The 72,089-nt window shown below is 40.9% G+C and overlaps 1 long non-coding RNA gene across 1 annotated transcript; it reads right to left on the bottom strand.

Annotated features, from left to right (window-relative positions):
• Positions 1–44,915: 44,915 nt before the first annotated feature.
• On the bottom strand, positions 44,916–69,751 carry LOC138736641 (uncharacterized). Its single transcript, XR_011340472.1, has 4 exons — positions 69,688–69,751; positions 69,010–69,237; positions 67,621–67,962; positions 44,916–45,112 (listed from the first exon to the last, which is right to left on the bottom strand). It is a non-coding gene; the product is annotated as an uncharacterized lncRNA (long non-coding RNA).
• Between the last annotated feature and the right edge of the window lie 2,338 nt (positions 69,752–72,089).

Below are 72,089 nucleotides of genomic sequence, written 5' to 3'. Positions count from 1 at the left end.
GTGTTTTTTTTACACAGGGAGTAGTGGGTGCCTGGAATGCATTTCTATGGGGTGGTGATTGAGGCTGGTACTATAGAATCATTTAAAAATCTCTTATCAAACACATGGATGAAAGATAAATAGAGGGTTATGAGATAGGGTCGGTTTAGATTTTTGAGTAGATTTAAAAAGGTCGGCTCATTATCAAAGAACAAAGGGCTCGTTCTTTGCAGTAATGTTCTATGTTCTTATAGTCATTGTGAAAATACTTTTGCTATTACCCGATGCAGCAAATTAACAACAGTTTCTCACATGAAATTACTTGGGAAATAAACGCCAACCTTTTTAGCATTGTCCTCGAGAATGAATAATTTAAGAATTGATTAAGATACACTTATAAAGACTAGTGAGGGTGAAGATCCAATTCCAATTAGCAGTTATTTATCATAACAAACTTGATCTCAGGGAACCTTTTAACAATTGCCTGGGATTCTGTAATATTTTAACTGTTAAAAACAATAACAAGCAAAACCACTTCTGCAGCATTTACTTTATTAATTATTACCTTAATTTCCAGTTTATATTTATTGTCATGTGGTGAGTTACAGTGAAAAGATTGATCCAGCAAGTTCATATGTTAGTAGAATATTCATACATGAGTACAGTAGAATAAAATACAGTCCAAAGAATAAGGCGTCACTAAGAGATCAGTTCGAACAGAGTAAGGGCAATGACATTTTCCTACTGAGAGGTTCTTTCAATCCTCTGATAGTTGCAGGAAAGTTCTCCTTCAGTCAGGAGGTGTAAGATTTCACACTCTTGAATCGTCTTCTTGATGAAGGAAGGAGAAAAGTATGACTGGGATGATACATATAATCTATATATCCTTTCTCTTTGGGTCCTGTGGAAAGAAAGGTTAGCATGGGGTGATGTACATGGTTGTAGTGGTGAACCGGCCCCACTTGTCATGTGCGGTCAGTGGGGCAGCAGCAGCAAAGATGGCATTGCCGGACCTTCTGTTGCAGTCCAGACTGGAAAAGCATGTGCACACTTGCATCAGTGTGACGTAAGTTCCAGAATGCAAGGGGTAGGACCAACCTTAAAGGCTACAGCGCGGAATTCAACATAAATTAGTTACATTATTCGAGTTCTCAGCCTGTTGCCTTAGTCTTTTTGCTGTGCTTGCGCACAACCCACTACACTGGTGACCCCGACGAGTCTCCATGACCTGAAGAGAGTGCGCGATGGAACCCGCAGCCATAGGCACAATTGCGCTGAAGCTGTCAACATCCTGGACAAACAGGCCCTGCACTTGGTTTGGCCAAGCGGAGGCCCAGTTCCAGTTCAAGCAGATAACCTCCAATTCGACAAGATACTTCTATGCAGTCAGCTTTATCTACTTCATGGGTCAATGACTTAATCCAGGCACCACCAGAGGAAGATTAATACATGACTCTTAAAAATCTCCTCATTAGCACATATGGGCTTTCACAACATGAGAGTACCACCAGGCTCCTTCAATTGGACAGCCTAGGCAATAGGACATCATCCTCTTTCATGGATGAAATGCTCAACCTGGCAGAAGGCCACACGCCCTGCCTCATGCATGCTTTCCTTGAGCAAATGCCTGAAGACTCAGACTTCTATTGGTCGATGCAGATTTCAGGGAGTGGCACAAGTTTGCGGCACGAGCAGACATTCTTTACCATTCCAAGCATGAAGCCATAGACTTAGTCAAACATGTTAAACAGCTACTGCCAAGGGCAATGCCCACGTCCAATCCACCATGTGAACAGGCCCTGTCAGAAAACAGAAAGGTCCGATCCCAAATGGTGTTTCTACTACCAACATTGGAGTGCATCCGCACATAGGTACTGCCAGCCATGCTCATTTCAGGGTAACAACGAGGCCAGCTGCCATTAGTAGCTGCAGAGCCTGGCCAACCAAATAGCCTTCTCCACATTCAGGACAGGATCTCGGGCTGCAGGTTTCTCATGGACATGGGGCAGAGATAAGGGTTATTCCCCTTACTTTGCTTGAGACACACATGAGACCTCATGGCCCCTCCCTGCACACAGCCAACAATGCCACCATTAAAACTTTTGGCAAGAGACAAATTCCTGTGTGTTTCTGCGAGACCACCGTCAATTGATCATTCACACTGGCTTTGGTAGACAAACACCTTTTGGGCTCAGACTTCCTGCAGGTACACTATCTACTTGTGGATCTCCAGGGTAGATGATTGGTCTATGTAGAGACTTTCCAGACAGTGCCCCTTGGCACGTCCAACAAGCCATCCACCCAGGTTGCTTCTGTGGAGACACCCCACGGCCAATACAGTCGCCTCCTCACTAGCTATTCCTCCAACGTGCAGCGCTAGTTCATTGGCGTCATGCCGAAGCATGGCGTCCAGCACCACGTCATGACCATGGCCCACCATTGCATTCGAAACCCCATCTCCTAGCCCCAGACAAACTCAGCCATGCAAGGAAGTATTTAAACACATTGAAGATTTAGGCATCATCCACTGTTCTGACAGCCCATTGGCCTCACCTCTCCACTCGGTACCAAGGTCGAATGGCAGCTAGAGACATGCTGGAGACTACAGATGCCTCAACAATGCTACCCCATTCCCCAAATCCAGGATTTCGTAGTGAACATTCATGGCGCGAAGCTTTTCTCTAAAGGAGACTTGATCCAGGGATCCCCATGCACCCAGACGATGTCCAAAAGACTGCCAACATCAACCCTTTTGGCCTTTTCAAGTTCCTCCATAAGCCTTTCAACTTGAAGAATGCGGCTCTGACTTTCCAGTGCCTCATAGATGCGGTTGGCAGAGACTTACCCTTCCTTTTCATCTACCTGGTACCCAGCAGCATGCCCGGCGAGCACATGACACACCTGTGCCAGTTTTACAACTGCCTCGCACAGTTCAGCCTCACCATTAATCTGATGAAGTGTCAGTTGATCCTGAAGGAAAGTAACTTTCTGGGCCAAAGATGGTGCCACCCCTGACCCAACAAAGTGGAGGCCATATAACAGTTTGCCAAACCAATGACACTGAAGGATATACAACATTTCACAGGCATAGTGAATTTTACAACAGTTTCATCCCTGCAGCTACCAAGATTTTGCATCCCCTTTTGCTGCTCTAATGTCGTGCTCGATGAAGGAGCTCACTTGGATGGATGAAGCTCACAATGCTTTCAAGGAGGCCCTGGCACATACAACGATGTAAGTCCACCCACAAATGGACATACCAATGGTCCTCACAATTGACAGATCCAACATGGCAGTAGGCGCTGTATTAGAACAGTTCGCTAACAACTCATGGAGACCTCTCACCTTTTTCGGTCACCACCTGCAACTGCCCAAACTGAAGTACAGCACATTAAACAGAGTGCTACTGGCCCTCTACCTAGCCATCCAGCATTTATGCTACTTCCTGGAGGGGCGGCCATTCACTTTGTACATGGACCACAAGCTACCCACTTTTGCCTTCTCCAAGTCCTCCGACCCATGGTCCACCCAAAAACAGAGGCAGTTATCCTATGTCTCTGAATTCACCAGCACCATCTGCCATCTCTCGGGAAAACAAGAGTGTTTCGCTGATGCACACTCTAGGCCAGTAGTCAACACCTTGTCCCAAGGCATCAACTACCATGACCTGGCTTGCGCCCAGCATGATGATCCTGAAATGCATAGCTTTAGGACTGCGGACATGAGATTGCAGCTCCAGGGCCTCCCACTTGATGCCAACATAACTACTCTCTTCTGCGATGACCCCATGGCCCAACCCTGGCTGCTGGTCCCTGCCCTTTTCGACACGATCCAGGGCTTGTCTCACCCATCCATCTGAACAACAATGCAAACGGTATCCTCCCACTTTGTCTGGCATGGCCTACTCAAGCAGACCACAGAGTGCACAAAAACCTGCATGGACTGTCAGACTCCAAATGTCCAGCAACACACCAAGCCCTGAGTGCAGCATCTTGATGCTCCAGCATGTCCACCACCACATAGTTGGGCCCTTGCTAGCCTCTCAAGTGTCACGCTATCTGCTCACAGTGGTGGACAGGTTCACTCGATGACCATAGGCCATCCCACTCCCGGATGCCTCCACTGATAGGTCCACCATGGCTTTCCTCTCTGCCTGGTGTCCCAGTGCACATGATGACTGACTGAGGATCTCAGTTCACCTCTTCCCCATGGAATGAGCTCTCCAAACTCCTTGGCATCCAACTACATTGCACCATGGTCTACCATACTCTGGCCAATGGGCTGGTCAAGCACTTCCACCCAAATGGGTAGACGAACTACCCTGGGTTGTCCTGGGAAAACGCACAGCACCTTAGGATGACCACAGAGCCTCCTCAGCTGAACGAGTCTATGGTTTGACCCTTGCAGTCTCGGGCCAGTTCCTTCCTTCAGCGCTCAATCAAACCACTGACATCCTCGAGAGAGTGTGAGACAAATTGAGCTCATTTGCACCACTGCCACCATCACGACACAGCCAGCCACCTTGCAACTCCCCCCCAGACTTATCCTCCTGCAAGTATGCATTTGTGTGAAGGGGCACACACAGGACTCCCCTTCAGTGCCCTACAAGGTGCTGCAAAGAAAATCATCCACCTTTACTCTTGACATTGAGGGCAAGGAGGAACTGTTCACACTGGACTGATTGAAACTGGCCAACCTGGACTTGTCATTACCAATACCGGTTCCCCCAGCAGGTCGTAGGGGTTGGTTGCTGAAACAGCAGACCTTACCCTTGACACATCATGAGACCATCGGTGCCAGTTCTGGGGTGGGGGTTGTGTGATGATACACATAGTAGTAGTTGCAAACCGGTCCCACTTGTCACATACAGTCAGCAGGGCAGCTGCAGCAAAGATGGCATCGCGGGACCTGCTCTTCCGGTCCAGACCGGAAGAGTGCGTGCGGGCTTGTGTGAGCATGACGTAAGCTCCCAGAACTCTAGGGGTGGGACCAGACACATCCTTAAATGCTGCAGCGTGGAATTCAAAGTAAAGCAGTTTTGTTAATCAACCTCTCAGCCAGTTGTCTCAGTCTTTTTGCTGTGCTCGTGCACAACCCACTACAAGCATTTACATTGAATCTTTAGCAACCTTAAACTGTACAACTCAAAAAAAGAGCAAATGAATTAATATCTGTTGGGAAAATTGCACAAGCTTACTGATAATGATTTGCACCAGTATTGTGTGCGAAAGCTTGGACATTACATTTGAGAGATCAAATACCAAGTGGCACACTGAAAAATCATACCATATTGCTCTGCAAAACTATTTGAAATGAATATTTACATTTGTTGATGCAATACAGTACTAAAATTAGCCTCATGCAGTCCTTAATCTCCACAGTTCATCTTTTGTGGTACAATAATGGATATTAGAAAATACTCAATATATTAATCACTGTTGTACGTTGCCTTATCCCTCACATTTATATAAAGAATTGATGTAAAAATAATAATTGGTTTTGATCAATAGGTAATTACAATTAGAATTGATTATGTTGGTTATCCATAAGTAGTCAATAAGCTGGATGACAGTTGGAGCTTTTAAATGTTTCCACTTAAAGAGAGAGAAAAAGAACAGTTAAAAGAAAACAAACATGAACAAAGATGCTAATTTGTAAAATTCAATCTTCATTGCACTTGAGGGGAAGACAGGATTCACTAGCAAAAACAAGGAGGAGAATCCTGATGCAGGATTTGTAGTAAAATTCTTGGATTGTTAATGGCTATCTATCAGTATTTTAGAGCAATACCTCATGACAAGATGGTAATCTCAAAAACACCTCATCCAGTGCAACTGGCACTGTCAATTACATATTACACTGTCACTAAGTGTAACTAATGCTCACCACAGCTCTTAGCTCTCAAGAGCTAGATACATCCTTACTCATTGTCATGTCAGAAAAAAAATGCTGTTGAACAGCAGTTAGACAGGAACTAATGGGAGTTAAAATCCCAGTGTCTACACAGCATTAGCTTTCAATGGTGGCTCACATCAAAGGCTGAAAAACACAGCTTTAAGTGTTTCATGAATCACATTGTTTTACTGACTTGAAGAGGTTCCCTGTGGTAATTTTTCCATTATTTGAAAGTTAAACAGTGCTCTTTTTGAAACATAAGAGCTTAGAGAAAATTATGATTACTAAAAAGCCTGTATATTTTTTTTGTGAACAATGAGCAAAGCTCTAATAAAAATGAGGAAAGTGCCCAATAAGGACTTAATTTGATCATTTTTTTTTAAATTAAGCCCAGTTAGGACAAAACCTACTCTGAGCTGCCTAATCAGTATAATGGTTGCAGCCTCTGTCTAGCTCTGCAATCTTTCTTAAATTTAAAAATTTTAAATCTAAATTTTTAACATTTAGATATACAGCACAGTAACAGGCCCTTTCAGCCCACAAGTCCGTGCCATCTAATTACACCCAATTGATGTACAATCCCCAGTACGTTTTGAACAGTGGGAGGAAACGGAAGCACCCAGAAGAAACCCCTGCAGACATTGGGGGGGGGGGGGTGGGCAGGGGGGGAGAAAGTGCAAACTCCTTTCAAACAAAGCAGGATTTGAACCCTGGTCCATATCGCTGGCGCTGTAACAGCATTGCACTAACCACAACGCTAACTCTGCCACCTTGCTTGTTATGAATTTATCGCTTTCTTTTGTTTTTGAATATTTTATTTTAGATTTTCCAAGACTCACACAAATCCAAAACAACAGTACAACCTTCGCAAGAATGATATATTACATGAAATTCAGTCCATTTTCCCCCTGCCCACACGTCTTCCTTCCCTCCCATACCCTAATACCACAAGGAAAAGTTTATGTAAATTTTAAAAAAACATAAAGAACCAAAAATCTAAAGTCACCGACCCTTAAAGAAACCAAATATATACCCAGAGTAACATAAAGTAAAATGAAAAAATATGCAGGAGTGCATCATCTGCACCACAACCCACTCATTTATCTCAATCATTTCACTATTAGAATGGATTTTTACCTTTCTTCTATTTTGAAGGGGTGTAACTATATCTCTGTACCTATATGCTGCCATACCCTAATGAATGTGTCATGTTTCCTCTTTAAATTGTATGTGATTTTCTCCAGAGGAATACAACTCTGCATTTCTGTACTCCATTGAGTAATATTTAGTAAGGAGTTTGATTTCCACGCGACTGCTATTTACTTCCTGGCTACCACCAAGGCAACATTCACAAACTGAGTTTGGTTCTTTCTACCTTAAAAGTATTCAAGACTATAATTTCAATACTCTTTGAAGAAAAGAGTTCTAAAGACCCTTTACCCTCTTAATTTAAAAAAAAATTCACACTATGAACCATATTAACCAAAATACACACAAACATTTCCCTCTTGAATATACAGTGTCATTTTCTCCCGTGTTTCCCCACTCCATATAACCATATAACCATATAACCACTTACAGCACAGAACAGGCCAGTTCGGCCCTACTAGTCCATGCCGTAGCAAATCCCCACCCTCCTAGTCTCACTGACCAGCACCCGGTCCATACGCCTCTAGTCCCCTCCTATCCATGTAACGATCAAGTCTTTCCTTAAATGTAACCAGTGATCCCGCCTCGACCACGTCTGCTGGAAGCTCATTCCACATCCCCACCACCCTCTGCGTAAAGAAATTTCCCCTCAAGTTCCCCTTATAATTTTCCCTCTTCAATCTTAAACCATGTCCTCTAGTTTGAATCTCCCTCTTTCTTAATTGAAAAAGCCTATCCACATTTACTCTGCCTGTCCCTTTTAAAATCTTAAACACATCTATCAAGTCCCCTCTCAATCTTCTACGCTCCAGAGAAAAAAGCCCCAGTCTGCACAACCTTTCCCTGTAACTCAGACCCTGAAATCCTGTCAACATTCTCGTGAACCTTCTCTGCACCCTCTCTATTTTGTTTATATCTTTCCTATAATTTGGTGACCAAAACTGTACACAGTACTCCAAATTTGGCCTCACCAATGCCTTGTACAATTTCATCATAACCTCCCTAATCTTGAATTCAATACTCCGATTTATGAAGGCCAACATGCCAAATGCCTTCTTCACCACACCATCTACCTGAGTATCAGCCTTGAGGGTACTATTTACCATAACTCCTAAATCCCTTTGTTGCTCTGCACTCCTCAATTGTCTACCATTCAATGTATATGACCTATTTAAATTTGCCTTTCCAAAATGCAGCACCTCACATTTAACTGTATTAAATTCCATCAGCCATTTCTCAGCCCACACCTCCAGCCTTCCTAAATCACCTTTTAATCTACGGTAATCTACCTCACTGTCCACAACACCACCAATCTTTGTGTCATCCGCAAACTTGCTTATCCAATTCTCTACCCCTACATCCAGATCGTTAATATATATAACAAATAATAGTGGACCCAGGTCCGAATCCTGAGGAACTCCACTAGTCACCGGCCTCCCTTCCCTCCTTCCTTCCCATCCCCCTCCTACCCACTAAACGTTCAACATATATATTACAATAAACCCATTAAACAATGTCATCACACAATGAAAATAGATAATATTGTATCATCTACTTTTGCACACTGGGTCAGTTCATTTCGTCTTCTTCTCATTCTATCATTTAGGGGGTGGAGGTCCGTGGTAGGTCCTCTCTGTTATGTTGCATGTACGGTTCCCAAATTTGTTCGAATACTGTGACTTTATTTTTTTAAATTATATGTTATTTTTTCCAATGGAATACATTTTTTCATTTATACCATTGCTGTACTCTCAGGCTCTTTTCTGATTTAAAGGTTGACATACATTTTTTTGCTACAGCTAAGGCTATCATAATAAATCTTTTTTGTGCTTCATCAAACTTAAGGCATAATTCTTTATTTCTTACATTACTTAGAAGAAAGATCTCTGGATTTTTTGGTATGTTGCTTTTTGTGATTTTATTTAATACCTGATTTAGATCTTCCCAAAACTTTTCCACTTTCTCACATGCCCAAATTGATTGTACTGTTGTTCCCATTTCCTTCTTACAGTGAAAACATCTATCTGATACTGTTGGGTCCCATTTATTTAACTTTTGGGGCGTGATATATACCCTGTGTAACCAATTATATTGTATCATGCATAACCTCATGTCTTGGTACATGTGGGTACAAATGACATTGACAAGAAAAGGGAGGAGGTAATGAAAAGGGATTACAGTGAGCTGGGACAAAAGCTGAAAGACAGGAATGCTAGGGTGGTGATCTCGGGATTACTACCTGTTCCAAATGCAAGTGATGAAAAGAATGTAAGGATAAGGAAAATGAACGTGTGGCTGAGGTGCTGGTGTACAAGGCAAGGATTTGGTTTCTTGGATCATTGGGATCTCTTTTGGGGAAGGCATGATCTTTACAAGAGGGGACGGGTTGCACCTAAATCCAAAAGGTGTCAACATTTTGGCAAGTATGTTTGGTACAGCAGTGGGGCAAGGTTTAAACTAATTTGGCAGGGGTATGGGAACCAGAGTGATAGGGAAAAGGGTAGGGAAGATAAAGTAATGGCCAGGAAAAGTAAAATAGGAAAAGTAATGTTGGGAGGAGAAAGTAAAAAATCAGATGGTGCAGTGAGTTTTCGGGTCAATGATAGTGTTAGGAAAATTACAAAGAAAAATAGTGGGCAGAAAAATCAAAAGAAAAGGTTACAGAAGTCACTAGATATTAAAAGGACAAAGAGCATAAGGGCACTTTATCTGAATGCCCGCAGTATTAGAAATAAGGTTAGTGAATTTGAGGTGCAAATTGGTACCAATGCCTATGAATTGGTAGCCATCACGGAAACATGGCTACAAGGTGACTCTAAATGGGAATTAAACTTTCAAGGGTATCAGGTGGTGCAAAGAGAAGGACAGGATGGTAAGGGAGGTGGAGTTCCACTCTTATTCAAAGATGAGCTCCAGGCAGTAGTGAGGAATGATGTAAGATCTAAGGAGCATAATGTTGAGTCCATTTGGGTAGAGATAAAGAATAACAAAGAGGAAAATTATTGGTGGATGTTATGTATCGCCCACCAAATAACAATAGTTTAGTGGCACAGGAAATAAATAGAGAGATAAGTGAGGCATGTAATAATGATATGGCAGTAGTCATGGGGGACTTTAACTTCCACATAGATTGGGAAAATCAAGTTCGACATGGGAGTCTGGAAGAGGACTTCATAGAATGTATCCGCGATAGCTTTCTTGAGCAGCATGTTAAGGAACCCACAAGAGAAAATGTTCTCCTGGATCTAGTGTTGTGCAATGAGATAGGTAGAGTGAATGATGTAATAGTCAGAAACCATCTGGGAAATAGCGATCATAGTATGATTGAATTTCTCATTCAGATGGAAGGGGAAATAGTTAGATCTAAAACTAATATATTATGCTTCAACAGGGGTGACTACCATAGGATGAGGGAGGAATTGGGCAGAGTGGACTGGGAGCACAGGCTAATTGATGGAACAGTTGAGGAACAGTGGAAGATTTTCAAAGAAATATTTTGTAATGCTCAACAAAAATATATTCCGGTCATGAAAAAGAGCAGCAAGGGAGGACAAAGTCAACCGTGGTTAACAAAGGAAATAAAGGCGAGTATAAAATTGAAGGCGCAGGTGTACAAAGCTGCAAAGAGCAGTGGGAAACTGGAAGATTGGGATAACTTTAAGAGACAACAAGGAGTTACAATGTGGGTAATAAGAAATGGGAAAAATTATTATGAAAGTAAATTGGCACAAAATATAAAAGCAGAAAGCAAAAAATTTTATAAATATATAAAATGGAAGTGTGTGGCCAGAATTAACATAGGACCCTTGGAGGATGAGAAAGGAAAACTGGCAGCAAAAAATGAGGAATTAGCCGAGGTATTAAACAAATATTTTGTGTCAGTCTTCACGGTGGAAGACATGTCCAGCATGCCCGTGCGGAGTTAAGGATGCAAATGTTGGGGAGGGCCTTGATAAAATAGTTGTTACAAAGGAAGTAGTGATGGAGAAACTAATGGGACTAAAGCCAGACAAATCACCTGGTCCTGATGATATGCATCCAAGTGCTCTGAAGGGAATGGCAGAAGTTATAGTTGATTCATTGGTGGTCATACACCAAAATTCCTTGGATTCTGGGCTGGTCCCGGCAGACTGGAAGACAGCAAATGTCACACCACTTTTTAAGAAGGGATGTAGGCAAAAGACTGGAAATTATCGGCCAATTAGGTTGATGTCTGTAGTTGGAAAAATGCTTGAAGCTGTCATTAAAGATGAAATAGTGAAACTTTTGAAACGTAAGGGTTCAATCAGGCAGACGCAGCATGGTTTTAGAAAGGGAAGATCTTGTTTGACAAACTTGTTAGGATTCTTTGAGGATATAATGGGTGCAGTGGATAGAGGGGAACAGATTGATGTTGTGTATTTGGATTTCCAGAAAGCATTTGATAAGGTGCCGCACAAGAGACTTATCAGAAATTTACAGGAAAGTGGAGTCCGGGGAAGTATATTGGCATGGATCGAAAATTGGTTGTCTGACAGAAGGCAGAGAGACGGGATAAGTGGGAGTTTTTCAGGTTGGCAGAGAGTGGTAAGTGGGGTGCCGCAAGGGTCAGTGCTAGGCCCACAGCTGTTCATCATTTACATTGATGACTTGGAGGAGGGGACAAAATGTGGTGTAGCCAAGTTTGTGGATGACACCAAATTGAGTGGAAGAGCAAATTGTAATGAGGTTGTGGAGAGTCCGCAGAGGGATATAGTTAAGCTGGATGAGTGGGAAAAGGTCTGGCAGATGGAGTACAATGTTAGTAAGTGTGAGGTTATCCACCTTGGCAAGAAAAATAAAAGAGATGAATATTATTTAAAGGGTGAAAAAATACAGCATGCTGTTGTGCAGCGGGACTTGGGAGTGCTTGTGCATGAATCACAAAAAGTTAGGTTGCAGGTGCAGCAGGTTATTAAGAAGGCAAATGGAATGTTGGCCTTCATCACTAGAGGAATTGAATTCAGGAGTAGGGAGGTAATGTTGCAACTGTATAAGGTACTGGTGAGACCGCACCTGGAGTACTGTGTCCAGTTCTGGTCTCCATATTTGAGGAAGGATAGACTGGCTTTGGAGATGGTCCAGAGGAGGTTTACTAGGTTGATCCCTGGGATGAAGGGGTTGACTTATGATGAAAGATTAAATCATCTAGGATTGTATTTGCTCGAGTTCTGAAGAATGAGAGGAGATCTTATAGAAACATATAGGATTATGAAGGGTATGGATAGGATAGATGTAGGATGGTTTTTTGAGCTGGCCGGGGAAACTATAATGAGAGGACACAGTCTGAAGATTCGGTGGAGTAGATTTAGGATAGAGATGAGGAAAAATAGTTTTTCCCAGAGAGTAGAGAATGTTTGGAATTCTCTAACCAGGGAAGTTGTTGAGGCTGCCTCATTAAACATATTTAAAATTCGGTTAGATAAATTTTTACATGATAGAGGAATTAGGGGATATGGGGAGAAGGCAGGTAGGTGGAGATAGGTCATAAATTAAATCAGCCATGATCGTATTGAATGGCGGAGCAGGCTCAATGGGTCATTTTTGGCCTACTCCTGTTCCTACTTCCTATGTTCCTATGTTTATTGTATTTCTCATAGTTCCAGAGCATAGCTTTTCCCATTTTTCATTTTTTATCTTTAGATCTTGTTCCCACTTTTGTTTTGCTTATTTCATCATTCTCTTTTTCTTGCAGCTTGATGTACATGATTGTTATAAATTTTTAAATTATCATTGTGTCTGTAATTACATATTCAAAGCTGCTTCCTTCTGGTAATCTCAGCCTGCTTCCCAATTTGTCCTTTAAATAGGTTTTCAGTTGGTGGTATGCAAACATTGTACCGTGAGTTATACCATATTTGTACTTAATTTGTTCAAAAGATAATGAATTATTTCCCAAAAAAACAATTTTCTATTCTTTTGATCCCATTTCTCTTCCATTCTCGAAAGGAAAATTTATCTATTGTGAAAGGGATTAGTTGATTTTGCGTCAATAATAATTTTGGTAGTTGGTAATTTGTTTTTTTTTCCTTTCTATGTGAATCTTCTTCCAAATGTTGAGCAGATGGTGCAGTACTGGTGAACTTCTATGTTGCATCAGTTTTTCATCCCACATATAAAGTATATGTTCTGGTACCTTCTCCCCTATTTAATCTTGCTCTAACTTGGTCCAATCTAGTTTTTCCCTTGTTTGATCAAAATCTGATAGATATCTTAATTGTGCAGCTCTATAACAATTTTTAAAATTTGGTAGCTGTAAGCCCCCTTGTTTGTACCATTCTGTTAATTTATCTAGCACTATCCTCAGTTTCCCCCTTTCCATAAGAATTTCCTTATTATTTTCTTTAGCTCATTGAAGAATTTATCTGTTAAGGGAATTAGTAATGATTGAAATAGGTATTGTATCCTTGGGTAGATATTCATTTTAATGCAACTTACCCTTCCTATCAGTGTTAGTGGTAAATCTTTCCAATGTCATCTTGTTATTTCTTCATTAATGGCTGATAATTTACTTTGTATAGATGGCCTAGATTATTATCTAGTCTAATGCTTAGGTATCAGATTGCTTGTGTTTGCCATTTAAATGGTGATTCTTTCTTAAACTTTGTGAAATCCACATTATTCATTGGCATCGCTTCACTTTTATTTGCATTGATCTTGTACCCCGATATTTCTCTATATTCCTTCAATTTCTTATGTAATTCTTTTATTGATAATTCTGGTTCTGTTAAGTATACTATGATGTCATCTGCAAATAGACTGATTTTATATTCCTTCTCTTTTATTTTTATCCCTTTTATTTTATTTTCTGTTCTTATCAGTTCTGCCAAACGTTCTATAGCTAAAGCGAACAGTGAGGGTATAATGGACATCCCTGCCTAGTTGACCTGCTTAATTTAAATTTGTTCGATATATATCCATTTACTGTCACCTTCGCCATTGGACCCTTATATAATGCTTTAATCCAATTAATATATTTCCCTGGTAGGTTGAACTTCTGGAGTACTTTGAATAAATAATTCCATTCTACCCTGTCAAAAGCTTTCTCTGCATCTAAAGCAACCACCACTGTTGGTGTCTTATTTCCTTGTACTGCATGGATTAAGTTAATGAACTTACAGTTATTGTCTGTTGTTTGTTTTTTCTTAATAATTCCAGTTTGATCTAGTTTTACTATTTTTGGTACACAGTCGGCCAATCTGTTTGCTAATAGTTTTGCTACTATCTTATAATCTGAGTTAATTAGAGATATTGGTCTATACGATGCTGTTGTTAGTAGATCCTTCCCCATCTTTGGTATTACTGTAATTATTGCTGTTTTACATGAATATGGCATGTTTTGTGTTTCTTCAATCTGGTTCATTACTTCCAGGAGAGGAGGAATTAATAAGTCTTTAAATGTTTTATAGAATTCTATTGGGGGTCCATCCTCTCAAGGCATTTTATTGTTCGGTAGCTTTTTTAATATATCCTGTATTTCCTCTATTTCAAATGGTTTTATCAATTTGTTTTGCTCCTCTTCTTGCAATTTTGGTAGTTCAATTTTAGCTAGAAACTCATCTATTTTGTGTTCTCTCCCTTCATTCTCAGTTTGGTATAATTGCTCATAGAATTCCTTGAAGTTTTCATTGATCTCTGTTGGGTTATATTTTTCCTTGATGCCAATACCATTCTTTTAGCTTGTTCTGTTTTAAGCTGCCAAGCTAGTATATTGTGCATTTTTTCTCCTAGCTCATAATACTTCTGCTTTATCTTCATTATGTTCTTCTCCACCTTATACGTTTGTAGTGTTTCGCATTTTATTTTTTTGTCTGCCAATTCTCTTCTTTTTGTTGTACCTTCCCTTGTTGCTAGTTCTTTTTCTGTACTTACTATTTCCCTTTCCAGCTGTTCTATTTCCCAATTGTAGTCCTTCTTCATCTTAGTTAGATAACTTATTACCTGCCCTCTAATGAAGACTTTCATTGCATCACATAGTATAAACTTATCTTTCACTGATTCCGTATTTATTTCAAAGTACATTTTAATTTGTTGCTCAATTAATTCGCTAAAATCCTGTCTTTTAAGTAGCATGGAGTTTAATCTCCATCTATATGTTCTCGGTGGGATGTCCTCCAGCTCTTTTGCTAATAACAAGGGTGAGTGATCCGATAACAATCTAGCTTTATATTCTGTTTACCTAACTCTCCCTTGAATGTGGGCTGACAACAGGAACAAGTCTATCCTTGAATATGTTTTATGTCTACCCGAATAATATGAGTATTCCTTCTCCTTTGGGTGTTGTCTCCTCCATATATCCAAAAGTTGCATTTCCTGCATTGATTTAACCATAAATTTGGCTACTTTGTTCTTTCTGCTAGTCTTCTGTCCAGTTTTATCCATCTTTGAATCCAAATTAAGGTTAAAGTCCCCTCCTATCAATATATTCCCCATGCATAGTTCACTTTTCCTACTTCCTACCACATCCCATCATAATTAGCTCTTCCTCAATTGAACATTTTACCATATTGTCTGCTTTTATCCTTGTCCATAGCAATGCTAAAGCTCAGGGAGTTGTGGTCATTATTACTGAATTCACCCAGTACTAGATCCAGTATGGCCTCTTGTCTAGTCAGTTGATCCACATACTGTGTCAGGAATGCTTCTTTGGTACACCTGACAAATTTTGCCCAATCTATCTCTTTTGCAGTCAGGAGGTGCTAGCCATTATTAGAGAAGTTGAAGTCATCAGTAACAACATCCCTGTTACTTCTGCACCATTCCAAAATCTGCCTATTTATCTGTTCCTCAGTGTCCCAAAAACTGTTTTGACCCTTAAAGCTACTCCCAATACAGTGATTGCTCCCTTCCTATGCCTGACTTCCACCCACACCAATTGGTAGGCACTTCCTCCACAGCATCCTCCCCTTCTGCAGCTGTGATACAATTCCTGACTGGAAATGATACTCCCCTTCCCTCTTTATATCTCCATCCACTCCATTATAAAACATCAAAATCCTGGTACCTGCATCAGTCAATCCTATGCTTGTATTTTTTCAGGTCTCTGTAACATCCACAACATCATAATTCAACCCACAGGTCCATGCTCTAAATTCAATGCCTTTATTTCTAATACCCTGCATTGAAATAGACACATTTCAAACCCTCCGACTGACTACATTTATGCTTCCTCCCATTGCCTGTCCTTCCTCACAAACCCACATTACATCATCCTTTCCACCTTCTGCTCTATTCTTTGCCCTGGCATTCTGGTCCCCATCCCCCTGCCAAACTAGTTTAAACCCTCCCCAATAGCTCAAGCAAATCTGCCCACCAAGGTAGCAGACGAAGTGGCGGAGGCAGCTCAATATTAGCATTGAAGGAGAAGTTGGATATGGATATGGACGGGAAAGGAATAGAGGGTTACGAGTTGAATGTAGGTCAGTGGGATTAGATGGGAGAAAGTGTTCTGCATGGACTAGAAAGGCCAAGTTGGCCTGTTTCTATGCTGCAATTGTATGGAAATGTATTGGATATCTACAATCTTCAAAAAAATACCTTGCATAAGCTTTTGATCCTCTTCATTAGGTGCATATATAGTGACCAAATTCCAGAGTTCTGAATATATCTGACATTTTAACATTACGTATCTCCCTGCTGGATCTATTATTTCCTCCTCTATTTTGATTGTACATTTTTATTGATTAGTATAGCTACACCTCTGGCTTTTGAATTATATGATGCTGCCGTTATGTGCCCTACCCAGTCTCTCCTTAATTTCTTGTGTTCCACTTCAGTTAGATGCATTTCCTGCACGAGTGCTATATCTATTTTTTCTTTTTTCAATAAATTTAATAGCCTCTTCCTTTTGATTTGGTTATGCATTCTGTCAATATTTCTAGTCATATAGTTCAACATGGCCATCTCATACTCTGTTTACACCTCATTTCCACTTTCTCACCACCACCTTTCCTCTTTTCCCCATTTCCATTTCTCGGTTTTCTTTTTTTGAATGTACTGTATGACAACACTTCTAAAACATAAAATATTTCAACTATTGCCGACTCATTACCCCTTAAGAGAGAGAGAAAAAAATCTATATTTTAATAGACTATGCTTTTCCACGGAGGCTGAAACATATTTTGGTCCTGATGTGTTACAAATATATTTTTAAAACTCTATGAATGATATCAACTTAACCCCTTACCTGCTCTTTTTTAGAATGAAAGATGTAGATTGTTTACCTACTTTCTGCATATCAAGTTGTAGCTTTTTCTACACTATAAGCTTGAAGAGCTATTTTACTAAAATGGAAAAACTCCGATTCTCCTACATTATTTCAATGGCTTTCTCATGTATTTCTTAAATCTACAAAAAAAATCATAAGTCATACTTTAGATACAACTACTAAATTTGAAGCAACATGGAAACCATTTATTGATTACTTTCATGAGTTATAACCAATGTTATTCTATGAATTAACTCTTCCTTTCCAGACTTAATATAATTCTTGCCATATTTGTTATCTGTAGGTATGGACCAGAGCTATGTTTTAAACTATTCGACAGATCCTAGGGATAGGCTGTTCAGTTGTATTTTTTTAGTAGATTAGTTGGGTTTTTTATATATATTATTATAATTATTTATTTATCTCTGTTTTCTTTGTTAGGAGAATTAATTCTAATATGTCACATTTTCACTCTTTGGAATTTATATATGATACTTATGAAGAATTGGAGATACCATTTTAATTGTGTTATTTATACTCTCCTTATGTGGACTAGCCTCGCCAAACGAACCCAGCTCAGCTCGGACATTGGCGACTTCAGGGGTTTTTATAAGGCTCTAAAGGCTGTGTACGGCCCCTCACCCGAAGTCCAAAGCCCACTGCACACCTCAGACGGCAAAAGTCCTCCTCAGCGACAAGATCTCCATCCTCAACCGATGGTCAGAACACTTCCAATCTCTTTTCAGTGCCAACCGCTCAGTCCAAGAATCCGCCCTGCTCCAGCTCCCTCAACAGCCCTTAAGGCTAGAGCTGGATGAGGTCCTCACCAGGGAAGAGACATATAAGGCAATTGAACAACTGAAAAGTGGCAAAGCAGCAGGTATGGATGGAATCCACCCAGAGGTCTGGAAGGCTGGCGGCAAAACTGCATGCCAAACTGCATGAGTTTTTCAAGCTCTGCTGAGACCAAGGAAAGCTGCCATCATGACCTTCGTAATGCCATCATTATCACCCTGTACAAAAACAAAGGCGAGAAATCAGACTGCTAAAACTACAGGGGAATCACGCTGCTCTCCATTGCAGGCAAAATCTTTGCTAGGATTCTCCTAAATAGAATAATACCTAGTGTCGCTGAAAATGTTCTCCCAGAATCACAGTGCGGCTTTCGCGCAAACAGAGGAACTACTGACATGGTCTTTGCCCTCAGACAGCTCCAAGAAAAGTGCAGAGAACAAAACAAAGGACTCTACATCACCTTTGTTGACCTCACCAAAGCCTTCGACACTGTGAGCAGGAAAGGGCTTTGGCAAATACTAGAGCGCCTCGGATGCCCCCCAAAGTTCCTCAACATGGTTATCCAACTGCACGAAAACCAACAAGGTCAGGTCAGATACAGCAATGAGCTCTCTGAACCCTTCTCCATTAACAATGGCGTGAAGCAAGGCTGCATTCTCGCACCAACCCTCTTTTCAATCTTCTTCAGCATGATGCTGAAACAAGCCATGAAAGACCTCAACAATGAAGATGGTGTTTACATCCGGTACCGCACGGATGGCAGTCTCTTCAATCTGAGTTGCCTGCAAGCTCACACCAAGACAAAAGAGCAACTTGTCCATGAACTACTCTTTGCAGACGATGCCGCTTTAGTTGCTCATTCAGAGCCAGCTCTTCAGCGCTTGACGACCTGTTTTGCGGAAACTGCCCAAATGTTTGGCCTGGAAGTCAGCCTGAAGAAAACTGAGGTCCTCCATCAGCCAGCTCCCCACCATGACTACCAACCTCCCCACATCTCAATTGGGCACACAAAACTCAAAACGGTCAACCAGTTTACCTATCTTGGCTACACCATTTTATCGGATGCAAGGATCGACAACGAGATAGACAACAGACTCGCCAAGGCAAATAGCGCCTTTGGAAGACTACACAAAAGAGTCTGGAAAAACAACCAACTGAAAAACCTCACAAAGATTAGCGTTTACAGAGCTGTTGTCATACCCACACTCCTATTCGGCTCCAAATCATGGGTCCTCTACCGGCATCACCTACGGCTCCTAGAACACTTCCACCAGCGTTGTCTCTGCTCCATCCTCAACATTCATTGGAGCGACTTCATCTCCAACATCGAAGTTCTCGAGATGGCAGAGGCCGACAGCATCGAATCCACGCTGCTGAAGATCCAACTGCGCTGGGTAGGTCACGTCTTCAGAATGGAGGACCATCATCTTCCCAAGATCATGTTTAATGGCGAGCTCTCCACTGGCAACCGTGTCAGAAGTGCACCAAAGGAGAGGTACAAGTTCTGCCTAAAGAAAGCTCTTGGTGCCTGCCACATTGACCACCACCAGTGGGCTGATATCGCCTCAAACCGTGCATCTTGGCGCCTCACAGTTCGGTGGGCAGCAACCTCCTTTGAAGAAGACCACACAGCCCACCTCACTGACAAAAGACAAAGGAGGAAAAACCCAACACCCAACCCCAACCAACCAATTTTCCCTTGCAACCGCTGCAACCGTGTCTGTCTGTCCCGCATCGGACTTGTCAGCCACAAACGAGCCTGCAGCTGACGTGGATGTTACCCCTCCATAAATCTTTGTCCACAAAGCCAAGCCAAAGAAAGAAAAAAAAAAGATGCTATGTATATTATGAAATGTTAATAAAAAGATTGAAAAAGGAAGAGCCTACAAGCTTCCTTTTTAACATTTGGCTGAATTATTTATCATCAAAGATGCTGAATTCCTCAGCACTTCAACTTTCACTATACTTATCCAATCCAATATTTTACTTCCTCCTCAGCTGCAACTTGCAACTTCCTTCTCTATTGTGAAAAATCAGCAAGTTTACAAGGCATTCATCTTCCCAACATTCTCTTCATTTTAATCTTTTTAATCTTAGTCTCTATTTTATTTCTCATCAGTGTCAAACTTTTATACTCCCAAGTCCCTCTGACCTCCAACCTGGCCATATCCCTCAATGTACCTGTCCATTACCAACCATGTACCTGTCCATTTTTTTACTTAAATATCAACATTGAGCCGACATGTAGCAATTCAGCTGGCAGCTCATACCATGCTCCCACCCCACTCTGCGTGAAGAAGTTCCCCTAAATATCCCCTTAAAATGTTTCCACTTTTATCCTTAATCCATGTCCTCTAATTTATATCTCATAGGAACATAGGAACATAGGAAGTAGGAACAGGAGTAGGCCAAAAATGGCCCATCGAGCCTGCTCCACCATTCAATAAGATCATGGCTGATCTAAATTATGACCTAACTGCCTTCTCCCCATATGCCGTATCATTATTACATGCCTCACTTATCTCTCTATCATGTAAAAATTTATCTAACCGAATTTTAAATATGTCTAATGAAGAGCCTCAACCACTTCCCTGGATAGAGAATTCCAAACATTCACTACTCTCTGGGAAAAACTATTTTTTCCTCATCTCTGTCCTAAATCTACTCCCCCGAATCTTCAGACTGTGTCCTCTCATTTTAGTTTCCACGGCCAGCTCAAAAAACCTTCCTACATCTATCCTATCCATACCTTTCATAATCCTATATGTTTATATAAGATCTCTCATTCTTCTGAACTTAAGCGAATACAATCCTAGACGATTTAATCTTTCATCATAAGTCAACCCCTTCATCCCAGGGATCAACCTAGTAAACCTCCACTGGAGGGTCTCCAAAGCCAGTATATCCTTCCTCAAATATGGAGACCAGAACTGGACACAGTACTCCAGGTGTGGTCTCACCAGTACCTTATACAGTTGCAACATTACCTCCCTACTCCTGAATTCAATTCCTCTAGCAATGAAGGCCAACATTCCATTTGCCTTCTTAATAACCTACTGCATCTGCAACCTAACTTTTTGTGATTCATGCACAAGCACTCCCAAGTCCCTCTGAACAACAGCATGGTGTAGTTTTTCACCCTTTAAATAATATTCAGCTCTTTTATTTGTCTTGCCAAAGTGGATAACCTCACACTTACTAACATTGTACTCCATCTGCCAGACCTTTTCCCACTCATCCAGCTTAACTATATCCCTCTGCAGACTCTCCACATCCTCATTACAATTTGCTCTTCCATTCAATTTGTGTCATCCACAAAATTGGCTACACCACATTTTGTCCCCTCCTCCAAGTCATCAATGTAAATGACGCTTGCGGCAACCCACTTACCACTCTCTGCCAACCTTAAAAACTCCCACTTATCCCGTCTCTCTGCCTTCTGTCAGACAACCAATTTTTGATCCATGCCAATATACTTCCCCAGACTCCACTTTCCTGTAAATTTCTGATAAGTATCTTGTGCGGCACCTTACCAAATGCTTTCTGGAAATCCAAATACACAACTTCAATCTGTTCCCCTCTATCCACCGCACCCATTATATCCTCAAAGAATCCTAACAAGTTTGTCAAACAAGATCTTCCCTTTCTAAAACCATGCTGGATCTCCCTGATTGAACCCTTATGATCCAAAAGTTTCACTATTTCATCTTTAATAACGGCTTCAAACATTTTTTCCAACTACAGACGTCAAGCTAATTGGCCGATAATTTCCAGTCTTCTGCCTACATCCCTTCTTAAAAAGTGGTGTGACATTTGCTGTCTTCCAGTCTGCCGGGACCAGCCCAGAATCCAAGGAATTTTGGTATATGACCACCAATGAATCAACTATAACTTCTGCCATTCCCTTCAGAGCACTTGGATGCATATCATCAGGACCAGGTGATTTGTCTGGCTTTAGTCCCATTAGTTTCTCCATCACTACTTCCTTTGTAACAACTATTTTATCAAGGCCCTCCCCAACATTTGCATCCTTAACTCCGCACGGGCATGCTGGACATGTCTTCCACCGTGAAGACTGACACAAAATATTTGTTTAATACCTCGGCTAATTCCTCATTTTTTGCTGCCAGTTTTCCTTTCTCATCCTCCAAGGGTCCTATGTTAACTCTGGCCACACACTTCCATTTTATATATTTATAAAATTTTTTGCTTTCTGCTTTTATATTTTGTGCCAATTTACTTTCATAATAATTTTTCCCATTTCTTATTACCCACATTGTAACTCCTTGTTGTCTCTTAAAGTTATCCCAATCTTCCAGTTTCCCACTGCTCTTTGCAGCTTTGTACACCTGCGCCTTCAATTTTATACTCGCCTTTATTTCCTTTGTTAACCACGGTTGACTTTGTCCTCCCTTGCTGCTCTTTTTCATGACCGGAATATATTTTTGTTGAGCATTACAAAATATTTCTTTGAAAATCTTCCACTGTTCCTCAACTGTTTCATCAATTAGCCTGTGCTCCCAGTCCACTCTGCCCAATTCCTCCCTCATCCTATGGTAGTCACCCCTGTTGAAGCATAATATATTAGTTTTAGATCTAACTATTTCCCCTTCCACCTGAATGAGAAATTCAATCATACTATGATCGCTATTTCCCAGATGGTTTCTGACTATTACATCATTCACTCTACCTATCTCATTGCACAACACTAGATCCAGGAGAACATTTTCTCTTGTGGGTTCCTTAACATGCTGCTCAAGAAAGCTATCGCGGATACATTCTATGAAGTCCTCTTCCAGACTCCCATGTCGAACTTGATTTTCCCAATCTATGTGGAAGTTAAAGTCCCCCATGACTACTGCCATATCATTATTACATGCCTCACTTATCTCTCTATTTATTTCCTGTGCCACTAAACTATTGTTATTTGGTGGGCCCGCATCGGACTGGTCAGCCACAAACGAGCCTGCAGCTGACGTGGACTTTTTACCCCCTCCATAAATCTTCGTCCGCGAAGCCAAGCCAAAGAAACATAACATCCACCAATAATTTTCCTCTTTGTTATTCTTTATCTCTACCCAAATGGACTCAACATTATGCTCCTTAGATCTTACATCATTCCTCACTACTGCCTGGAGCTCATCTTTGAATAAGAGTGGAACTCCACCTCCCTTACCATCCTGTCCTTCTCTTTGCACCACCTGATACCCTTGAAAGTTTAATTCCCATTTAGAGTCACCTTGTAGCCATGTTTCCGTGATGGCTACCAATTCATAGGCATTGGTACCAATTTGCGCCTCAAATTCACTAACCTTATTTCTAATACTGCGGGCATTCAGATAAAGTGCCCTTATGCTCTTTGTCCTTTTAATATCTAGTGACTTCTGTAACCTTTTCTTTTGATTTTTCTGCCCACTATTTTTCTTTGTAATTTTCCTAACACTATCATTGACCCGAAAACTCACTGCACCATCTGATTTTTTACTTTCTCCTCCCAACATTACTTTTCCTATTTTACTTTTCCTGGCCATTACTTTATCTTCCCTACCCTTTTCCCTATCACTCTGGTTCCCATACCCCTGCCAAATTAGTTTAAACCTTGCCCCACTGCTGTACCAAACATACTTGCCAAAATGTTGACACCTTTTGGATTTAGGTGCAACCCGTCCCCTCTTGTAAAGATCATGCCTTCCCCAAAAGAGATCCCAATGATCCAAGAAACCAAATCCTTGCCTTGTACACCAGCACCTCAGCCACACGTTCATTTTCCTTATCCTTACATTCTTTTCATCACTTGCATTTGGAACAGGTAGTAATCCCGAGATCACCACCCTAGCATTCCTGTCTTTCAGCTTTTGTCCCAGCTCACTGTAATCCCTTTTCATTACTCCTCCCTTTTCTTGTCAATGTCATTTGTACCCACATGTACCAAGACATCAGGCTGCTCTCCCTCTCCTCTCAGAATATTTTGGACCCGATTTGTATTATCTCATACCCTTGCACCAGGGAGGCAGCACACCAGCGGGTATACCTATCTGGCTCACAGAACCTCCTGTCTGTACCTCTGACAATGGAGTCCCCAATAAGTTACTGCATTTCTCCTTATTTTTTTCTTTTGCACCACTCTGCCAGGCTCATTGCCATTGACCTGGTGCCCGTGGCCATCTTCTGTCCGGTCATCTCCCTCAACAAAATCCAATACAACATAACTGTTGCTGAGTGGGATAGTCACTGGTGTGCTCTCCGTTTTTCTCACTTTTTTCTTTCCTCCCCTGATGGTTTCCCACTTACCTGACACAGGTTTTGGAGTATTTATCGCCCTGAAAGTTGAGTCAATTAACTCCTCACTCTCCCTTACAACCCACAGGTCATCAGTCTGCAACTCCATATCCCTAATTTGATCCCTTAGTAACTGCATCTTGGTACACCTGGTGTGCAGATGTGGCCATTTAGGAGGGTGGAGGCCACCTATTGTTCCCACATCTGACACCCAGTGCAGAGCACTAACCCTATTGGCATGACTCTGAATACGAAGTCAAATAACTCAGCTTACCTTTTCTCCTTGCCTGCTTTCGCCAAAGCCTGATGAGCCAAAGCCAGGAAGTCTCACTCCTTCCCTGTCCACTCACTCACTGAGCCGCTCCTCGCTGGCCACTCCCTCCCCTTTCACTCCTTTTATTGGCCCCTTGACCAATTAACCCCATCACTTTCACCAAGCTCATTTTCCTCCAATTCACAGCCCGACTCTCTCCAAGCTCCTCCTCCGACTCCCAGCTGAACCAAGTAGGCCCAAGCCCCGGTAAGCCCCCGAGTTTAATAGCTTACCTTCTCGTCATTTCACCAAGGTCCTCCTTCTCCGACTCACAGCCGACTCTCTCCAAGCTCCTCTTCCGACTCCCAGCCGAACTGTTGATAAAGCCTGCTTGCATTTACTCTATCTTTTCCCATCATAATTTTGTATATCTCTATCCAATTCTTCTACGCTCCAGATAATAAAGTCTTAATCTACACTTTCAACCTTTTCCTGTAACTCAGTTCTTCAAGCCCCTCTGCATTCTTTGTATCTTATTGATATCTTTCCTGTAGTTCGATGACCAAAACTGCACACCATACTTCAAATCTGGTCTTATCACTGTCTTATGCAAGTTCACCATAACATTCCAATGCCCATACTCAATACTTTGATTTATGAAGGCCAAAATGCCAAAAGATCTCTCAACAACTCTATCTCCGTGTGACACCATTTTCAGAGAATTATGTATCTGAACTCCTAGATCCCGCTGTTCTCTTGCACTCCTCATGTCTGTCCTACCTTGGTGTGTCCTTCCAAATTGCAACACCTCACTTTTGTCTGCATTAAATTCTATCTGTCATTTTAGAACATAGACATAGAATAAAGAACACTACAGCACGGTACAGGTCCTTCAGCCCTTGATGTTGTTCCCACCCATATTTCCTTTAAAAAATTACTAAACGTTCCCTACTCCATAAGCCTCTATTTTTAATCCTTCCATGTCCTTGTCTAGAAGTCTCTTAAATGCCCCTAATGTTTCAGCCTCTATCACTATCCCAGGCAAGGTGATCCAGGCACACACAACTCCCTCTGATTAAAAAAAAATTAACCCTCATGTCCCCCCTATACTTCCCTCTCTTCTTTCTGTTCTCATGTTCTCTGATGTTTGCTATTCCTGCCCTGGGAAACAGGTGCTGGCTGTTTCTTACAGCCCTCTATTAGGTCTTCTCTCATCCTTCTACATTTCAAAATAAAAAGTCCCAGCTCCACTCGCCTTGCTTCATAAGACATTTTTCAATCCTGGAAACATCCTGATAAATCTCCTCTGCACCCTCTCCATAACTTCCACATCCTTCTTCTAATGAGGTGACCAGAACTGAACGTAATACTGCAAGTGTGGCCTTACCAGAGATTTGTAGAGTTGCAAAGATTTCTCTGTTCTTGAACTCAATCCCCCTATTAATGAAGCCCATCATCCCATAGGCCTTCTTAACTATCCTATCAACTTTTGTGGTGTCTTTAGGGATGTATGGATCTTGACCCCAAAATCCCTCTGATAATCCACACTCTGAAGTAACCTACCATTAACCATCTGGTTAGTCCTTCTAAAATGCATCACCTCACATTTATCTGAATTGAACTCATCTGCCACTTCTCCATCTGCCATTTTGACAACCTTCAGCTCCATCTACAACTCATTCAACCTTCATATCATCTACAAACTTACTGACCATCCTTTCTCTTCTTCAACTAGGTCATTTATAAAAAACACATAGCAGGGGTCCCTGAACATATCCTTGCAGTACTCCACTAGTCACTGACCTCCAGGCAGAATACTTTCCTTCCACTACTACTCAGTACTTTCTTCCTGTGAGCCAATTTTTAACCACATAGCTAAGCTTCTGTGGATCCCATGCCTCATGACTCTGAATGAGTGTCTCATGGGGGATCTTGTCAAATGCCTACTAAAATCCATATAGACCACATCTACCACCAATTTTTCCAGCACATTTTTCCAGCTTATCCAATCCCTCAGCAAGCTTTGAAAGCACTTCCAATCTTCATGCAATTTGAAAACTTTGTGATCCAATTGACCACATTATCATCTAGATTATTGATATAGATGACAAACAACAGTGGACTCAGCTTCAATCCTGAGGCACACAACTAATCATATGCCTCTAGCTTCTACAATAAAGCAATTATCTAATCCAATTTACTACCGCACCATAAATACCATGAACCTTCCTGACTAACTTCCCATTTGGGACCTTCACAAGTGCATGTTGCCAATATCCATGTTCTTTCCTTCATCGACTTTCCTGATAACATGTGTATTTTCCTGATTTTGTCTATGTGTCATTTTTCATGCCCTCACTTTGCTTTCCCAATCACCCTTCTAATTTCTCCTCTACATTTTCAGTTCTCTTTTGAACTTTAATATCAATACATTCCACCTTTTATCTCACTGGAATGAGGAAAAACAAATGTACTTAGGTCTGTTTTAAAATGGAATCCCTTATTCCATGACCTCCCTTATTCACCAACCAAATGCAATTTTTAAGGCGTGGTATTTATCCTGCAAGAAGACTAATTCAATCGTTTACTGATGAATCAAGCTGATGAAAGAATTTTGAGGAACATCAGTCAAATTAATGGTTCCAAGATCCATGCCAGAAATTAACAGGTAAAGTTGTTTTTCACTTACTGTTGGCCCATGCTTTCTCCCTTTGGCAAGAATGACATTTCTAAGTCATAAGTCTGACACAGGGGTTGAGAACATAATTCATGGTTGACTGAGGAAGTGCTTTTGTATCATATGTCTTGCCACGTTCTTGTCATGTTTTAACTGAATGTACCATCATGAATGTTCCTTTCATTCTGTTTATTTGCATCAAACTTTCTGACCTTCCAAGGTTCACTGAAAAAGAACTCAATGAAATTACTCAGTAGCCTCCCTCTGGATGATTAATTTAGCTTGAGCCCAAGTGATTGGAATGGAATTATACACTTGAAAAAATGTTAAAATAAAATCATACAATCAATAATTTAACTACCTCATCTCCTTTAACCTTTAATTTTAATACAAGGTCATATTTTATGCGAGAAGTATTTCCTCCAAAAAAGTACAAATTCTCGTAACCAAAGCTGACTCAGTGTTTATTTCTATGGGATGTAGTTCTTAATACCTCCTCCCTATCTGCAGAAAGTATTACTATTCCAGTCAATGTATTTGGTATATATTTTTAATGAATGTCATGAATAGCAACAAGGTTTTCAGGAAGAAGTATTGCTCTTTCTGTTACCCTGAGTTCATCTGCAATTTGATCTCTAATGGATAAGCTATGACAGCAACTGGTGGTCTGGTACACCGTGCATCAGCATTGGGATCTGGGCTATGACTATCTCATATAACCTCTTCAAATGAGTTAATAATCTGGTTTTGTTCCTGCAGATGATGCTTAGAAATGTTCTACGAGAGCAAATCATAGAATGTCACAGTCGGAGGCTCACAGGTCCATTCTACATGTGTTATTTAGTCATAGAGTGATGGAAAAGTGAAACAGGCCCTTCGGCCCACCAACTCCAAGTGTTCATTGTGGCATCCATGTTCACACAAAATATCCTAATCCATTTCTTTATTCCCTACATTCCCCTCCTCCAGATTCTATCACATTTGGGCTAATCTATAAACCTGTACATTTTTTTGTGTGTGGGAGAAAACTGGGTCACCCACCCAACAAGCAAACTCCAGCAGTGTGGATTGTGTAGGGTCATATGACCTCTCTGACTGGATCCTAGTCAGAAGTCACAATCACCTGCCAATGAAGGTTGGATTCTGCCCATTCATTACACCTGACCATTGGCCTCCTTTAATCACCTTGTGATTTCCTGGGCTGGAGCCTCCATCTTATTATTCTATAAAGTCCACCATGTGCAGTAGCTCTTTTTCTTTTGCTTCTTGGCACTGAGACAAACCCTGCTGTGGACAATACTTGAGGAGTCTTTGGTAAGGTGAGCACTACATAGGGTATGGAACAGTTGTACATTGTTGTAGTTGTAGATAGCATCTTAGCTGTACCCATGTTAGACAAAGAATGGTGGGTAGCTTATTGTAGCCCTTGTTTGTGATAAGTCTATAGTATCGGTAGTATTAAGTCCAATGTAACTGGTTGCACTGTTGTGTGATTGAGAATATTTGCATTTGTTATCCCTGTTATGATCGCCTTACGTGTGTTTCAGTAAAGATTACTTCTGCATTTAGCCTGTATCCAGATCCACTATTCTTTGAACCCACTGAATTTTTTCCTTCCCACAAAACTCAGCTGGATACACATGAGGTCATGACGTTTGAAGTGATACTAACCAGCATGTGTGTGGGTCTCCTGTTTTTATGTTTGTGTGTGTGTGTCTGTGATAGCATATTTCCTCATGAAAAGGACCGGTAGAAAGACCCAACAGCTAATAAGGGAGCCTCAGGGCACAAGAGAAGAATTCCCGGGTAGATTGATGATAGTGCAGGATTTAGTAGGTTAGCCGGTTTATTGGTGGATCACGGGTGACAAGTAGACTGGACTGACAGTTTGGACCCACAGGGGTCAATATTGGGCATCAGATGGTGTCCCTTCTTGAGAAATCAGGATTTCCAAAGACTGAGAGGAGTCATGGAGGGAGGGGGGGGGGGCTTTGACTTCTCTCCTGAGACATCACTTGGGAACTATAGCAGAGTTAGGTTAACAGTGTGCCGAGAGAGATAGGGAAATAGAATCTGTCCAGCACCGCCAAAGTAGCCTTTGGAAGGTAGCCAGAATACCCACATTTGAGCCACCAACATAGAAATGAAGTGTACAGAGGCATCCTACAAGCAGATTAAAATGCAATAGCTGCATGTGGCTTGTCAGTCTGAATGGCAGCTCAATCCAGCCAAGGTCCAAGTCATTGTCTGCCAGGGAGAAAAGGTCGACATGTAGCCGGTGATGGTGATGTGTGGATGGACAGTGATAACTATGTTGAAGCTGAGTCCTATTACACACATCATTCCCCCCCACAAACATTTGCAAGTCTGACCAGTGTCTATGCAGTCCCACCATGAGGCACCCGCCGACCCTCCAAAATTGGAAAATAGCCAAGAAGTGGTATACCTCAGGTGTGTATGCATGTGGCCACTGTTAAAGCAGAGTAAAGCACTGAGACTACTCCCCCAAAAAACTAACCAGATTGGGGCAAACACCTAGTTGCATGGTTGCTATGGCTGTGGGACAAGGGCGCCCCCAATATTTGCTTCTCTCACCTGGAAGCAAATAACACAAGCAGACTGTGGGATCAATAGACAATTAACGATGCAGGGACCAGTAGAAGGCACTGGTGAAGGCACCACCCTACAGGCTCAGGTGGTGACTGCTGTGGGGGCCAAGTACCCTACACTTCTAGAATGGAACCTAAACATCCGGCCACAATGGCACACCATTTGTGAAGGAACAAGGGTCCCTACGGAGTGGCAACTAATCACAGATATTTACGGAGCACCTAGAGCTCCATTTTCCCAAGAACATGAGGGTGACTGTTACCCTAGCAGGCTAATTAGTCACCACCGTACACTCTGACCTAAGAAGGGTGGTCTTGCCCCTCATGGGAATGGTGAAGAGGAAAATCATCCAGGAAGCAATTATCCTCCTGGAGGGACTAGAGTTCATGGAGCAGGGAGCACCCATTCAGATTTGCAGGGCTGAGTCAAAATGCAGCGATTCCACCTTGCTGGTGAGCCACAGAGATGTAATGTGCAACAGCGTGGATCATAGAATTCCTACATCCACTTTCTATGCTCTTTGGAAAGAGCACTCTGTGGAGAAGTCCCCTAAGGTTTGGGCTTCTAAAACATGACACATGGCATATGACCATTGATTAAGGAAAATTAAATAAAGTTGCTCCCGCTACCAATGTTTCCATCCCCGATGTGGTCACTTTGCTTGAAGACATCAGGGGAAGGGATACCAAACACTGGTATGTCGTAATTAACCTCTCTAATGCTTTCTCTTCAATTCCCTTCAGGTCAGAATCACAGGAACAATTTGATTTTACTTGAGAGGGCAGTCAATATACTTTCCATCGCTTGCCCCGGGGCTATTACCCCAGCCCCACACTGTGCTACAGTCTAATTGCCCTGGATTGAAAAATATCAGCCTTCCCTGAGCATCGATACCACATATTATATCAATGATATCCTCCTCCAAAACCCCTCAGAAGACGCTGTGATACAGACCCTGTACACTTTGATTACTGCATTCCGTGTGTGTGGATGGGCCATTAACCAATAGAAAGAGCAAGGGCCCCAGTCGGACAGTCCTGTTCCTATGAATACATTGGCATTCAGGCCACAGAGAGATCCCAATCATCACCAAGAATAAAATTATCTACACAGTGATGCCCATCAATAAAGTGGAAAGCCAGAGCTTTTTTGGCCACTAAGGATATTGGACTGTATTCATTGGAATACAGAGGAATGAGAGGGGAACTCATAGAGTCATTCCAAATGCTGAAAGGATTGGACAGAGTAGATGTGAATAAGATGTTTAACTTTGTGGGTGAATCCAGGACAAGTGGTCACAGTCTTAGATAATACCAATTTAAAACAGAAATGAGGAGAAATTTCTTTAGCGAAAGGGTCATGCCACATACAGCTGTCGAGTGTGGGCTCAAGTATTGCACCTCCTGCGGGCATTGGAAAAGATGCCAGGGTTGTGATGGATGGGAAGGGATGAGTGTACAAGGGAATTGCAGATGGACCAGTCCTTGTGGAAGACCAAAAGGGGAAGAGAGGGAAAAATGTATCTGGTGGTGGGATCCTGTAATAAGTGCTGGAAATTTGGATGGATGATGTGTTGGATGCAGAGTTTGGCAGGGTGGTAGGTGAGGATGAGGGGGATTTTATGTTTGTTGCATTTGGGGGCAGAGGGGGCCAGGGCAGATGAGTTGAAAATGAGGAAGATGCAGGTGAGAGTTAAGTTGATCGTGGTCACTGGACCCAAAATGTTCATCTATATATGCATCTGTCACCTGATCTGACTTGTTCCCAAGAGGAGATCAAGTATTGCATCCTCTCTCGTTGGTACCTCTATATATTGATTTATAAAACTTTCCTGAACACATTTCACAAACTCCAAGCCATCCATCCCTTTCACAGTATGGGAGTTCTAGTCAATATTCAGAAAGTTAAAATCTCCTACTATCACAACTTTCTGCTTATATCTGTCTGCTAACTCTCTACAGATTTGCTCCTCCAATTCTCACTGACTATTGGGTGGTCTATAATACAACACCATCAATGTGGTCACACCTTTCCTGTTCCTCAACTCCACCTATATAGCCTCTAGACAAACCCTCCTGTATGTCCTGAGCACACAGCTGATATATTTTCCCTGACCAGCAATGCCATTCCTCCCCATCACGTCTGAAGTAACAGAACCCAAGAATATTAAGTTGCCAGACTTTCCCCTCCTGCAATCAAGTCTCACTAATAGCAATAATATTGTAATCCCATGTGTCAATCCATGCCCTAATCTTGTCAGCCTTCCTAGCAAAACATCTTGCAGTAAAATAAATACACCCGAGAACATTTCTATCACATACAAACCTTTGATATCTGTCTATACATGCATTCCTCAGATAACATTTATCATCCTCCTTCTCACTAACTGCTATAACATTTTGGTTCCCCTCCCCCTGCAAATCTAGTTTAAACCCATCAGGATAAGGCTAACAAACTACCCGCAAGGATATCAATCCCCTTCCAGTTCAGACATAATCCATCGGTACAGACCCCACCTTCTCTGGAATAGACCCTGAATTTATTGAACAACTTCTTCTTCTAAACTGTTATCATCCTTCTTTGGTCCAAAATTAAGCACAATTCTTTTGCTTGGGGGGAAAAGAGACAATATTTGTATAATGGATTAGAATAACATCTTGGCTTTGTGCTCCTGTTAATAGATCTAAAGACTGCACATTTTTAAATGAGCTTCCAAAAGCTCATCAATTACAATACAACTCAATTATCCAAAATGGTCGGGGCCAGGCCTATTTCGGATAAACAGTATTTTCGGAGAACTAGTCATTTTTTATAAACAGCCCAATAGCAACAACAAATTACTTGTAGCAGTGTTTAAACAACAATAAACAACAAGGGAAGGGTTTTTAACCATGAAATAATGTTTAATTCTCTCCAAAAAACAACCTGAACAAAATAAGATAAATCTAACACTAAAAATGCAAAATTCCACTCAGAGGTTTTTTCAAAACTTCAAAATTTGTGGAGTCAGTTCAGTTTTGAAAAAATCAGATAACTGAGGATTTCTGATTGTTTTGGATATATTCATTCATCCAAAATTTTTTGGAAGCGAAATGACGTCATTTTGCTTATGAAATTTTTCAGATAAATGAGGATTGCCTGATGTTTATGAAATCCTAAATTATCTGAAAAAAATTTCAGATAGCAGAGAATTGGCATTGTACTGTACATGGACTCCCAGGTCAGTATGTATCACATGTAAACTTGCACTATTTTGTTTGTAATGTTACTGCAATCTATCATTCCACACATCCCAAATTTATATGGACAGATTGCAGTTCACCAGTTAGTTTAGGTCCTCATAACATCCGAAATATTTTTTTCACATTTTCATTACTGATATAAATTCTGTGAATAGAAGTCCAAGTACCCAAGTCCAAGCCATCAATATAAAAACTACAGCTACAAATTGAAAAACAACCCTTGATAGACATCATTATATTTTGCTTCTTAGTCAATGCTACATCCATGCTTCCACTCTCTATTAAATAGCATTAGATTCAGTTTTAATAACAAGCTTATTTTATACATTTTCAAAAACTTTCTGAAAAATTATGTATTCATCAACAATACTATTTTTTTTACCTCATCAAAAATGTAATTAAATTATCCAAGCACAATTTGCATTCAACAAATCTGTCGTCAATTTATTGACCCAAAGCGGCCAATGTATTGGTGAAACTTTATAGGTAAGGAAAATGCTGAAATCTACAATAAAGCATATAACAAAAGAACATTCTGAAAAGAATATCAGAATTGAACAGTTAACATAGATATAAGAAAGGAAAATTACGTTTGAGTTATCCATTGGAGTTCTTTGCAGATGTGATTTCTAGATTTGTCAGGTACCAATGGAAATGATATGCTTGGAGTTTCAGAAATCTTTCAATATTGTTTCATATATGAGGTTTGTTGATAATGTTGGAGCACATTGAATTGTAAATAACTTAAGTAGATTGGAAACTGGATATTGGATTGAAACCAAAACATGGGAGTAAACAGATCATTCTCAAGGTGGCAGGCTGTGTGTAGTTGAAGCATCCCATCTGGACTAGGTGACATTTCCACTCTGAAAATTGCTTTACATTTTAGTGCCCCAAATTCATCTATTTTCCCTCTCATTAACATGTTACTGACAAAAGGCAAAGGAGGAAAAACCCAACACCCAACCCCAACCAACCAATTTTCCCCTGCAACCGCTGCAACCGTGTCTGCCTGTCCCGCATCGGACTTGTCAGCCACAAACGAGCCTGCAGCTGACGTGGACATTTACCCCCTCCATAAATCTTCGTCCGCGAAGCCAAGCCAAAGAAAGAACATGTTACTATCTTCTCCTTTACTGCTTAATCAGAAGCATCATCTTTTCCAATATTTTCTGATTATATCTTGGTTCTCTATCTATTTTTTAAAATTTTCATTGAGATCATTCTCAACACTAGAATTAATACTATTTGTTTCTGCTTTTGCATAGAAACATGCTGGTCAGGAATGATATCTTGTACATTTGAGGAATTTCTCCTCCCAGTTATCCTTCCCAATAACAGTGGTCCTAATTACATCTATCCAGTGCTGGTGGAGATACACTTATTGATTCAATACAGAAGGTACAGTTTTTCACTGTTTAATATAAGGGTATAATTCTAGTGGGTGCAGGGTTGTAACCATTAAAATAATTGAATTTCAACTCTTCCACAATTCACAATTTGAGTGGTTCAAGGACAAGGGTAATTTTAATGTTCTACCTTTTCTCTTAAGTTTAAAAGTCATTGCAATTAGTCTACTGGATGCGTTTAGGGAAGTTTGACAAATAAACAGAGAAGGTATTAGAAGGAAGTGCTGATGGAGAGAGGAAGTGAGAAAAGTGTGGCCAAGACAGAAAAAAAGAGAGAGTAAGAGAGCGAAAGAACAATGAAAAAATGAATAGTAATAATTATCATGTTATCTTAAAATCAATCGAAAATTTTTGATATATGGTCAACATTATTAGACAGCAAACATGACAGACAATTATTGCACAAAAATAAGTGTGAAATTGATAAGGGGTAGATGAAGTAATGAGAATTTGCGCATGCACAATCTGTTGACATATTAATTGGGTTTAACGGGCCTAGTCCAGTGCAAAATCCATGCAACTTTATGAACTGGACATTGTTTCCATTGTATCGATGAACCAGCAGCATCAGCTCAGGCAAGAATAGCTGAATGAGCCTAAGTGGTTGATGAGACTGTGTGAGGTATGGACAGGATACAGAAGACATGTCATCGTCATCATCGGTTCTGTACTTCTGGACAATCTCCTTTGCCATTGTTCTTGTTTAGTGTCAGCCTCAAAATCACACTGTATGCATAAATGTAGAAGTTTTAAAGAATAGCAAGTTCCACTTCTCTCCTTCCTGAATTATTAAATAAAACTATTGACAAAAAAAGACCTAAAAATTTGTACACAAGCACTTAATTCATTCATATTAATCTCTTGTGATTTTCATAGTGATGTTACACATTTAAATGAAGCACAATGTTTTATTATCAACAGTTAGAGCCCTAGAAATGATGCAAAAGCTTTTTGTTTTCAGTAAATTGATGAAACTTGAAGCTCGTGCCAAATGCAATGGGAAAACTTTGACTTTGTTTTCAGTTTGAGTTGAGATGCTGGCTGGTTATTGTGTGAAATGTCAACACAATGAAGCACAGTTAAGGGAAAAAAAGAGGGAGAGGAAAAAATGCCTAAATGTTAAGGGGGGGAAGGGCAGTGGGGGAGATAGATGACAATTTTACATTTCTTCATGAGGTAGCTGAAGAGCCATTCACAGAGGTATCAAATTGTCAATAATGGGGATGGGTCCTGATTGTTTAATGACCAAGACTCCTCCAGTACCACAAACACTTCTCCAAGGATTGTCACTTTGTCGAGGTGGAGAACCTTGTGTGGTCCTGTGATACGTCTGGAGATATGCTCCTGGTAGATTCATCTGTGGCAGAAAGGTTGACTAAGAACAATCCAACCAAGTCCTCAAAGGTGGAACAGATGGACAAAGTTACTTAGAACTTAATGGGTGTGAAGGTGGACAAAGGCTGCAACAAATCCATCAGCTCCAGTCATCATGCTTTTCATGCCATTGGAACTAGTTGTTTGATTTGTGAAGTATCGTGTGCTTCTTGGAGTGCAACATCATGTACATGTTAAGAAAATACATGCACAGATGTCTTCACTCTGAATAAATGGAATGGAGGTCATCATCCTCAACTATGTGTGATAGCCTCGATGACCACAAACACTGCTGGAAAGGCACTTACCCATTAAATCCCATGGATCTTATCCTATACTTGCTCGGTCTCTGCAGAACGGCTAATGGATTGCCTTCTAATCTATCCCAGTTAAACTGAGTTACATTCAGAGCTCCCTTTCATAAGAATTTAAATATCACCTGAATCCTCCCCGATTTAAGGTGCCTTAAAATTTCCTTGTGCATATATAGTGACTCTACTAAAGTCTTCATCAACCATACTAATTCTTTGATAAATTCTTTGTCAGAGAAATTTCAAGGTGGAAATACCTATTCATCTTATTCTTATTCATACAAACTATTAGAACTGAAACTAGGTCTCAGATTGGATGCTTGAATAATAGCCAAATGAACTAAAACAGAAGGACAGATTTGAAATAGTTAAAATACAATTGACAATAAATCTAAAAATAACTTTGCTCCACTTCTTAATGAATAGCATGTTTCAAGAAGAATGGAGATTTTGAATTCCTCATCCCAATCTCTCCACGCTTTTGGCACCATTAAACTCAAAACAGACTCTTAAAAGAGTCTTTGATAAACTTCAGCTAATTTACATTTTGCAATAATCATTTTCAAGTTAGGGTGACACGTTGACCTTTATGCTATGTATCCCTGAAGCCTGAAGTGCAAAGAATCTCAGTCAAGCCATTATTATCACAGCAAAGTGACACAAGGCTTACAAATTATTAGCTGCGAAAGATTATTTTTTATACATATGAAGCTTTAACACAGCACAGAAATTAATAACTAAAACATGGTAGTAAAGGCTTCAGTTTAATAAGGGATTATCAGGTTTCCTCTGAGAAACATCTGTGAATAAACTCAAAAATTACAGTCACTGTTGCTATAATTTTCCTAATTTGTTGATTATTTTATGTAATTGATGATTTAAAGAGAGGCAAAAATGTTTATGCTTGACTGAGGAACCTGTAAAATGTGACACAGTAAACTAATCTATTCTGTTCAATGGTATTTAATTAATGATCTATAAAAATAGGATAAATTTACCTACTGTACACCATAGTACAGGGCCTTCAGCCCACAATGTTGTACTGACCTTTAGGTCCTGCCTCTCACATAACCCTCCACTTTAAATTCCTCTTCCTGCTTGTCTAGTGGTCTCTTGAAATTCGCCAATGTACCTGCCTCCACCACAGGCCCAGGACGTGCATTCCATGCACCAACCACTCTCTGGCTAAAAATACCTTCCTTTAATATCTGCTTTGAACTTTCCACCCATTACCTTAAAGCCATGTCCTCTTGTATTTAGCAATAGTGTCCTGGAAAGAAGTTGGTGGCTGTCCACTCTATTTATTCCTCAATATATTGCTTACCTCTATCATGTCTTCTCTTACCCTCATTCTCTTCAAAGAGTAAAGCCATGGCTACCTTAATCTCTGTTCATAATGCAAGCTCTCTCATCCAGGTATCATCCTGCTAAATCTCCTCTGCACTCTTTGCAATGCATCAATGTCTTTCATAAAATGAGGCAACTGGACACAGTACTCCAAGTGTGGTCTAACCAGAGTTTTGTAGAGTTGCATCATTACCTCGCTGTTCTTAAACTCAATCCCTCAATTTATGAAAGCTAGCAACCCGTAAATTTTCTCAACTACCCTGTCTACCTGTGAGGCAACTTTCAGGGATCTGTGAACATGGACCAACATATCTCTCTGCTATTTCACACTACCAACAATCCTGCCTTGGAGTTCATCCTTCCAAAGTCTACAACCTCACACTTCTCCAGATTGAACTCCATCTGCCACTTCTCTTTTTTAAATTTTTTTTCCCATACATATAGTAATAATAATTAATAATACAGATTTCAAAAAATCAAAATAAAGTTACGTACATGATCATTTTCACCCCATCCCAAAAACCCCACCCCACCCAACCTCTCCCCTCAACAAAATGATAATATACCATGATAGATTTATCTGTGGGAGATAAATTGGGGCAGGGTTTGTTAATTTAGGTCACATACAAACACTTAAAAACAGATCTTATTTAAAATACTGGAGCTCTGCTCATGCAAGACATGTTGTGGTCAACAATCTTTCCAAAAGGGTTGGAGAGTGCACAAGAGACTTCACTAATGGATTATTGTTTAGACAACAGATGAAATAACTTGTTGTAACCTTATTCTGTCTGGAGGGGAACTTGCTGTTCTAAGAGGTTCATGTGGTTTTGCAAGCAGAGAGAGTAAAACAGGCTTTTTTCTCTCTCTGTGTGTGTGTGTGTGTGTGTGTGTGTGTGTGTGTGTGTGTGAGAGAGAGAGAGAGAGAGCGAGAGAGACAGACAGACAGACAGACATTCAGAGATAAGTTCTACAGTTTTACGATCAGCAGCAGTAAATGGAAATGGAACAGGACAAGCTGGCAAGCTTGTGGAAAACCCCATTTAGAAGATGGGTTGTGAGTGCTTAGTTCAGCTTGGTCAAAGGAGAGGACTGGCTGTCTAATGTTTTACTTGGAATAAGAGAAACAAAAAGGCACTCTGTGGTGACCTGAAAGAAAGAGGTTATCATCTGGAGAACCCTGAGGGGGAAAGTTTAATCAGCAAGACACTGAATTGGCTGATGGAAGTAAATCAGTTGTGGGTGTCCTGGTAAAACAAATATTTGTCTGAAAACTGACAAGAACCTTCCTGAGCTTTAACCATTTACCTTTCAAGCACCAAAGCCTGGTGAACTTTATAAATGTTAAATTCTGTGCACAGTATAAGAATTGCCTGCAACCAGTGAACTTGGAGGAATGAGAAGTGAGATTTGACTGTGAATCAAAAAAAACTTTTCTAAACTTACACATACATTACATACACGTTCATTTAGAATTAGTAGGGGTTAAGATAGGTTAATTAAGTGAATTGTGATAAGTTAAAGTATGATTCTGTTTTAATGTTTAAAGATAATTAAAAACAACTTTTGTTTAAGTAACTATTTGTCTTAGTGAATATCTATTGCATCTGGGTTTTGGGGTACTCTGGACTCATAAGCCTATAAGTATAAAAATAAGAAAGAAAAGAAAGAGAGAAATTTTTGGATTGCATAGAGAGGCATCATCCGGCACATATCTCCAAACTTCATAACCACTCAGAGGGGAATCTCACAGTTCTAGATACATAGGAAATATATCATTACAAATTTAATCCCATAATTTGGGTGTATGGGTAACAAATTTGCATAAACATAGAATACTTATTTCTGAAATTATATCTATTCTTTTCCAAAGGAGTACAACTTTGAATCTCTGCATGCCACCTTAACATATCCAAAGATGGATCAGACCTCCAAGTAATACAATACATTTCCTTCCTACTGCTATGGTTAATTTAACAAATTCAAATTGATAAACTGATCTTTTTAATTTAAATCTTATACCCTCAATATTCCTTAATTAAAATAAATGAGGACTTTGCAGAAAAAAAATTCCTGTAACTTGCTCCAAAAAAACCCATAAATGTGTCCAAAAAGGCCTTAGATAGGGACAAGACCAAGTTGAATGTAAGAAATATCCTACATCTGTCCCTCATCTAAAACATTGATCAGATAAATCTGATTTCAATCAATTCAATTTCTGTGGCTGATGTAAAATATTATATTGGACTAATCCAGATCTAACATTAATAATATTAGTCATAATATATCATAAACATATTTTTTTAACAATTTCTCTCCTAATAATAAGTTCTACTCAGAGTCTTTTCTCTTTCTTTGGCTTGGCTTCGCGGACGAAGATTTATGGAGGGGGTAAATGTCCACGTCAGCTGCAGGCTCGTTTGCGGCTGACAAGTCTGATGCGGGACAGGCAGACACGGTTGCAGCGGTGGCAAGGGAAAATTGGTTGGTTGGGGTTGGGTGTTGGGTTTTTCCTCCTTTGTCTTTTGTCAGTGAGGTGGGCTCTGCGGTCTTCTTCAAAGGAGGTTGCTGCCTGCCGAACTGTGAGGCGCCAAGATGTACGGTTTGAGGCGATATCAGCCCACTGGCGGTGGTCAATGTGGCAGGCACCAAGAGATTTCTTTAGGCAGTCCTTGTACCTCTTCTTTGGTGCACCTCTGTCACAGTGGCCAATGGAGAGCTTGCCATATAGCACGATCTTGAGAAGACGATGACCCTCCATTCTGGAAACGTGACCTACCCAGCGCAGCTGGATCTTCAGCAGCGTGGACTCGATGCTGTCGGCCTCTGCCATCTCGAGTACTTCGATGTTAGGGATGAAGTCGCTCCAATGAATGTTGAGGATGGAGCGGAGACAACGCTGGTGGAAGCGTTCTAGGAGCCATAGGTGATGCCGGTAGAGGACCCATGATTCGGAGCCGAACAGGAGTGTGGGTATGACAACAGCTTTGTATACGCTTATCTTTCTGAGGTTTTTCAGTTGGTTGTTTTTCCAGACTCTTTTGTGTAGTCTTCCAAAGGTGCTATTTGCCTTGGCGAGTCTGTTGTCTATCTCGTTGTAGATCCTTGCATCTGATGAAATGGTTCAGCCGAGATAGGTAAACTGGTTGACCGTTTTGAGTTTTGTGTGCCCGATGGAGATGTGGGGGGGCTGGTAGTCATGGTGGGGAGCTGGCTGATGGAGGACCTCCGTTTTCTTCAGGCTGACTTCCAGGCCAAACATTTTGGCAGTTTCCTCAAAAACTAGGTAAAATCACAATTGATACAAGCTTATTCATTAAATATGCTCTTCATTGAAAATAACAAAAAAAGTATTATGTGGTAGAGCATGTGCATTCCTCAATTGCTCAAATGACATTGATTGACACCTTTTATAACAATCTTCAATGTTTCCAATCCCCTTATGAGAACAAATACTCAAAACCTGTTTTCTCTTGAAAAAGTTATAAGTGGATTTTGAATTATGGCATTCTAGGTGATATAGACCCTCTTACAGCAATATCATTTATTTTATTCCAAATATTAAGTAAATGTTTCGCTAATGGTGTTTTCTTATCAGCAACCATCAATTTTGGTTTCTACTTGAATATAAATTCTTCTCCTCTCCTCTCTCCTATCTTACTCACTTCTATATTAGCCCATACCAACTTTTTATTTTCAAAAAATGAGGCAAGAAACCTCATTTGTGCTGCTCAGTAATAATTTCTAAAATTAGGAAGCTGTAATCCTCTCTGTTCATATTTCCATGTTAACTTCTCTATAGACACTCTTGACAATTTGCCTCGCCAAAGAAATCTCATTACGTGCTTATTTAGTTCTTGAAAAAAATTGAGGTGTTAAAATATGTAATGATTGAAAAAGATATTGTATTCTTGGAAATATATTCATCTTTATACAGTTAATCATTCCAGATAAAATTATAGGTAAATTTATCCATTTTTTTTCAAATTTTCTTTAATCTTTTTTTAAGTAAAGGTAAATAATTCAAATTACATAAATTATTAAGATTTCTTTCCATATGTATACCTAAATATTTAATACCCTCTTTTGGCCATTTGAACTGAGAATCCCTTTGACATGAGTATAATCACCTTCTGTTAATGGCAAAATTTCACTTTTATCCCAATTTATTTAATAACCTGAAAATTTTCCATATTCTTTCAATTGAGCATATAGTCTTTGTAAAGTTGTCTCAGCATCAGTCAAATATAGTAAAATATCATCTTCAAATAAACTAATTTTATGTTCTACTTGACCTTTCCTGAAACCCTTAATTTGTAAATCAGAGTGAATTACTTGGTTAGGTGATTATATAGCTAAAATAAATAAAGATGGACAATAAAGGACATTCTTGTCTACTAGATCTCACCAAATTAAATGGGGTGCATACTTGTCCACTAGTTATTACTTTAGATTAAGGGTTATTAAATAATGCGCTAATCCAATTTAAAAAATTAAATCCAAATCCAAGTTTCTCCAACAGTTTTTTAAAAATCCCATTCTAATTTATTGATAACCTTTTGTGTCTAAGACCACTGCAATGCACAACTCAACTCTTTTTTTTTACACCAAATGAATTATAGTAAGCAATCTAGCAACATTTTGTAACGATGGTCTTTTTTTTAACAAAACCTGTCTGATCCATATTTATTCATTTAGATAAAAAAATTACTCATCCTATTTGCTAAAAGTTTTTACCACAACTTTATAATCCACATTTAATATGAAATAGTTCTGTAGGATGAAAGTTTTAAAGGGTCTCAATCTTTTTTTAGGTATTACTGTAATTATTGCTATTGAAAATGATCCTGGAAAAGTTTGGCTTAACAAAGCATGATCTAATACTTGCATAAATATGGGAATTAATAAATCCATAAATTCTTTTTAAAATTAGGGTGGAAATCCATCTTTTTCTGGAGATTTACTACTCCATAAGGAAGCAATAGCTTCCATTACTTCTACCTCAGTAAATGGGGAATTAATTCAGTCTGTTCTTTCAAACTTAATCTAGGCAAAATTATCTGTGATAAATAATTGTCTATGTTATTTTCATCCTTTAGCCCTTCCCCAGTTAAGCACTTTCCCATTTTGTTTTATTTTATGAACCTTTCCCATAGCTATGTTGAAGCTAAGGGAGTTGTGGTCGCTCTCACCAAAATGCTCCCCCACTGAGAGGTCATCACCTGACCAGGTTCATTACCCAGATCTAGATCTAGTAGTGACTTGTCAGTGACATAACGTGTCAGGAATCTTTCTTGAACACACCTGACAAATTCAGCCCCATCTATTTCTCTTGCAGTCAGGAGGTGCCAGTCAATATTAGGGAAGATGAAATCACCCATAAATCATTCCAAAATCTGACTGCTTATCTGCTGAGGGCTATTTGGTGGTATATAGACTACTCCCAGCACAGTGATAGCTCCCCTCCTAATTCTGACTTCCACCTACACCACACAGTAGTCAATCCCCTTCAGTATCCTCCCATTCTATAGCCCTGATGCTCTCCCAGACCAGTAATGCTACTCCTCCCACTTTTCTACCTTATAACCTATTCCTTGTAAAATGCCTAAACCCTGGTACCTGCATCAGCCAATCCTGTCCATCCTCCACACAAGATTCTGTTACAGCCACAACATCGTAATTCTACTCTCAGGGTAATCACAAAACAGAGTAATCTCTGAATAACTTTAAGTTAAAATTGTGAATAGATATTATGGACTACAGCTCTCCTTACATTGATCCTTATGGTATCCTGCCTTCCATTCTGCCAGCTAAATAACCTCTTTCACTTGACCTTCTTTTATATTTAGGAATACAGCACAGTAACAAGCCATTCCAGCCCATGAGCCCATGCCACAAAATTACAACCAATTAATCTACGCCCCCATACATTTTTGAAGGGTGGAAGGAAACCAGAGCATCCGGAGAAAACCCATGTATGCATGGGGAGAATATGCAAACTCTTACAAACCTATCCTGGATTCCAATCCGGGTGGCTGTTGGTGTAACTGCATTGCACTAACCATGCCACCTCAGGGCAGTTCTTGCAGCCTATCTATCCCACAGCAACAAACAGAATGCTGGAGTAACTCAGCTGGTCAGCCAACATCCATGGAAGCCAATAGACAGTCGAAGTTAGGGCTAAAACCTTCCATTGGGATTGGCAAGAAGAGGAAAAATGCAGAATAAAATGGTGGGGGTAGAGGGAGGTGCATGAGCTGGGAGGTGATAGGTGAGTATAGATGGGAGCGGGGAGAATATGGGTGGGGGTTGGGAGGGAGGAAATGGGAAAAAAGTAAGGAGATGTAAAGGGGAAGTGACAGAGGACAGGGGATGATGCACTGACAGGAAATGGTAGTAGATTGTGAAATGAAGAGAAAGAGGTGGGGAGCAAGGAGAAGGAAGGTGTGGTTGATAACCACAAAGAGAGGGTGAGAGAGAGAGGGAAAAGGAAGAATGGAGCCAGAGGAATCTGGTTATGGGAGGGTAGGTGACCGGAAATTGGAGAAATTAATGTTGATGACTTTTGGTTGGTGATAGCCAAGATGGAATATAAGATGTTGTTCTTCTAATTTGCTAGAGCCCTCGTACTGGCAGAACAGTGACAATGGGGTGTGGAATTGAGTTGGTTGACCACTGGGAGGTCCATGCTATTGCAGCAGATAGAGCAAATATGCACAATGAACTAAGCTCCCCATCTGTATCCAGTCTCCCTGATGTAGTGGAAGCATCACCAGGAGCTCTGGATGCAATAAATGCATCTGCAGTCTTTTTTTGTTTGCTTCATGTTTGCGGCTATTCTGCAGATATTCTCACAATGCCACATGCAATAACCTTTGCCTGTTTTGCAGAACTTTATCAAAGGCCTTTGGAATTAGTTAAATTGCATTTGCTGCTTTTATTTCTCATCTCTATGCTTTCATAAAAAATTCAGTCCAATTGGTGAAAAGGTCACACCAGTATTGATGTGAATGCCCATTGTTCATGATTATATTTTTGGTGTCCAGCTAGAACTGTCTTAACTTTTAAGGGATTCCATTATTTTTTTCCTACCTCCCATATTAAGCTGACTGCTCTGTAGTTCCTTGGGTATGTTTTATCTCTCTTGTTAAATGTAAATACTAAGTTGGTTATTGGACAATTATGTAACACTGCATCTTTTTCCAGTGAATTGTTAAATAGGGATTTTTAGCAGACCTTTTGATGCCTTCATAATGAACAGATACAATCTGGCCAGATGAGTTAACATTTCTGAATTTTTAATAAATTAACTAATCATTAATTGCTTCATTTTTAATGTTCAGCAAAACTTTAGCAAGATAAATACCAAATCATTTTTAACGTAAACTTTCCAATGTATTGGTGGGATTAAGGTGGAGACAATTGGAACCATTAAGTTTCTGGGAGTCCCATCTTTTGGAAGAACTCTCCTAGAGCCAGCACATCGAGGCAACTATAAAGTAAGTGTTGTTGTGGTCTAGTTGATCTCGCAGAGAGGGTAGGGTCAGCGACAGCATCTCCTGATGACCTGGTGTAATGATAGGTAAATCAGATTTTAGATTTCTGATTTGTTGTCAGAGTACATACATGACATCACATACAACGCTGAGATTTTTTTTCCTATGGGTGAGGCAGAATTACCATTTATTGGTAATGCAAAGAGAAAATGTACTCAACATATCCATGTAAACAAATAAAGAAATATAAGCAAACTGATTATGCAATATACATAGAAAAAATCAATAAAGTGCAAAAATAAGATTCCTTAAGTGAGTCCTTGATTAAGTTTGTTCCTGAGGAGTCGGATGGTAGAGCATTAGCTGCTGTTTAGGAACCCGCTGCTGTGAGTCTTGTGGCACCTATATCTTTTTCCTGATGGTAAAAAATTGTGAGCAGAGTTTTGTGTATCCTTGATGATTGCTGCTTCTGACAACAGTGTTCCCTGTAGATGTTCTCAAAGATGGGGAGGGTTTTGCCTGTGATGTCCTGGGCTATGCCTACCATCTTTTTCAGGGATTTACCCACAGGTGTATTGACCATGATGCAGCTGGTCAGCACACGTTTCCACCACATATCTGTAGAAATTTGCCAGGGTTTCTGATGACATACCAAACCTCCGCAAACGTTTGAGGAGCTGACGTGCTTTTTTTCACAATGTCATTAGTGTGTTGAGTCCAGGAAAGATCCTCCGAGATAATGACCGGCAAGAACTTAAATTTGCTCACTCTCTCCATGCCTGATCCTTCATTGATCATTGGTTTGTACACCAATGGTTTTCCCTTCCTGAAGTCAACAATCAGCTCCTTGGTTTAGGTGACAGCATGTGCAACATTTTTGTTGGTGCACCATTAAGCCAAGTTTTAAATCTTTATCCTGTATGTTGACATTTTGCCTATTTTTATACCACTCCCTCAGCATCATCAGCAAATTTGTAGATTTTTTTGTTCTACCAAGCTACACAGTCATAGCGAGTAGAGCAGAGGGCAAGAACACACGCCTGCGGTGTTCCGGATCTGATGGAGATTGTGGAAGAGATGTTCTTACCAATTCTCCCTGCTCCTAACCCTCTATTTATCTTCCATCCTTGTCCCTGCTCCTAACCTTCTATTTATCTTCCATCCTTGTGCCCAAGTCCCTGATCATCAGAACCCAGATGCGGTGGATGGGACATGTCATCAGAATGGATGACCACTGCATGCCTTGCCAGCTGCTCTACAGTGAACTGAAGACTGGAAAGAGACCTCTATGTTGTCCTGGCAAGTGCTCTAAAGATGATGTGAAAGAAACTCTACACTATTGTGGTATCCAGCTAAGAGAACCAGAAGCTGCGACTGCTGACAGGTCCTGTTGGCAAGCCTTGTGTGATGATGCTTACACCAGTTTCGAAGACAGACACTGCCAAAAACTGGTGGAAGGCCATGAAAAGCGTTGCAGAGCAGCAGCCACAATTATTTCAACAATGGACTTAAAATGCCCCCATTGTGCTAGACTGGGACTGCAAAGTCACCTTCATGTCCATAGATGAAAGGTGGTCTTCAAACCGAAGGACAACCAGTAAAATGTGCCTGTCCAAGTGTCTCTTAAATGCCCCTAATATTTCAGCCTCCACCTCCACCCCTGGCAAGGCATTCCAAATACCCACAACTCTGTCAAAAAAAATTACCCCTGATGTCTCCCCTAAACTTTCCTCCTTTCACATTGTATATATATCCTTTGGTGCTTTATATTCCTGCCCTGGGAAAAAGGTGTTGGTTTTTCACCCTATCTATTCTTCTCATAATCTTGAAGACGATTAAATTTCCTTTCATCCTTCTAAGCTCCAAAAATCCCAGCTCTGCTAAAAATAAAACTTGTTTTTAAAATCCAGGCAATATCTGATAAATCTCCTCTGCACCCTCTCCATAGCTTTCACATCCTTCCTATGACAAAGTGATCACAACTGAACACAATATTACAAATGTGGTCTCATCAGAGATTAGTAGCATTGCAACATAACCTCCTTACTCTTAAATTGAATCAACCTATTAATAAAGACCAACATCCCATAGGTCCTCTTAACTATCCTATCAATCTGCATGGAAACCTTGAGGGATGAATGGATATGGACCCCAAGGTCCCTCAATTCATCCACATTCTTAAGTAACTGACCATTAACACTGTACTCAGCCTTCTGGTTTGTCCTTCCAAAATGCATTAATTCAGACTTATCCAGGTTGAACTCCATCTGTCACTTTTCTGTCCAACTCTGCATCCTGTCTATATCCTCAAGTAACCTACAACAACCCAGCTCCATCCATAACTCCTCCAACCTTCATTTCATCTGCAAACTTGCTGATCCATCCTTCTACCTCTTTATCGATGTCATTGATAAAAATCACAAAGAGCAGGGGACCCAGAACAAATACTTGATTAACTCCACTAGTCATTGACATCCAGGCAGAATACTTTCTGTCCACTACTAGTCTCTTCTATCTACATTCAAGCCATTTTTTAAATCCACACAGCCAAGTTTCCATGGATCAATTTATTTTATTACCTCCTCAAAAAATTCAGTTAGGCTCATGAGGCATGACCTTTCCTTCACAAAGCCATCCTGACTATTCTTAGTAGACTGTACTTTTCCAAATGCTGAGAAATCCTATTCTTAAGAATCCTTTCCAATAGTTTGCATACCACTGATGTACGACTCACCGGTCTATAATTCCCAGGATTCTCCCTATTACCTTTTTAAACAAAGTGACTACATTTGCCATACTCCAATCCTCCAGCACCTCCTCTGTGGCCAAAGAGGATTCAAAGATGATAGTCACTGCCCCACCTATCTCTTCCCTCACTTCCCGCAGCAACCTGGGCTATATTGCATCCGGCCCCAGAGACTTATCAATCTTTATGTTTTAAAAGAAGATCCACCACTTCCACTTCTTTAATCTCCACATTGTCCTGCACACAAGCCTTTTCTATTCTGATTTCACCCTAATCAAGGTCCTTTTTCTCTTGTGAATATTGAAAATATTTATTTAGGACCTCACCAACCTCCTCTGCCTCCAGGCACATTACCTCCTTTATCCTTTAGTGACTCCACCTTCATTCTCATGATCCTTTGGTTCTTCACGTATGCATAGACTGCCTTGGAGTTCTCCTTAATCCAACATAGTAAGACTTTCTATCTTGGCTTCCATTTAATTCTTATAAGCTATTCCTGTTTCCTGCTTCCGATATCTAAAGTATGTTTCATTCTTCCTCTTCACTAGCTGCCTCATCTGTTTTGTCAGCCATGGTTCCCTTTCCCTACTATCTTTTCTCTGTGTCAGTAGGACAAACCTAACCTTTGGTCTCTAAACTTTCTTTGCAATACTTTTGTGCTTCTACCCTTGAACATCTTTTTCCAACTTACTTTTGTTAGTTCCTGCTTCATAACATCGTAATTTTCCTTTCCCCAATTAAGCACTTTCCCATTTTGTCCGCTTATATCCTTATCCATAGCTATGCTAAACATCAGGGAGTTGTGGTCACTCTCACCCACTGAGAGATCCGCCACCTGATCAGGTTCATTACCCAGAATTAAATCCAGTATGGCATCTACTCTTGTCAGCTGGTCCACATAGGTGGATCATGCATCCTTCCTGAACACTCCTGACAAATTCAACCCCATCTATCCCTCTTGCAGTCCAGAAGTGTCAGTTAATATTAGGGAAGTTGAAGTCACCCATAATAACAACTATGTACCCTGTATCATTCCAAGATCTGCATAATTATCTGCTCCTCAATTTCCTGAGGGCTATTTGGGGCCCTGTAGACTACTCCCAGCATAGTGATGACTTCTTTCCAATTTCTGACTTCTACCCACACTGTTTCAGCAGACACACCTTTTGAGCATTTCACGACCTACTAACCATTATATAGCCATGATAGTATCCCTGACCAGTATCTTACTTCCCCACCCTTACTTCCTATCCTTTTCCTTCTAAATCCTGGCACTTGCATCAGCCAACCCTGTCCTTCCTCCACCCAAGTCTCGTAGTTCTACATATGGATCCACGCTCTAAGTCACACATGTCAAACTCTGGCCCGCGGGCCAAATTTGGCCCGCGATATAATTATATTTGGCCCGCAAGATCAATTCAAAAATGTATTAGAGGTGGCCCGCTGGCCGCCACGCCAGTATAGCGCATGCACAGTAATACAACAAATCCCAGAATGCATTGGCGTCAGCCTGCTAATTGCCCCCACCTCCTCTGTTTACATTGCAGGGTCTCACCGTGGACTCTGGTTTTGGAGCCTGGCTGGTGTCAGGGGAAGCCAAGGCCGCTTCCCAGCACCCGGAACCGGAGGCTTCGGGCCTGACCTCGCCAGGACCGTTGCCCACTCCCCCTCCCTGCCGCAGGCCGATCCGCTACTCACGGTGATGGGGCCGCTGCTCCGCCGAGATGCCGCCCTGCAGCGAGAGCCGATGCCCCTGCACTGTCATTGTCCAATCCGATCACCCGCAAACCCTGCCCTCCCGCACACAGGCCTGAGTAAGTATTATGAACTTTAATCTCAGGATAAAATTATCTTCCAATAGTTTCATGTCACAGTGATAAATATATTCCTGGTTAAAAATGGTCCTGCACCTGGATACAAGCTCATTAGGCATAAAACTTGAAAAGTGTGTAAATCAAAGGATATCTGTACCAATAGAAAAAGGGCATGGCAAATAACCCTGCTAGAGTTCATGCCCACAATCAGTCACCCATTTGATTGTTTCAGGAATCATGTTATTCTCCCACATTCTCAATAGCCCTCAGATTTTACTATTCGACAGCACACTAGCAACATTTGACAAATCCTCTATAGAGAAATATTATTTATTGAATATTTTATTTCTCATTTGTTAATGCTTCTGGAAAGAGTTTATCCAAAACTATTATTAAACATTTATTTTAATAAGAAAAAGTTTAACATTACATATGTTGAAAGAAGAGAAAACATGCAGATGTTGTTGAAAATTTTCAATAAATATTTAGTTCGGACCTCGACTTAGTCCAAGTTTTTAATTTTGGCCCTCCGTGAATTTGAGTTTGACACCCCTGCTCTAAGTTCATCCCCTTTATTTCTAACACTCCTCATGTTGAAGTAAACACATTTCAAATGCTTTACCAAGTTACATTTATTTTTCATCCCCTGCCTGTTCTTCCCCACAGAGTCAGAACACATAGCATCATGATTTTGACCTTCTGCCGTATTCTCTGCACTCACATTCCAGTTTCCAGCCTCCTGCCAAAAGGGTTTAAACCCTCCCCAAAAGCTCAAGAAAACCTGCCCACAAGGATATTGGTCCCTTTCCAGTTCAGCTGAGGCTGTCCTTTTTTTGTGTCCCCAGAAGAGATCCCAATGATTCACAAATCTGAACCCCAGTCCCCTGCACCAAATATTTAGCCATTCATTTATTTGTCACAACTTCCTATTCCTACCTTATCTGGCATGTGGCAAAGGCAACAATCCTGAGATTATCATCCTTGATGTCCTGCTTTTTAACACCTTTCCTAACTCTCTATATTCCCTCTTCAGTGCCTTAACCCTACTTTGTTCTATGTCATCGGTCCCCACATGGACCACAGCATCTGGCAGCTCATGCTGTCCCTCCAGAATTCTATGAACTCAATCAGAAATGTCTCTGATCCTGGCTCCTGGGAGGCAACATACCATCCAGGATCCTTGATCTTGTTCACCGAACCTGCTATCTATTTGCCTAACCAACAAGCAACCAATTGCCATAGCTCTCCTCTTCTCCCCCTTCCCTTCTTAGCCCAGGGGCAAGTCTCTGTGCCAGAGATGTGACTACCTTGATATGTTCCTGGTAGATCATCTCCCCCAACAGTATCCAAAGCAATATACTTATCGCTGAGGGGAATGGTCACAGAGGTGCTCTGCACTGTATGCCAATTCCCCTTCCACCTCTCAACAGTCACCCAACTACCTTCCTCCTGACTTTTAGTGGTGATTGTCTCCCGAAAGCTCCTCCCTCTCACTGCCTCTGCCTCCCAACTGATCTTGCATTCATTTAGCCCCAGCTCCAGTTCCCTAACTTAATCTACAAGAAGCTGCAGCTGGATGCACTTCTTGCAGATGCAGTCACCAGGGACAATTGTGCCATCTCAGATTTCCCACATTCTGCATTTGGAGCATTCCACTGCACTACTACTGTCTCCATCAACAATTCTTTGTTTCAATGCAAAAGTCTTGGCCTTACATTACTGGAAACAAGCTCGTTGTCAGTCTTGCTCACTGAAGGCTTGCAAGTCAAAGCCTCAAAGCCCCACTCCCACAAACTGGCTGCTCCACTTGAGCTTCCCCTCTTTTTATTTATCACTGCCCTTATCTGTACTCACTCCCACCAATCATTGTTCTGTTTAACCCTTAAATTGCCCTCCGCTTCCTTTTTAAATACACTCATCAAAAGCTGGCTCCCGACACTCACAACTCTCCCCAGTCCCTCACTCCTCCTCTTACAGGGATTCCCCAAAATTACAATGGCCTGAGTCTTTGCTCCACCACAACCTCTCAAAATTCTTCATCAGAAGAGATGTAAGGGGTCACCAGCTGATAGTTTCTGAATTAGGTACTTTTCTTTGACACTGATATCCTTTTGAAGCAGGTGGGGGAACTCTGCCTATTGCAGCGAGATGCTGAAAAACTCCTCAAAAATTCCTGCCATTTGATCCACACAAGTTTATAGACATGGGCAGGTACTCCATTCAGACTGAATGGTTTCCCAAAAGGTTTGACCTCTTGAAGGTTCTTCTCATGTCACCATTTGTGACTGGGAGCACAGAGTCCCGGGTGGGGGGAATGAAGGATGCGGAGGGTGGTGCTCATGTGGATATATCATTGTTTTCCCATCTCATCTGAAAGAGATCTATAACAATGTGGGGCAATAAGATAGAACCATAAAATGAGCAATAAAGAGAGGGAAGGTAGACGATGAAAAAAGATTAGCACAGAAAATTAAAACAGACAGTAAAGGTTTTAATAATTATATAAAACACAAAAGGATAGACAAAGTGAAGGTTGGTATGTATGTATTGTATGAGGTGGTCTACCCCCTGAACCTGTGACTCCTCCCTCTCAGAAATACCTATAAAGGTTGTTACGCCCAAACTCCTCTCTCAGAACCTGCCTTGGAACCTGGCCAGCAACATGTGAGATGTGCTGATGTCTTAAGGAGATTAAAATCTCTTAATCACAACTCTCTGTCTAATGTGGTTGATCGATAGCGCTACACACACACTTAAAGATAGTACTTCCCTTGTTTTGCCTTGTAAGAAGCAATAGCATGCAGTGCTGTGGCAGTGAGAATGCTGAATGACCAAAGAAACTGCTCACACTAACCATCTGTCATAGTCATGAAACAATATTTGTTTGTTTTTTTGTATATATGAAATACCTATCCTGCATATGTATCACTTGACTGCATGTGTATTATGTCTGGTTGTGTGTCTACGTGTTTGTACTGAGGACCAGAGAACGCTTTATCATCGGGTTGTACTTGTGCAATCAGATGGCAATAAACTTGTCTTGACTTAAGTGACCAAGTGTCCATCTGAGACCAGCTTAGTCCAGAATTTTCTATTTGCATTAGTAATGACTTCCCAGAGGTTGTTCCTGAACTTTCTGATTTGAACGGCATGGAATTGGAGCTGCGAGGCAAGATCTCTACTTGCTGCTCCATCATACCAGCAAAGTAAAAGAATCAAAACTGATCTTAGAAATTCTGAGCTGCACATTAATTATCTTTGATTCTGAGCTCAGGCTATATGGCCAAGTGAGACAAATAGTGAGAATGGGTTTCTCCAGAAAATGTTAATGGTGATAATGGAATGGTAATGACATTTATCACTGGTGACAAGCTAATAGAAGTGAAACACAAGAGTCTGCAGATGCTGTACAGGCAGTCTCTGGGTTAAAAACAAGTTTTGTTACCTGGGTCTCTCTTTAATCCCAATTTGTAGGTAAGTCGGGAAAAGGTATATACATCCTTATTTAGCATCAGTTGGTCAAATGCTTATCTTAGAATCTACTATTTATTTTACTTTTATATGCATATAAAACACTTCTCAATTCAATAAAACATCTTAAACATAAGAATGCAGTACATATTGATAATAACAATACAGGTAATAATACAGTACTGTACGCCATAATAAAAGTAATTACATACAGTCATAAGATCCTGATTAAAAGTTAACACCTACAGGAGAAGATGATGGAGAGATTGCTCCTCCCTCCCTCCCTCTCTCCTCAGTGGCACAATCGCACTTTAAGGCCAAGTGGTCATTTTGCAGGGTCTAGTGGCGGCCCCACACCGAGCCGTGATGGTTTCAGAGACGTCGCAATGGTGCATCCTCCTGCTTTCTTCTTCTACCTCTCTCCCTCCCCTCACCTCCCTCCTCTCCGCCAGGCTGCTCATCCCCTTGCCCACCCACTGCTTTGCCTAGGCCCGGGTGGGGGGAGTGAAGGATGCGGAGGGAGGTGCTCATGCGGATATATAATTGTTTTCCCATCTCATCTGGAAGAGATCTATAACAATGTGGGGCAATAAGATAGAACCATAAAATGAGCAATAAAGAGAGGGAAGGTAGACGATGAAAAAAGATTAGCACAGAAAATTAAAACAGACAGTAAAGGTTTTAATAATTATATAAAACACAAAAGGATAGACAAAGTGAAGGTTGGTATGTATGTATTGTATGAGGTGGTCTACCCCCTGAACCTGTGACTCCTCCCTCTCAGAAATACCTATAAAGGTTGTTACGCCCAAACTCCTCTCTCAGAACCTGCCTTGGAACCTGGCCAGCAACATGTGAGATGTGCTGATGTCTTAAGGAGATTAAAACCTCTTAATCACAACTCTCTGTCTAATGTGGCATAGCCTAGCAGCGGATGTATGGCACCAGCCACCTGACGATCAATCTTTCTCCAGCTTCTGACTCCTGCTTATACTCCACTGAGGGAAGCTGTGCACCACGGAAGTGAGTAATATATCTGTATTTCTCTAAATAATATACTCTATTACTATAGTGTAGCATTAGTATATCACCAGCAATCAGCAATGAGCCAATGGAAAGCAAGCTCCGCTCGAACTGGAAAAAGACATAATTCTCCTTCCGGCTGGTTTGTCAGTTCGTAAATCAGACCTTTTCAACCCCGGTGGCTGCCTGTAATTGTAGTAAAAAAACCACATAACTGCTGGAGGAACTCATCAGGTATTGCAGCGTCCACAGCAAGTAAAGATTTCAGGGTCTGAGCCCTTCTTCAGATATACTGTACATCTTACCCTCCTATGGATGCTGCAAGACCGCTGTGTTCTACTGTGAAACCTGCTGAGTCCCTCCAGCATTTCTGTGTCAGCTGTAATCATGATGAAGCTGGTCGGAAATGTCACCAAAAGAGTGTCACTGAAATCAATGAAATGAGGAAATCGGATGGTTTTCAAAAATTGTAGTTGGAGGATGACAGCAGACAGAGAATAGCCAAAATGGTACACTTTAGAGAAAGTAGGAGCTTCATCTGGTCCCAAAACATAGCTCGTCTTCTACAACCTCCATCTTCTCTTGCCCCAAACATTGCTGATTTGCAAACTAAACTTCACCTTCACCCCCAAAACATATCCAGCTTGTAACCCACGACTCCAGTGACTGGTAGTGATTATGTTTCGATTAGAAATGTTGACACTTCCTCCCCCTCTGACCCACTGAGTTACTCCAGCAGATTGTATTTTTGTCTGTGAAACACTAGGTGAAATATTTGATGCCTGCAGCTTTTTAGATTCCACTTAAATAAAAGCTGGTTCACAAATTGATCCAACCCAGATCTTTCCTATGAGCTTACACCTACAGGAGGCTTAGAGATTGGTTCATTGGACAATTTTTTAGAAATAAGATAGAACCATAAAATGAGCAATAAAGAGAGGGAAGGTAGACGATGAGAAAAGATTAGCACAGAAAATTAAAACAGACAGTAAAGGTTTTAATAATTATATAAAACACAAAAGGATAGACAAAGTGAAGGTTGGTCCCTTGGAAGATGAGAAGGGGTAATTGTTACTGGGCAATGCTGAAATGGGGCTTTGGATTACTATTTTGTGTCAGTCATCATGGTGGAGGACACATCAAACATGAAAAAGACATGTTATGGGTGTCATGGGAGGTAAGGACCTCAGAGTAATATCTATCACTATAGAGATAGTATACAGAAAAAATGGGAGTCTAAAGGTAGATAAGTCCCCTGGTCCTGATGGAATCCATCCCAGGATACTGAAAGAATGGCGGAAGTTATAGTTGTGGATTTGGTGATAATTAACCAAAATTCTCTGGATCCTGGGCAGGCCCAGGTGTATTGGAATGCAAAAAAAGAATGTAGACAATAGGCAGGGGATGATAGGCCAGTTATTTTAACATTTGTAGTTGGGAAAATGCTTGAAGTCATCATTAAAGAAGAAATAGTGAGGCATCTTGAGCAAAATGGACCTATCAGGCAGATGCAGCAGGGATTCAGCAAAGGAAGGTCCTGTTTGATAAAGATAATGCAATTCTTTGAGGATATAATCAGCATGGTAGGTAGAGGGGAGCAGGTGGATGTTGTTCACCTGAATTTCCAGAAGGCATTCGATAAGATGCCACATAAAAGACTTTTATAGAAGAGAATGATGCATAGAGCTTGAAGTGATCTATTGGCATGGATAGCAGATTGACTATCCAATAGAAAGCAGAGAGTTGGGGTACAGGGTTAATTTTCTGGTTGGCTATCGGTGGTGAGTGAATGCCATAGGGGTTGGTGCTGGGGCTGCAACTGTTCACAATATATATAAACAATCTTAAAGAGGGGACAGTGCAATGTATCTAAGTTTGCTGATTGTGTCGAAAAGCAAATTGTGCAGAAAATATAGAAAGTCAGGAGAGAGATATAGATAGGTAAAGAGTGTGGGCAAGGGTCTGGCAGATGGAGTACAATGTTGGCCACTGTGAGGTTATCCACTTTGAAAGGAAAAATGGAAGATTGTAGTTGCCATGCTGAAGGATTTGTGAGTGCTTGTGGATGAATCTCAAAAGGTTGGTTTGCAGGTGCAGCAGGCTAAGAAGGCAAATGGAATGCTGGCCTTCATTGCTTGAGGATGGAATTTAAGAGCAGGGAGGTTATGCTGCAATTATACGAAGTACTGGTGAGACTGCATCTGGAGTACTGCATGCAGTTGTTGTGTCCTTACTTGAGGAACCTTTTTACCCCCTCCATAAATCTTCGTCCGCGAAGCCAAGCCAAAGAAAAAAAAAACTTGAGGAAGGATATACTGGCTTTGAAGGAAGGCCAGGTGAAGACATCAGATTGATTCCAGGGATGAAGGGGTTTGCCTATAAGGAGAGATTGAGTTGTCTGGGGGTGTACTTGTTGGAATTTAGAAGAATGAGAGTCGATCTTATGGAAGCATATAAAATTATGAAAGCATAGATAAAATAGTTGTTCTATTGGTAGGGGAAACCAGAACTAAGGGACACAGCCTCAAGATTCAGGGTAGTAGATTTAGGGTGGAGATGAGAAGGATCTCCTTTTCCCAGAGGGTAGTGAATCTGTGGAATTCATTGACCATTGAAACAGTGGAGACATCCTCAGTAAATATATTTAAGACAAGGATGGATAGAGTTTACTAGTAAGGAAAAAGGCAGATAGGTGGAGATGAGCCTATCATCAAATCAGCCATGTACTGATTGAATGGCTGAGCAGGCTTGATGGACTGGATTGCCTACTCCTGCTCCTATTTCTTATGTTTTTATATTTAGACTCAGTTTCATTTGAGCAGCCACTGATATGAAAATTGAAATTTCTAATTTCAGACAACTAAAACCCCCACTGTTCATTTGCCACTCCTACAAGTCCACCTAGGTTCTCCCTCCCTTTGTTAACCTTTTCTTCTCTTCCCCACATGTCCTAGAATGGTTGCTGTCTCTCACATGCTCTGACCATCACCTTCTGCATCCAGGTCTCATCTCCCTTATCTGTCTTCCTGACCCTTTTCCACCTCATTCCATATCTCCATCTCCCACCTTCATCTGGTTCTGCATCACCTTTAACTTCTAGCCTCTATCTCCACATTACCTCTCCCTTTCCCCATTAGCCCATTATTCCCCATCCCAGTTGGTTCCTGTGTCACCATCAGTTCCTGTCTCACACCTCCCTTACACCTATTTACAGTGGATAACCTCCCTCTGCACTCTCTGACAACTTGAAAAGTCACAACTCCAATGACAACACCCCTTTGCCTCCATAGATATGACTGGTCCATTATGCTTCTTCAGTAATTTGCTTAGTACTCCAGATTCCAGTATCTATAGTCATCTGTGTTTCCTTTTCAATCTTCACAAATGCTTCCAAACCAGCCAAGTATATCTTGCATTCTCTATTTCTATTTCTGTATATATGTTTTACTGCCATTTGTAGTTCCACTTCTGCTGGTTAGTGCAGGAATTTATCACCCCATAGAGGTCCAGAAGACCTTCAGACTCTTATTAAAAATATGCCTTCCCAAACATGAAATATAATCCACAGGAATAACAAAAAAAAAACATTTGGCTCAGATATTCAATCACAGATCACACAATTTGTTTTAAGCAGTACACCATTGAATTGTGCTGTAAAATCAATCACTGAATGTAATCTAGACTTCCAAACAAAAAGAAATGGGTATTTGATATCCACATTTCCATGCACTTGCCATACAAGCAGTTTTTTCACATCATTACAGCAACTATCAAAACTTTGATATTGGACCAATGAGATTTGAATAGACATCTACTTGATGGTGGGCCTGAATATTGTGGACTTGGTTTAGTGTTTTAGATTATGACAATTCAGAAATAATTCACAATGGAAAAGCAGATCCAAGCAGAAGAAAACCCTTCTTAAAGGTACAGACATCATCTATAGAATTGATAGGGTTTACTGGGCATTGAGCCTACTGTTTCGGGTGAGGAGTTGGATATCAGAGCTTGGGCGACTGTTGAGAGGTCGAGGGGTTAATTGGTCAAGGGCCAATAAAAGGAGGGTAGATATTAGGGAGTGGCTAGTGAGGAGCGTCCCAGTGAGTGAGTGACCCTGTAAAGGAGTGGGGCTTCCAGGGTTTGGCTCGAGAGGCTTCGGCGAGCAGAGGCTGAGGATGAGCATATCTGAATTGAGGTAAGACGGTCACATTTAATTTAAAATTTATCTTTTTATATTTACTATGCTAAGGTATAAGGAGAAGGAGGAAGGATGAGTGTGAGGGCAGTTTTCTGCTCCTTTTGTCACATGTGGGAAGTCATGGAGTTTTCTAACCACCCGATGTCCATGTGTGCACTAAGTGTGCTGAGCTGCAGTGTCTAAAGGACCGAATTAGGGACCTTGAGCTGCAGCTCGATGACCTTGTCTTGGTCAGTTATAGTCAGGTGGTTACACCTGGCCCACGGGAGGAAGGGCAGTGGTTTACTGTTAGGAGGAAGAAAGAGAAAGGTCAGGCTCCAGAGAGAGCATCTGAGCATGAAATCCTCAGAAATAGGTACTTCTCCTTGAGTACTGAGGAAAGAGATAGTCAGGCTAAGATAGGCAGAGATGTAGGGTCAGCCACCGTAGCCCAGAAAGGAAGTAATGGGAAGAATAAGGCGATAGTTATAGGGGACTAGATGGTGAGGCAGATGGACAGAGGTTTTTGTGAATGAGATGAAGAAACTCGGATTGTGGTTTGCCTCCTGGTGCCAGGATGTGGTTAGAACATCCTAAAGGGGGAAGAAAAAGAGCCAGAGGTCGTGGTTCACATCGGTACCAATGACATTGATAGGAAGGAAGAAGTGGTCCTGCAAAATGAACATAAGGAGTTAGGGAATTAACTCAGAAGAAGGACCACTAAGAGTGTAATCTCTAGATTACTTCCTGTGCCACGCGATAGTAAGGGCAAAAATAGTCAGGTAGAGATTGAATGTGTGGCTGAAGGGGTGAGTAAAAGAGAGGGTTTTAAGTTCTTGGATCACTGGGACCATTTCTGGGGGAAATAGGACCTATTCTGTAAGGATGGGCTACATCTAAATCCCAGAGGTACCAGTCTCCTGGCAGGGGCATTTGCTAGGGCTTTAAACTCGTAAGGTTGGGGACAAGGGTTTGTGTCAGGGAGGATGACAAGAACAGAGTCTTCAGGCAAAGAAAAAAGGCTTTTTCACACAATCTGGAGGTGGGACAGCAGCAGGTAATAAATAGTGGCCATACTAACAATTGTAGAGAGGGTGAGAGACAGAAAGTTAAAGGTGGAAGATCTCTGAGATGCATTTATTTCAATGCAAGGAGTGTGGTAAACAAGGTGGATGAACTAATGGTGTGGATTCACACATAGTGTTATGATGTGATAGCAATTTCTGAGACATGGTTGAAGGAAGGTTGTGACTGGACTAAATATTCCAGGATTTCACTGCTTTAGACGTGACAGAATTGGCGGGGTATGAGGGGGAGATGTGGTGTTGCTTGTCAGGGAAGATATTACAGCAGTGCCGAGACAAGATAGACTGGAGGACTCATCGCGGGACGCTCTGTGGGTTGAACTAAAAAATAAGAAAGGTGAGGCTACAAATATAGGTGTATATTATAGGCCGCCAAAAGAGGATAGGGAACTGGAAGAGCAAATGTGCAGGGAAATAGCTGAGATGTGTAGTAGAAATAGGGTTGTGATAGTTGGGAATTTCAATTTTCCTAACATTGATTGGGAAACACAATCAGTGAGAGGGCAGGATGGCTTAGACTTTGTACAATGTGTTCAGGATTGTTTCTTACAGCAGTATGTTGAGGTGCCTACTAGAGGGGAGGCAGTGTTAGATCTATTGTTAGGGAATGGAATAGGGCAGGTGATGGAAGTATGCGTTGGTGAGAACTTTGGATCCAGAGATCATGTATCCATTAGCTTCAACATAAATATGGACAGGGATAGGTCGGGTCTGAGGTTGAAGGTCTTCAAGTGGGGGAAGGCCAGATTTGAAGAAATGAGAAACGATTTGCAGAAAATTGCATGAGTTTATCTTTTTTCTGGAAAGGATGTAGAGGAGATTAAGAGGGTATTTAAAGAAGAGATATTGAGAGTACAGGATCTTTACATGCCAGTCAGATGAAAAGACAAGGCCAAAAGTTCAAGGGAACTGTGGTTTTCTAGAATAATTAGGAAGTTGATTCAGGATAAGAGGGGGGGCATATGCTAAATTTAAGAGGCAACAAATGGATAAGATATATGATTACTACATAGATTGCAGAAAAAAACCTTAAGGAAATTAAAAAGGCAAAAAGGTATTAGGTGTCAATAGCTGATAAGGTAAAAGTGAACCCAAAGGGTTTTTACAGATATGTGAATATAAGAGGAGGTTAAGGCTAGAATAGGACCGCTGAAAAATGAGAGCAGGGAACTGTGTGAGGAACCGTATCAGATGGGATAGATATTAAACAATTTTTTTTTCTCAACTGTGTTCGTGAAGGAAAAAGACATTGGACTATGTGAGATAAGTGAGGCAAATGGCTTAGTTATGGAAAAGACAGGGATTAGTAAAGAGAGGGTTTTGGAACTTCTAGGGTCAGTAGAAGTGGATAAGTCTCCTGGTCCTGATGGGATTTTCCCCAGGATGTTAAGGGAGGTCAGGGAGCAAATAGCGGAGGCACTGTCAGTGATTTTTCTAAGATCACTGGAGGAGGATGTGGCACTGTGGGATTGGAGGGTTGCTAATTTAGTTCCATTGTTTAAAAAAGGCACGAGGTGTCGACCAAGTAATTATAGGTCTGTAAGTTTGACTTCGGTGGTAGGGAAAGTTATGGAGGGTATTCATAGAGATGGTGTGTTTAAATATCTGGATAGGCAGGGATTGATCAGGAACACCCAGCATGGGTTTGTGAAGTGGAAATCATGTTTGATTAACCTTGTTGGGTTTTTCAAAGAAGTGACAAGAAAGGTCGATTAGGTAGGGCAGTTGATGTAGTCTATCTGGATTTTAGCAAAACTTTTGATAAGGTTCCACATAAAAGTTTAGTAAGTAAGGTTCAATCACTAGGGATTAATAGAGAAATAGTAAAATGGGTTCAGAGGTGGCTGGAGGAGAGACAGCAGAGGGTCATGGTGGATAACTGCCTGTCAGGATGGAAGCCTGTGACGAGTGGCGTGCCTCAAGGATCAGAACTAGGACCCCTGTTGTTCATAATTCATATTGATGATTTGGATGATGGGGTGGTTAACTGGGTAAGTAAATACGCAGATGATACGAAAATGGGGGGAGTGGTAGATAGTGAGGAAGGTTTTCAGGGATTATAGAGGGATTTGGTTTGTCTGGAAAATTGGGCTGAAAGATGGCAGATGGAATTTAATGTAGAAAAGTGTGAGGTGCTTCATTTTGGTAAAAATAATCAAAATAGGACATATGTAGTAAAAGGGAGGACATTGGGAAATGCACAAGAACAAAGAGATCTTGGAGTTATGGTGCAGCATTCCTTGAAGGTGGATTCCCATGTTGACAGGATGGTTAAGAAGGTATTTGGTATGTTAGCCTTCATAAATCATAACATAGAGTATAGGAGCTGGGAAGTGATGCTGTGACTGTTTAAGGCATTGGTGAGGCCAGATTTGGCATATTGTGTTCAGTTCTGATCTCCAAATTATAGGAAGGATATAGATAAGGTAGAAAGGGTGCAGAGAAGATTTACAAGGATGTTGCCTGGCTTAAAATACCTAGAATACAGAGAAAGATTGAAGAGATTAGGACTTTATTCATTGGAACGTAGATGGTTGAAAGAGGATTTGAAAGAGTTGTTTAAAATTATGAAGGGGATAGACTAGATGCAAGTAGACTCTTCCCCCTGAAAGCAGGGTAAGTTTAAACAGGAGGACACAAGTTGAGGGTAAGGGGGAAAAATTTTAGGAGAAACATTAGAGGATACTTCTTCACTCAGAGAGTGGTGGCTGAATGGAATAAACTTCCGGAGGAAATAGTTGAGGAAGAGTCAATTATTTCATTTAAGAAGAGGCTGGATATATACATGGATAGGATGGTGTTGGAAGGTTATAGGCAGAGAATAGGAGGGGGGGGCGGATCTAGCAGAGTTGTTTGAGTGAACCAACATGGACGAGATGGCCTGTTTCCATTGCCATAAACTGTTATATGTATTTACTGAGGAGAATGGTAAACTCAGGTTAGATAGAATGATGATTAGGATTTCAGAGCATGATTCAAATGAGGCCTTCCGCATTCATGAAGGGTCATGAGTTTTCCCTGTTTCGCTGACTGCTCAATCCTACTCCCGTGATTTCTAACTGGGCGGCGTTTAGCGTAGCGATCCGCACATTGCTATTACAGCGCCAGCAACCTGGATTAGAATCCGTTGCTGTTTATAAACAGTTTAAATATTCTCTTCGTGTCTGCATGAGTTTCATCTGGGCACTCTAATTTCCTTCTATCCTTCAAACATACAGGTGTTGTTTGGGCAGCACACATGCTTGTGGGCCTGTTATTCTGCTGTATATCAAAATATAAATTTAAATTTAAGAACATTTAAAACCACTCATCATCAAAAAAAGGTGCTCACAACTGTTTCCACTTTGGAATTTAATTGCTGACTGCCCAGGTTTTATTTGACAATGACTATTGCATCCATAAAAGGGAAATAGTCATTTGCTAATAAAAGTCAGAACAGATCATGCAGTCAAGTCATCCTTGTTGAGGAAGATAACCGCCTGGGCTTGTGCCATTTGTCTGTATTTGGCCAATATCCTTCTAAACTCTTCCTATCCAATTAGCTGTCCAAATGTCTTTTGGATGTTGTGTAATGAGCGTCGAAAGAACCAAAGACTTGTCGATCCAGACCAAGGCTTTTATTAACTAAAAGACTGGAGCATATCACAGATAGGTCGACCAGTCCAAAATGACCTGGTCTGGCTAGGAGCAATCCTTTAAAACCTGCTAGTAGGTGTGGCTCCACTCTCAGCCAATCACAGTCATCCTACACTACCAACTGTACATATACACATTTTAGATAGAATCTGTACTATCACATGTTGTAAGTGCACCCTCTTCTCTTGCCACTTGAAGCAATTTGTTCCAGCTGTTGACTACCCACTGAATGAATAAAGTTATTCCCCAGTTCTTTCTTAAATTTCTCCCCTCTCACCCTCTAGTTCTACAACTGTGCATCCTGAGAAGAAGGCTGCAAGCAGTCACTTTATCCATGACCCTCAGACTCCTGCACTTGAGGGAATACCCAGGCTGTCGAAGCTGTCTCAATGATCAGAGCAAATTTTTCATGTGCAAATCCTGAGATTAACACCAATCAAGGAAATGACGCACATATTATTCTATTTGTACAAATGACATTTTTCAATTCATTTATGGTACAAAGATTGCTTCTCGGGATAGCAGAAAGAAAACATGAATTTCTCCATATATTCTTGCTTTAACAAGTAGTTTTACAGACTGTGATAATCAGAGCATGTTATTTAAAAAGATGATGATCTGATTCAAACATTCATGAAGCTGGATACTTGGGAATATTGTATGCAGTAAAGTTCATTTGCCTGCTCTTTGAAATGAATTCTAAACCCAGCCAGCATTGATTACTTTAGTTCATCAGTACAAGGCCCACTTTTGAGGTGCCTCACCAAAGGCCTGATTGCACTGGGAGGAAACAATGCAGGGGAATGCAAGTAATGTCTGTATCCAATAGCAAAAAAAAAGTTTAATGACATTGCAAGGTCAGTGAATCCATCTTCTAATGCCAGTTCTCAATAGCATGATACCCCATTGGTATCAAAATATTTGGACGTATATTTAGATTTCAGATTCAGATCTTCAGATTTCAGATTTATTGGGTGAGGCAGAATTACCACTTATTGGGACATAAGTGCAAAAAAAATTGTACACAGCATATTCATGTAAACAAATAGAGAACTGTAAACAGATAATGATATATCTAACTGACTGTGCAATACAGAGTAAAACAATAAATTGCACAAATAAGAGTCTTTAAATGAGTCCTTGATTCAATTTGTTGTTGAGGAGTCTGATGGTGGAGGGGTAGCAACTGTTCCTAAACCTGATGGTACAAGTCTTGTGCCACCTGTACCTCTTTCCTGATGGCAGCAGCGAGAACAGAGCATGTGCTGGGTGGTGTTAATCCTTGATGGTACCTCCATTCCCTGTAGATGATCTTAATAGTGGGTGGCTTTTTTCTGTCCTGGGCTTTATGCTCATGGATCATGGTGTCCCTATGCCAGACCATGATGCAGTCAGTCAGCACACTCTCCATTACATATCTGTAGAAATTTGCCAGGGTTTCTGATGTCAAACCTCCACAAAGTCCTGAGGAAGTAGAGGTGATGTCATGCTTTCTTCATGATGCTATTAGTTTGTTGAGTCCAAGAAGATCCTCCGAGATAGTGACTCCCAAGAACTTAAATTGTTCACCCTCCCCACTTCTGAACCCCCCAATGTGAAGGTCTTGGTTGAGGAGATCATTAGTTTGCAAAGGGTACTGATCATCTCAGTATGATTGATAGGCATTCCTCCATTCTTGCTCCTTGTGAGTTTTGTTACGGAGGATATTAAAATGGTTAAAGAGATAGATTTTTGGGGTTTAGTGTAGGTCACTTCACAAAGAGTAACACATCACAAAATACATCTAATTTAAAATGCAAAAGCTTTGCTAAAGCTAGACACTGGCTTTGCAGAAACAATGAAGAATGCTGATCTATTGTGTATGGGCAATAAAGTCCAGGCTTAGAAGTACTGATAAGATCTTTCAAATATTATATTTGGAATCTCGGGAGAGGTATTTAGTTTTTACAAGCAGAGAGAGGAAAGAGAGAGAGAGAGAGAGAGAGAGAGAGAGAGAGAGAGAGAGAGAGAGAGAGAGAGAGAAGTCAGTTCTACAATAGCAGTTGAAGCTTCAAAATGGCAAGCAGGCAGCTTGTTGAAAAACACCTTTTTGATGTCAGGTTGTGAGTTCTGAGTTCAGCCTGTTCAAAACCTTTGTAGTCCCTACAAGAGGATATGGCTGGATAGAGTGTTTCTCCTGAAATAAGGGAAGCAAGAAGAACTCTATGGTGACCTGGAAGAAGAGGGTATCATTTGGAAAACCCATGAGGGGAAAGTTTCTTCGTCAAGATACTTAAGTGACTGATTTGAGGAAATCAATTTTTGTATGCCCCTGTCTGAAACCAATAAGAACCTTTCTGAATGGTAACCATTTAACTTTAAGCACCAGAGCCTGGTGAAGATTCATAAATGTTAAATTCTGCCCACAGTATAAGAATTGTCTGATACTGGTGAACTTGGAGAAGTGAGAAGTGAATGAATAGACTGTGAAACAAAGAACTTTCCTGAACATATTCACGTGCACTTAGAATTAGAAGGGGGTTAAGTTAATAGTAATAAATTAAAGTTTGATCCTGTTTTTATGTTTAAATAAAATTAAAAGCAAATTTTGTTTAAGTAACCATTGTCTTGGTGAAATTCTTTTGCTGTTGGGTTTTGGAGTCCTCTGGACTTGTAACAGTTTTTGTCTAATTAGGGAAGAATTAGTCTTGACAATGTTTAAAAATCTTTGCACATCATTACTGGCACTTCGTTGTTAGATCCCCTGAACTCATTTCACCTTTACCATCTGATCAATGACTCATCAATTCTTGTTGGACCTCAGCCGTCATTTACCCATGGGTCTGGCTTCTTATCCCCCAAATATGATGGCCTTTCCAGTCTAAAACACATCATCCTTATGCTTAATACTTGATCTCTTGGTAATTCTCATCAAACCACTCCCAATATTTACTGGAAATGCAGCCAAGATCTTTTCTCAGCAAAGAATAGGGCAGACCAGGCACTGCGGATGTTCCATAGTATCTATTGGGAGTGAAAAAAATAGACTGTGAGATATGCTCTGCGCAGAGTTTTCCTGCAGAACCTTTGAGTCCTTAATATTGATTTTTCTTGTCTCGGTGTTTCTATTGTTGACACAGTTTCGGGGCCAGGTTGATAGAAATGACAGAATGGATTAGATTGGAGTCAGTTTCATAGTCATCAGTTTGTACAATAACACAGGTGATGTGGATAACCTTGAAGCCTCTCACTCAAAATGGATGTGATGACAGTCAATCCAAAGTCATTAACTGGTTTAATGGCACAGGTAATGTAGATAACCTTGTGATACCTCTCATAGATAATGAAATAGTCTAAAATGTAATAGTCTAAAATGAACCAGTGCCCGGATCAAATATGAGGCCTTACATTTGTCTTTTCAATAAAAAAATTGTTTGTTAAAACAAAAACTTGTTCCAAGCATTTAGTCAGGAGAAGGACTCTTCTTGATTTAGCTTTCCCTGCTCATTGAGATTCACATCCAGGGGCATATCTATGCAAAACAGTGCCTATGGCAGGGGTGGGGAATGCATAAAAATAAACGATGACAAGCAATATTCAGGAGACCTGGCCTTGGTGGCTGCTATGTTGCATTTGGCATCCTATAATTTGAGAGCGAATGGTAGGATGAGGAATGAGGACGAGTGTAGAAGAAACAGGTGTTTGTTCTTTTTATGTCCAGTGTGGCGCGGGGAGGGAGGTGGTGTTGCGGAGAAAAGTGTTTTATAACAAAATAACTCGGCCGAGGAACCAGGGAGTTGCTTCAGAAGGAGTTTTTATTTACAAGATATCTTGGAGAACAGTCCCACCAAAATACTGGGGCTGCTCTGCCTGAGCACGGACCAGCCAGTTTAATTTATACAAAGGTACAAACAATAGACACATGACACATTGAAGCCCTGAGAGTGTCCACCATATAAGGGAGAAAGCAATTGTCATTGGTTGATTCAAAAAGAAACAATTCAAACTCTGTGTGCAGAGGCTATACTATCTTACTCAGCAGCACACAGCTTAATGTACTGAGTGTCCTTGTAATAATTAATAGACTTAAAAGTAGCAGTGCACAGCTTACTTTTAACTCTTTGTCACCCACTAAAACTTCCTTTACTATTTTTTTTCCACAGGTGGGAATCTTTCAAGTGGCGCCCCCTCCTTTATGTGGTACAACAGGCATATGCCATGTTTGCCACACCCTAGATACACCCCTGCACATAATTTCCAACTCTGGCATTAAAGGCTGGAGGCAATTATTTGGAGTGAATTTAGAAGGGTTTGAGAGAAGGAGAGAACAAGAGAAAAAAGGGGAAGATGAGAAGAAAAGGAAAAGCTGAAAGGGCTAAACAAGGTAAGGAGAGGAGGGTCAGAGAGAAGGTAGAAATGCAGTAAGACAGATTGCTGAACTGTCGTGCTATTCTACAAACTCCTTTGTACAATGTCATTATGGATTCAATTTAAGCTTCTATGGCTGTAAGCTGATTTTACTCAACAGAATGTGAAATTCCCATTGCAGCAGCCAAACCCCAGACAAAGCTGAAACCATTCAATTAATCGTGAGACATTAAATATAATGCATTGCTGGTTTTGCAAGTGCTGTTATGGAGTTACTTACTTCTCCAAAGTTGACAGGATGATCTCCTCATGCAAGCTCTTGCATGCTTCCCTGCCTGCTAGTGCACCAAGCATCACCTTTCTTTGAGAGGCTGCCATAGAAGTTGTCTGCAGTGGAATTTCTGAGTGATCTTGGCTCTGGGGAGCTGACAAGTGGTCTACTCTTTCAAATTGCTTTGAGTTCAGCCCAATCACATTTGATTACTCCACAGATGCAAATCTTTCCTTGTAGTGAAGTTACACAGCATCTGTAAGCGAGCCTGTGGCTATTAGAATCAAACTCAATGAAAGTATGCTTTCCTTATTGGCCTTTTGCTGCCAGCTTGGTGTTTTCCTTAGCTCGCTGAAAAAAAATGAAGAACAAGGAAATGGATTATTTGAATGTGCAATACACAAAAGTGTGAAGCAACACATGCAATTTCTTATGATCTTGGCCCTTGCCACTGCTCGAGACTATCTCAGAGTCCCTCCAGGTATAACATGTTCCACCTCCTTTTCTGGGAGGCCCTATGCCTTGCCACATTACCATGCTCTACAAGCAAGGGGAGACATGGCAATGAGGGTTGAGCAGTACCTGGGGATAAGGCAATCATGGTAATATATCTGTGACAGGTAGATGCAAGGTTTAAATCACTGGTAAGTCTGTGTGAGTGCAATTGAGGTAATGAACCTTTCACTCAATGCCATTAAAAATAAAGAGCTGAATGTTGACGTGTCCATTGTGGACAGTTTTTTTTGCACGACCAATAAATGGTAATTCTGCCTCGCCCATAGGAGCAAAGGATCTCAGGGCTGTATATGATGTCATGTATGTACTCCGACAATAAATCTGAAATCTGAATCTGACATTGATCTAATTGTCCTTGATTCCACTTCATAGCATGTTGTCTGCCATAATCTTGGTGTTGCTCCAGTGTAATAGAGGCTGAAAAGATCATCCAATTCTTGAAAATAAAACAAGCCTTCTGGAGCAGTTAAAATCCTACCTAAAGGAGTAAAACATGGCAGAGAACACCACTGTTTTTGACTTTATTGTCTGGGAAAGGGAGTGAATGGCAGGTGATGTCAGAGAATCTATGACTGTGATTGCCTTCAAGAAAGGAGACAGGACCATTTGAAGTAATCACAGAGGATTGCCCCTGGTGTCTACCAAAGAAAAGTCAGTACAAATATTTTTGTCTAGCTGTCACATCGTAGTAGCTTCAGATCTCCGTCCAGTTGCAATGCAGATTCTGCCCATCAAGAGGCACAATGAGAAAGGTTAAGGAAAATGTTGGGAGAAGGATCAATTAGCCCTTATTTTGACCTCATAAGTCTTCAACTCCATTGACTGAGAGGGATTAAGGGAGATATTTCTCCAAGTTGTCCATTGAGAAAAGAAAATCCTCACCATCCCCAGTTACTCCATGATGGCAAAATTGTCCAATATATTCAGAGCTTGTGATCTAGTTTTCTCGATGTTCACAAGAGGTGATCTGCTTGCAGAGCACCTGAATTCTGTTCTCAATAACTTTCTCAAACTCTTGGTTATATGGCATTTCAACTACTCTTCCAATTCTCATGCAGACCTATCCACTCTCTGTCTTCTCTACTGCCCCAGGGTGAGGCCCAAGGCGGACTAGAACAACATATGAATAGGTAAGGAATAGAGAGATATGTATCATGTGCAAGCAGTGGAGTATTGATATAATTTGAATAGTCTACAGATCAATAGATGAATAATTAATTTGCTAATTTTAGGTTTCCCTTACCAACTCCCTCCCATGCCCTACCCCACCCTGTATTTCCTTCTTTCTTTCTTTTCAATCCATATCTGGCCCTTCCATTCTTGCTCCCTTTCCCATTCCCCATTCTCACTTATTCTCTTCTTGGTTTCATTCATCTACTTTCTACGTATGTATTTCACCCACTAGATGATTCCACCACCCTCGCCACTTAATTTAATCTGCCCTTCATCCCTTCATCTCTCCTTTGATGATTCTTGCACAGGTGACCTTTGTGTCTCTGCTTATTACCCTCCAGTAGCTCTCTCCACCACTCTCTCAACCTCATGCCTGTTTCCATCTACCATTTTGTTCCTTAGCTGGTTCTCCCAATCCACTGACTGTCAGTTCCACCCTGCCTCCCTTCCTGAAGTAAAGAATAAATGAAAGGATGTGGAATGGTGTAGAAGAATGAGGGAACCTTGCTGTATGGGTCCTAGAATCTTTAAAGGTGGTGGAACAAACCAATAGAACAGCTGAAAAGTCATGCAGAAAGAACCATAGAACATTACCACATAGAAACAGGCTCTTTGATCCAACTAGTCCATGCCAATCTTTTTTTTTTGTGAAACATGAGAGGTACATATGAAAACACTGTGATTACAGTAAAAACAAAGAAATCCTGGAACTGAACAGTTTTCACAGAGACCATGAAGAAGGGCTCAGGCCTGAAATGTCAGTTATATATCTTTACCTCTGGGATTTTACAGACTATTTTGGTGCCTAGACCCATCAACCTGCATCCAGAACTTAGTCCACCATCCTCCTCCCATCCACGTACCTCCCTAGCTAACCTTCTCTTCATTATTGGTTCCATTCTCTCACCAACCACTGAGTGAATACATTCCCTCTCATGTTCACCTTAATCATTTCACCTTTCACCCTTAACCAATGTGCTCTCATTCCTGTCTCACCCATCTGCAGTGAAAAAAAGCCTGGTTGCATTTACTCTTAATTTTATATACACTTCTCTCCTCATTCTCTGACACACTAGGGAATAAAGTCCAAACCTATTCAATGTTTCCCAAAAGCTCAGCTCCTCAAATACCAGCAACATCTTTGGAATTTTCTCTGCAATCTTTCAATCTTAATGATATCTTTCCTGCAAGCAGGTGACCAAAACTGCACACAATACTCTAAATTTGGTGTCGCCAATGCCTTTTAGAAGGTCAACATAACATCCGAACTCCTATGCACAATACTTTAATTTCTGAAGGTCAAAGTGCCAAACACTCTCTTTATGACCCAATCTACTATGATGCTACTCTCAAGGAATTATATATCTGAATTACCCCTCTATTCTACGGTACTCCACAGTGCCTTACCATTTACTATGTACGTAACTATCCTCCAATCCTCCACCCTTTGACCTGTGATGAAGAATGTTTTAAATACTTCTGCTGTAACCCCTTTAATTTCTGCACTAGCTCTCTCAAGCTCTGAGGGAATATCTTTCCTTTTCTGCCGAAGCAGAAAGTTTAGCAGCAGAAAGTTTACAGACAAAATTGGATAATTACTAGCTTGTGTGGTGGTACACTACTGGCCTAGAGCAGGGAGCAACTTCTGTTCCTGCAGGAGTGTAAGGGGACAGGACAACATCTGGCCAGCTGTCAATCAGTCGGCCTGAATTGCTCAAGCCCCACCCGGTTGGTTGTCAATCACCCTCCGGGATATAAGCCTGCGCCGGCCTCCTGAGGCCTCACTCAGAGTTGCTGTAGCTACAGCCAGCCTGGCTCTGTGGAAGTCTTTGTGGATTAAAGCCTGTTGTACAGCTTGCCAAACAAAAAAAGTGCTGGAGAAAGCAGCAGGTCATGTTGCATATATAGGAAGTAAAATGTAACCAACATTTCAGGCCTGAGCCCTTCATCAATGTGGATAAATGTGAGGTTATCCACTCTGGTAATACAAACCGGAGGGCAGATTACTATTTGAATGGCAATAGATTAAGAGATGGGGAAGTACAGAGAGACCTAGGGGTACTTGTACACCAGTCTCTGAAGGCGAGCATGCAGGTACAGCAGGCAGTTAAAAAGGCAAATGGTATGTTGGCCTTCATATCAAGAGGGTTTGAGTATACTTGGTGGGCCAAAAAGCCTCCTTCTTTATCAAAAAAGAATATGTGAACTGTGTTCCCTTTAAGCATGTGCATAAAGGAAATCAATGAGTGCACATTTGTGCTTGCATGCGCGCACACCGCATAGAGGGAACACTGGTGAAGATCAATAAAATGTAAAAATGACCCACAAAATACTGCCAAAGAAGAGGAAAGGTTCTGCTACAGACATCTCCTGTTTCTGCTGGAATGTGCAGTTAGAACATTTTGAGGGGATTGGCATTGCTACATGTATTGTCAAAAAAAATCACTTAGAATATTTTTGATAGTCCCCTTAAATATCACAAACAAGATGCCTTCCTGGTGGTCTCATGCTTTTCAGGATTTGATAAAACGATTTGGAAGTGTTGTTGTTGAATCCATACTTACAAGCTCCGGTTGTAGTTTTATACAAAATGCTGGAGAAGCATTCGCGCAGCATTCCTTATGTAGCAAAGATATAAGTATATAATCAATGTTCTGGTCTTGAGCCCTTCATCAAGGTATGAGCAAAAAGTAGGCTGGTGTCTGAATAAAATGCTGGGGAAGGTAGAAGGGAAGGAGCATCCAAGATGTGCTCCTTCTTCAAAAAACTTGGCTTCCCTTCGACCACAT

The sequence above is a fragment of the Narcine bancroftii genome, chromosome 1 (genome assembly GCF_036971445.1).
Source record: "Narcine bancroftii isolate sNarBan1 chromosome 1, sNarBan1.hap1, whole genome shotgun sequence".
Lineage (NCBI taxonomy): Eukaryota > Metazoa > Chordata > Chondrichthyes > Torpediniformes > Narcinidae > Narcine > Narcine bancroftii.
This window is presented reverse-complemented; position numbering and strand designations above follow the sequence as displayed.